Source organism: Pagrus major, chromosome 21 (assembly GCF_040436345.1).
Source record: "Pagrus major chromosome 21, Pma_NU_1.0".
NCBI classification, from domain to species: domain Eukaryota; kingdom Metazoa; phylum Chordata; class Actinopteri; order Spariformes; family Sparidae; genus Pagrus; species Pagrus major.
In genome coordinates, this window is record NC_133235.1 from 24927980 (window position 1) to 25000068 (window position 72089).

General features: G+C 41.9%; 2 protein-coding genes across 23 annotated transcripts; both read left to right on the forward strand.

Annotated features, from left to right (window-relative positions):
• Positions 1-3874: 3874 nt before the first annotated feature.
• mbnl1 (muscleblind-like splicing regulator 1) lies at positions 3875-47306 on the forward strand. Of its 22 annotated transcripts, XM_073490739.1 has the most exons (13): positions 9763-9961; positions 10038-10070; positions 16253-17242; positions 35017-35232; positions 35412-35633; positions 37208-37447; positions 38484-38537; positions 39689-39842; positions 40718-40753; positions 42116-42207; positions 42755-42799; positions 43510-43581; positions 43775-47306. In XM_073490739.1, the coding sequence occupies exons 3-12, from the start codon at positions 17069-17071 to the stop codon at positions 43564-43566; spliced, it is 1290 nt and encodes a 429-aa protein (XP_073346840.1). In that variant the 5' UTR covers positions 9763-9961; positions 10038-10070; positions 16253-17068; the 3' UTR covers positions 43567-43581; positions 43775-47306. The 22 variants fall into 22 exon arrangements, with proteins under 22 accessions (XP_073346839.1, XP_073346845.1, XP_073346854.1 ...); XM_073490738.1 differs by lacking the exons at positions 9763-9961; positions 10038-10070 and adding an exon at positions 3875-4013; XM_073490744.1 differs by lacking the exons at positions 9763-9961; positions 10038-10070 and adding an exon at positions 3878-4013 and having other exon boundaries at positions 35017-35187.
• Positions 47307-49165: 1859 nt separating this feature from the next.
• On the forward strand, positions 49166-51448 carry LOC141017413 (ras-related protein Rap-2b-like). Its single transcript, XM_073492127.1, has one exon. The coding sequence runs from the start codon at positions 49561-49563 to the stop codon at positions 50107-50109; it is 549 nt and encodes a 182-aa protein (XP_073348228.1). The 5' UTR covers positions 49166-49560; the 3' UTR covers positions 50110-51448.
• Positions 51449-72089: the final 20641 nt, after the last annotated feature.

Sequence of the window (72089 nt, forward strand, 5' to 3'; positions counted from 1 at the left end):
ATTATCCTATCGCAATCCCAGACAAAATCTTTCATTGTTCCATCCCTACTCATAGTCCTGCTCTCTTTCATGTATAAAAGCAAACAAATGCAGCTAATAAGACATAATGGAACCCAGGTTTGCATTTGAATATTTAGCAAAGAAGTTGGATGACTGATACAGAGCTAACCAACCCACTTTTGTGAACAACCCACTTGGCTTCCCGATTTGTTGTTTATCATTAATTCACTTGTGTAACACTGAATGACTCACTGAATGACTGGCTGTTATCTGAAGGTGCAACTTAAATACCATGAGAAGACTGTAATTTAATGTTTTATTGATGCCACTTGTCACTTAATTGCCTCTAGTTATGAAGTTCCTTATCTAATTGCATGCTGGGGCGATGACAGTCGCTGAGCTCATCGTTCACATAAAAGATGTTGGATGATAGAAGGATTTTCCAAGGAGCTGCGAAGATTTCCAGAGAACTGCACTATATATGGAGGTGAGAAGGCTGGAGTCAGATGGAGGCAGGATAAACAAGTCTCAACAGCCATCTTAATAGTTTGTGAAGGGGTTGACTAACAGCCAAAGATTTGTTAAAACATTCAGATGGTTCTTAAAACAGTGCAAGGAGAGATTAATTGAATTAATAGTTGTCCATGACACAAAAAGCATGAATAATTCTCTTTATAAAAACAGTTACTAATGGTAATTGCCCTAGTAGCCTTTATCTCCTCATTATACAGGCTGGTCAGACAGGGACCTTGAATCGACTAATGGGATTATGTCAGTTTGAATCGTTATTCCACACACTTGCAGTAAAGCGGCAGCGATGTATTTGTGTGCTCCCCATAGGAGGTGGGAGGTGAAGATGAGACTTCATCTCTCCACCACAGTTAATCCTATTGTGTGTTCCATACCATGGCTTATGTGATCACTGACTTCAATAATACATGTGCAGTCATATTGCAAGTAGAAGACACAAGGATGGGGCGGCTCAATGAGTAATCCTCATCTAATCCATTTATTTTAAATACACTGGCTGCTACGGTTAATAAATAGTGACGTGTCTATCATCTTCGTGAATACTGCTGCTTTGCCAAGTGTCTTTTTACTTTTTAGTCCTTAAAGAAAACTCTCACCAACATGTCGAGTTTCAATTTGCTGTTTTAATGTGTGTTTTTAAGCATGTCTGGATAATCTTTGAGATTATGTGACAACCAAATGTATTTATTTAAAGATTTATTTGTACCAAACAAATGTTTAAACAACTTTAACACACAAAAATATGTATCTTATGTAAGTGGAAGTTGAGCACCTTCTGTCCCTCTCTCTCTCTCTCTCTCTGTGTCACATGAAAAATCAGCCAGATCACGATGGAGAAAAAATGCGCTCTTAGCCCGGCAGCATCTAGTTACATCCCGGACCGGGGTTATTAAAGATTACATGACACAGTGTCAGGGCCTGGCTCAGTGGATAGTGTAAGTATAGACCCTCTGATTAGTCCTATTTTCACACCTTATTACTGGTGTGATTTTATGGCAAGCTATTGTGCCAGTGGGGGATGAGTTTCAGACGTTTACAGCACCAAGCTGCCTTTATATCTACTGAAGGTGGTGTGAAGATAAGATGATTGTAAATGAGTTCAAACTGGCAGTTTAATATGCTCACGGTGTGAGTAATGTCAATAAATACGAGCTTTGTTCAAACATTTACACACTTCCCTCCATGCAAGATTATGACTTTTAGACCTACATCGTAATTAAAATGATGAATTAAAAATCAAAATAATTGACTGTCACCTCTCTCTCTCTCTCTCTCTCTCTCTCTCTCTCTCTCTCTCTCTCTGTCCAGCTCCTTAGTGTAGCTAGGAATGCAGTAGTGCCACTTGCAGACTGCAGTGTCAAGAGAGCCCTAAAAAGGGAAGGAGTCTCACTCTGATTCCTGGCAGCTTGTGGAGCAGCGGAGGCTAAATTAGGCCTGGTTTCATTGACTACCAATCCCCCGAGTCCCAGCAGCCCTGCAGCCCAGAGGAGGGGAGGCCGTCTGGTGCTCAGGGCCTCTGATGCTTCCTCAGAGCGTCTGCAGACACTGCCGGGGTAAGTTAAAGTGTCAGATGGAGAGATGATATGTCTAGAAACCTCGAGATGAGAGGCTGCGTCTCTTGGTAAATTATAAGTAAGTGGGAAAAGAAACATGAATAACATTAAAGATTCTGTGATGTTTAACATTTTAACATCAATACATATTTAACAGATTCACTTTAGTCAACATAAGAAGCTCTATTTTTTTTTTTTGCATAAATACATCTGATATATTGCTGTATGGCAGTTCCAACTTTTTTGGTCTATGACCCCTTAAAATTAGGTTTGTACTTGTGACCTCACATGCCAGACTATGGCCTGAGGGTGGAATAAATATGAATTTGATTTAATTTAAATTATTAGGGATTTGATGGGGAATAAGTATCCAGTAATTCACAAGAAAACATTTAATCAAATTACTGAAACACACTAAAAACTTTTGTGCTTTTTTTTTTCTTTTCTTTTTTTTTTTAATCATCTTGTGATCCTTCAGATTCTTATTCTTATTTCAGACCACTAGATTGGGAACCACAGCTTTATGGAACAAAAAGAAAATTGCATTATGGTGGGACAAGAGGAAGTCTGCTAATCTGTCAGGAAATGAAACATCAAAGATTGTGCAGGTGTTACTTCATTGCAACGATATGTAAATAGATGTTCAACCACAAATTGAATTGCGAAATATCACTGAATAGTGCAGATGCACTTGTTTAACTACATTTTTATTCTTGTTTTGTGCATAGAAAGTCATCATAATCCTAGAAATAAGGTTTATGATGTTTCACTTGGAAGATCCCTTCATCTTCGTTTTCTCTAAAAAGACTGTATATCCAGTGTATTGTTATTAGTATCTTCAAATATATTTGCAACATCAGGCAACATGCAGACTTTTTGAAATAAGTGGTCTCATATTAGGCTGCTACTTGTCTTGACCTTTTTGTTAATTGCAAATATGCCAATATATTACAATTAATTTAATAAGGATATATTCTGTTTAACAAATTTAGTTTTCTAATCATCCTGTTATGTGTTGCGCAATGCACATACCATGCAACCTGCTCAGTATGTTTTTTATTCCTGCTGATAAAATGCTTGTCTCCCTCCCACTCTCCTCTGCAGTTTCCCCTTTGCTGTGCTGTCCAGTGTGATTGACCGTGTCTCTTTCTCTGCGCTGGCAGTCGGAGACAGGTGCTGAGTGCTGCTGAGTGTTGCTGTGTGTGTGGGCTCCAGGGGCCTGCTTCAACATTCCAGCGATAGTTTGATAGACACAGTCCTTGGGGGAGGAAGAGGAGGAGGCCAAATGCCCGCGCCAACCTCGCAGAAGAAGAACCTAGGGGGTAAGTGAAATGCTTTGACGATGTACCTGCCATGGGAGGATTTAGATAACATAATGAAAGTCGCCTTTCTTTTTTTAAGTCCCTCAACAGCAGTCTTTACAACACCCCTCTTCCTGATTTACAAAAGCGGTTTCACTGCTTATCTCTCAAGCTGCAAACTGGTCTAATGTCACAGTCACTTCCCCTTTTCACTCGCAGCGCGCTCGCGTATAGATCAGACACAAAGAGCGTGCACACCGTTGTGAAAATGGAGGGAAAGAGGAAGTTATAAAAAAAGGGGATGCAGAGAGAGGCGGGGGCAATAACAAGGTGACCATATTTGGCTTCAGTAGATAATGCAAGCAGAAGATGCAAATTAGATAAGGAGTGGTTGTCATGGAGACTTGATGTTGCGCAGTGATGGTTCGCTGTAAACCTGACCACATTTGCGGTATGGCCGTTGCCAAGCAGAAGGTGCTATTATGAGAGCGAGAGATGAGAGTGAGAGAAGTAGAGGAAGAGAGATGTGAAGATGTTGGTTCATCCCACAATGCACTGCGGCAGCGTGACCCGCGTTGAAGTGACTTCGTCTACCCCAGTGGCACGTCAGCGATAGACAGACACGCAGGTAAGCTCACTGGTTGTAAAATCGGTCGTAGGTTTAATGTCTGTTGATAACTTTAAAAAAAGTTTGGTATTATTAAGTGTTTGTTGATTATTTCATAAGACTTTATAATTGTGTGATTGGTGATGATTCTCTCTTTTTCAACAAACAAAAGTTTCTCTGATACTTTGAAAAGATGGAAAGCTTCTCTGTAACATTTGCAGTGTTTTCCTCTCTATAGAACTTTGTCTGTTTGTCTGTACTGTGAAGTGTTTACAAAAAGTTTGTGGCGTAGGGAGAGTTCATTTAATGCCTGCATCCGTGTATCTGCAGGCTACATTTCGACAGAAAAAGCTGGAGTGAAAGCCCTCTTTGCAAAGGGTGTTTCCATTCGTTTTCATTTTATCTCCAAGATAAGCTTCGAGCTCGAATGGTGCATACACACACACACTCACGCAAACACTCACACACACACACACACACACACACACACACACACACACACACACACACACACACACACAATAGTGTCAGATGGGGACAAGACACTGTGCTATTTCCTCTCTCTATATTTCAAACTCGACAGCTTGAATTGCACCTGCTTCCCCTCACTGCGTCAAAGTGGAAAGTAGTTAAGAGAAAACCACAAAATATGCAGCAGAGACACACGACTGCAGATTCACACCAGAAAAGAGGTATTTGTCAGCATACACACATTTACAACTTGTCCCACTTTCATATACATTTTTAGAAATGCGTAGCATATTTACAACCTCTTTGTTTGAGGGAGAACTTCATGTATTCTAAACTAAATCATAACACAGATGTTGTTTTTTTAAGCGTAATATAAGCGATAATTTAACAGCCGACATTGAATGCAGATCCCTGCTGTGGGCCTTTCTGTAAGACTGTGTACTGTTGCTGTTGTTGCTGTGATGGTCTGTAATGGGAGTGTAATGTGTATTTGCGGCCTCGGTGATAGATGAGCCGTCAGAGTTTGGCACACAAAAGCTCTGGGACATTTCCTCAGTGGAGTGAGAGTTCACATCAGCCAGCCAGTGTCATTTACAGAGGGCTGGGAAATAGCAGAGCGCTGAGATGATAGGGAAGCTTAAGGTGGAAAGTTGCGTTCATCAGGGAGGAGGGAGAAAGGAGAGTCGACAAAGGTGAAGGGTTAGGATTTGATGGTTTGACAGAGGCACATGGGGTCACACATGCCAGACTGTGTTGACTTAGGGTTAAAGGGGCTCTATGGAACAATTTGTAGCAATTTACAAGTATCAATCACTTTTTCATTGGCCATATGTGAGCAGATTGTAACTTGACCGGAATAATGAGAACTTCTCCGTGTCTCTCGGTTGCCTATACAAGCCTGTGGACGATTTGTTTAAGTTGTTTAACGCTGCTAGACTGTAGATTTCTTTGTGAAGAACTGACGTCGGATTTTCCACAACCGTCCAAAGGATGTGACTTTATGCACGTTCTTGAGTGCCTCGTCAACATGCTTTTCTCCACATCATTAACAGAGGGCAACAGTAGCTAAAAATGTAATAATATAAACTAACAACCAGCTTCTCAGACAACACAGAAGTCACACAGAGCCCCTTTAATGTGATTGGTTATTGAAAATTAGACTGGAGGGAGTTTCTAGAATATTCTGCACTTCCTTGTAAAACAGCTTTTTCACTCCGCTCTTTCACAATTTAGTACTTCACTTTCATACATTAGTTGGACTTTCAAAAGACAGATAAAAAAAAGAAAAAAGAAGAACAAAATCTATCCTGCAGCAGAGAATCCTACAATTCCCATAACGCAACTGGATGATGAAATTACTAGAGTTATTTTCTCAGACTTGACAAAGCTCCCTGCAGGGCCACAGAAGAAGACATTATTATAACTGTTTTCACATGCTGAGTAGCATAAGTAGTTCACTGATCTTAATGTGTAAAATCGGTGGTTTTCCCCTGCAACACACACAGACACACACACACACGCACACACACACAAACACCAACACACACCTCTTCCTGTTTTCAGTTGGTTAACATTAGTATGTGTGTGAACAGTTTGCTCAACCCCAGCACGTTGATTGCTGTTGCTCTTTGCTCATACTTAAACAGCTGTACCGCCTCATTGATCTCCTCGAGCAAACAACGGTCACACGATTCTCTTGTCTATGAGGCATGTGGAGCAGGAAGTTAAAATACACGTCTGATTTCAATTTAGTCCAAAAAAAAAAAAAAAATGAACCAGAAAAGGAGAAATAGGCTCCTGTCGTGAATTTATATGCAGAATACAATTTCAGTTCTACAACCGAATGAGCAAACCATCTGGCTTGCACCTCTAATTGGACCAGGGGAATATGGATCTGCGAGTTGTGACACAATAGGCACGTGGTTGTGGTTGTTTCGGGGGCACATTAAGGGGAATTAAGCTTTAGTCATAAGTGACAGAAAGTGATGAAAATACAGACTCAAATAAAGAATGATAATGAATAGGAAATATGGCCTTGCAGGGCAGAGGAAGGACGCAGAGACAGAAAGCAGCAGAGGCACTGGCATGCACTCAGCTGCAGCAGAAGAGGGGAAATTCCACGTCAGTGTCTGAGTTTAGCAGAGAGACCAGATCTTTGGAGGCGCTGCTAATGTGTCTCCTATTGAGTCAGAGCAACACCAATCGCCATGTTTCTTCATTATGGGTCAAGAAAATCTCCATGTGGAGGTTGGAGGGACCTGCTGCTTTCATTGATCAGCAGTCAAACAGATTGCTTGGCTAATCTTAAGGGCATGCTGTATGTGTTTGAGCAGGGCTGTTTCCATGGTTGGAAATAGATCTCCTTCCATCACTCGTGAATGATGGTTGGAAATGGATGAAGGCATGCACTTTAGTGGTGTAGCTAATAATGCACTGTCTATGAATACTTCATCGTCTCAGAAAAATAGGCATCTACTTTTTGTTTTTACTGAAGCAGACAACATGTGTTCTGTTCGCTCTGAGCACATTGGAACACTGCACCGGAATATTGGCTAGGTAAAGAGGATCGCACTGAAGCTAGGGCTCTACCACAGATTGTCACCTGGGGTTTAAGGGCCGGCTGTGTAAATTAGAGATGACTTATCACCAGCTTTGTATCAAACAGAGCGTTGCAGCAGTAGAAACGGGTCCAATGAGCGGAGGACGGGGTGGAACAGAAAGACAGGCGTGACAGTTTCACATAGGAGAGGCAGTGGGACAGTATTAGACATGAAACAAGAAAGGGTTTACACATCTCCCTACAAATGTTGGTGCATGATTTAGCTGCAGTGTATGGAGTTTGCTTTCTTTGTCAGTGATAATAAATTTCAAAGCTATTCTTAATATTTCAATAGGCAGCGTTATGAATGCACGATCTCCACGATCACAATCAAATGAAGTGACTCACAGACAATATGCGAGATCAGTGAGAAAACTTGGCGTCAGCACATGGCTCCAAATCTGTAAAGATTCCTGCAGATGCCAAGGCCACTATCTCCATGGCTACCGGATATTGCAGCATCAGGTCCAAATCAAATTCTTGGAGGCTCCTTTTCGCCTCTCTGGCTTTCCCCTGGATGCAAGGGGTTGTGGCGGCAGAAGCCTTGAGTCAACAACAATACAGGAGAGTTGGCAGCAGCAGTTGCCTCTGTGTTGTCTTAGTTATCTGTTTTTATTATATGTTGCAGACCTGCAACCAAACTGCACTGGTCAGCATCTTAGCGAGCAGTCGTATTTACACGCTCTGCGTTGCTCTGGATGTATAATCGCTCACTAGCGTAGTCCAGTTTGATTTAGTGCAGTTCAGTGTGTCCTGCTTTTTTAAGTGTGGGCAAGAGCTGTAAGTGTGAGGCTGAGCTGAGGTGTCTGGGGGTTGCATGGCACGGCAGAAGGGCAGCATGAAAGAGAGAGAAGGAGATCCACACAGAAGCCAGACCTAATCTGTCGCAAACTCCCTGTAAATTTCTTTCCACACCCCTCAAACTATTCATTCTTTCCAGCTGCTGTTTTTCTCCTTATCCATCCTAACCTCATTAAATCCATTGTTTTATACTCTTTTGCTCTTTTCTCTCTGTCTATGACTTTCCCAGCTTTTACTTCTATCACCCTTCATCACTCTGCTTGGCCTCTCGTAGTTTCTATGTTAATCATTTTCCCCTTCATTATCTTCTTGCTGTGTTTTCCCAGTGTTTCCTTCCTCCCTCCCTCTCTCCTTCCTCAGCTTCATTGGAAAGGCAAGGGCAGTGTTGCTGTAACTGAAGCAGCACTTCCTGGTGTTGTTTTAGAGGGGGTGGGGGGTGGGGGGCGTGGCCAGCCTTCAGCAAGGAAGAGAGGGAGGGAGGGAGGGAGAGGGGACTGCAGGATCTGTATGCCCGGTGCAGTCAGGGCTCCCTCCTCGTCCTCTTCTTCTTCCTCCTCCTCCTCCTCCTCCTCCACCTCCACAGCTGTTGCTACTGCCACCCAGCGAGCGCCACTTTCCTCGGGCAGCAGACAGCCGATCCAGAGGCTGGGGAGTCAGTAGAGACACAGCCCAGCCCGTCTTAGCACAGCTCAGCACAGCCCAGCTCAGCCACTTCAAGAGGCAGGGGAGGGGAGACACTAGCGCACACAGCCAACGCTGCAACACGCACATACACACACACACACAATCGCACAGACAAACAGTCCTCCTCTCTCTCTCTCTCTCTCTCTCTCTCTCTCTCTCCTTCTCTCTCTCTCTCTCTCTCTCTCTCTCTCTCTCTCTCTCTCTCTCTCACTCTGGTGCTCGGCTCCGCACAGCTCCTCCACTCATTCGCTGCTGATTCACTCGCTCACTCGCTTGCCTCTCTCCTGCCAGTCGCTCTGCCTTGCTGCGCTCTGCCTGCCTGCCTGAGAATGGTCCAGCCGGTGCCTGGGGGTCTGCTGTCGCGGCCTGTCTGAACACACGCATAAACACAAGAGTCAATCGACAGGCGGAAGCGCACGCACACACACACAAACTGGAGAGCAATGTGAGAGGTAAGAGCTTGGTTTCGTAGCCCTCCTCCCTTGTCTCATTGCTTTATCTAGATCTTTCCTCCTGTGTGTGCTGCAGTCTGTACTTTCCAAAGTAAGAGCCCGTGCATGGGAGCATAGCTAGAGAGACAGGGATTGTTTGCCTTAGTGTCTGCTGTGTGTCAGTGTCTGTGTGTTCAGTATGTGGGCCACAGGGTTGACATCTATTTGTTACGTCTTGTTTTATAGATATGGACACACGCATACTTGCACGTACACACACTGACACACACAGTAAGACACATTCTTGGCTCAAAGCAGAGAGTCACACAATAGCTACTTCCTGAGGGTAGCGCTAGTTAGCAAGAAAATTTGCTGGTGTGTGTGCGTGTGTGTGTGTGTTTGGAGGGCCGTGGTTGTTCCAGGAAGCAGTGGAGAGGATCAATAGATCGCCCACTCAGCTTTCATTCCGTCCGTCTGACTCAACATTGGACATGTTGGGAGTTATCCTGCAGGGCTTGGTTAACAAGGAGAATGGTAAAATTTGATTCTCTCTTACCTCCTTGCTGCGTCAGCCTAAAGGGGGAAGCATGGCTTTGCATGTGCGTATGTGTGTGTTTCTATGTGTGTGAGTGCACTGTGTAGGGCAAACTCCCGCCCCGCCGCATGTAAATTACGTGTGACATGTGAAGCTGCTGCTACCTTATATGGTGAGCACAGTATTTCAGTACAGTTGGATCTTGCCAAGCATTCCGGGTCGCGGGAGGAGAGAGTGTGTGTGAGAGGGTGACTCTGTCTGTGGGAGTGTGTGTATGTGTGTCTGACTAAGTGAGTGTTTTCATGCGTCTGACAGAGGGGGAGTAACTGCAAGAGAGGAAGAAAGTTGAAGAGAGAAGGAAAGAGGGGCAAGAACGAGATTGAGACAGGGAGAAGGAGACCCTGTAAATGGAGGGATTTAACTTGTCGATGTTTAAACTGGAGTGAAAGTAAGTAGTTTCTCGCTTAATGAAGGCTTTTGGGAGATAACGTGAGGTTAGCCTGTAATGTTTTTCTTTCTTTCAGGAGTTAAGTTTTTCCCGTGTGGATCATGCTAAGGTAAACTGAATGAAAGCGTTTTCTTACGTGCGTTTATATCTGGCAATTTGTCCGATTCAAATACAGGAAATTCAAAGTTTTTTGCTGGCGTTCATTCTTTCTGAGAGTCCAGAAACTGTCCGAACAACAGCAGGACATGATTCTGATAAAATACATATGGTATGCGAAAGCCAGAGGATCATCAGGGCTTTAAACTCTAGCCTTCTTTCCCTCCTCTCCCCTCTTTGTCCCTCTCCTCACCACCATCTCTGCCCACCCCTCCTCGCCTCGCCTCTCTGGGTTTCCTCTTGGTGGTGTGTCCGTGGTTGGGGCGATGATGAGGAATGTTGTTGTTGTGACTTAGAGGGATTCAGGGTGGCTCAGACAGTAGCACACACACAAGTATATACACACATGCAAGCATGCGCAACACAGCCAGATGTGGAGCAGATTGCATTGTTGAGACTCTGTAAAATCCCCATGTTGGCACTGCTGCAGGTAGACTGTCAATTTCTGCCTAGCAGAGGTGTGAGGAACATGCTGTCTTTGTCAGTGTTATATATATGTTATGGCTAATTATGTCAAAGGTAATATCACTTTCTGTGTATTATTGTGTGTGTGTGTGTGCGTGCGTGTGCGTGTGTGTGTGTGTGTGTGTGAAGTCAGGTGCAAATTGCGCCGCATTTATTTGTGTTGGTAATGATCTAGGATCTGCCCTACAGACAGGATTATGTGCATGGCTGAATCTGTGCTGACAGGTTAAGCCTTTATTACTGGAGGGCTTCTCTGTATGTTCCTACTGTGTTATGACCACATTTCAACCCCTCTGAGTAACAGTTTGACTCAGCTTCGGTTGAGTAAGACACCATCCACTTAAGCCATCATCCACGCTAAGCTAAACAAATTGATTTCAATGTTCGAGGCGCTGCTGAGTCTCAAATATTTATGTATTTCTGTTCTTTTCAGGTAGCCAGTGATAATTGTTTACTAGAAAACACATCATCTACCTGTATCCTGTATGAACTACACAACAGTGCTAACAAGCAGTGTGTTAAAGCTGCTGTTGGTGGAGCAAGTAATAGTTATCTAGTTGGTTCTTTATGGTTCTTTCCAGAGGTACACGTATCATCATCATCAACACAAGCCTATCCTTGTTTTTCTTCACCCCAGTTGCATCAGCTCCTGCTTACAGCCTTGACATCTTAAGCCTCCCCATCTCTGGAGCCGAGACAGACAGCTATAACATTTAATAACATACTCCTGCCCCAGTAGTCTCATTCTCTCACTCACAGTTTCTTTCTAGCTGCCTCACTACCCAGCTTTTCTTTATTTCACTGTGACAGCGCTGGCTCTGTTTGCCTCGGTATGTTAGAAACAGGCCTCAACACAAGCCAGTGGACGTTGGTGCATTAGCATGGCCCGTCCTCCATGGAAATGATTGACGAAATGAAAATGATACAGATAAGTAATGCAGAAGATAAAATTGGTCACTGGCGTAGAATGTTTGCATGTAATATGCTGATAAAGAAGCTGAACGTGCACCGTGTGCACCTTGTGGAAATACATGATTAGACACTGTATGCATAGAAGTCTGTATGTAAATCTATAAAATACACTTTACCATGTCAGACAGTTTGTGCGACTTTCAGTTAATTTTAATTACACAAAACGGCTATAATGTGAACATGATGGGTTTTGAAAAGACAGGAAGTTACTGCAATAATTATCTTAAACATATTTTTCATCGGTTTGATGTTTATGTTTAAGTCTGTGCACGTCTTCCTCTTTGTTCAAGGGATTACAACAGAGTAAAGCAGTGCCAGTATTCATACATATGTGTGCAAATAAAATGGGGGGAAAAAAACTGTAAAGACTGGTAAAGACTTCACTCTAAACTCCGCTAGAGGTTCACCGTCATCTAATATACCTGTCCAAAAACTCCCACAGCTGTCCTGTTGGGATTTATTCATACTTTCGTTTATTTTGTCACTGTCTATACATGCGGAAATCAGCCTGACAATGTCTCAGCTCACAGACAACATAAATGTGAGCCAATGAGCCACTCATTAAACCATAAGGCTAGCCATTATCCTCCTCACTGTCCGTTGACTTCACCACATCCTTACACACACACACATGCACACACAAAGATGCAGTGTTGCAGACAGTCAGATATTCACCACAGCTTAAGAGCACTCTGTGCCAGGACACATAGCGTTTTTGTTGTGTTTTGTAAGGTTCGCATTTGTGTGTTTTGTCAGTGTGTGTTTGTGTGCTTGCATAGCTCTGTCCATGTATGCTAAACAAGAGATCTAATTGTCTCCAGAGGTTCGCTCTCAGAGGAATCAATAGGCATTGTTTGTTATGCGTTCCTAGCCTAAGACTCACTTTCAGAACCACGTTATTTAATCTGATGACATATAAGCCAGTTAAACTAATAGTTGTGAGGAGATGATGACTTCATGCTGACGACGATGAGGTCGGTCAGTAACGATACCAGCTATGGTGAGCAAGATTCTTGCTCATATTAGCAAGAAATTACTATTTTTGCAGTATCCCGTTGAGCATGTGAGCTGTTTTCATCTATAATCACTATTCGTAACAAAACAAACTGATACAAAAAAGTATGAATACATTTCATTTCTTTTTAATGCAATGTGCTGTTGCCCTTCAACTCATTTTATGCAGACCTTCCTCTGTGCGATCTCTCAACCAACATGAAAGGTCCCATCATCAAAAGAAATGCAGTTTACTCAGGGATGCATGTGGTATAGAGCAGTAGCCTGACAGTGTGTGTGTGTGTGTCAGTATGAAACAGATCAAGAGAGAGTGAGGAGAACACGCTCACGTGTCCATAAATGCATTAGTGTGTACGTGTTCACGTAAAGGTCAGTGAGGGCAGTATTGACATGCTATATTCTGAGCACATGGAGCCGCAGCAGGAGCGAGGCCTGGGGTGTTGCATTTCCTCCAGCGTCCTGATGACCTGCCTCAGCACACTGTCACCCTGACTCCACCTCTGTCAATATGCTGAAACCACTCCTTTTAGCAAGCAGCAGCAAACCTAAAGAGATGAACGCCTCTTTCTCTGCAGTCAAAGCTGAAAAAGCAGGAGCTCGGGGCTTACAGCCTCATTTTGTTCTTTAGTTTTTCAGAGCAGATGTTCACCAGTTATTTCATAGAGCATCCATTAACTCCTGTCCTTTGTTGATGGGCGATGCCAAACTGGGCTTATAATGTGCCATTCACACCCTCTTTTTTGTTGTTTCTAGCAGTTAGTCACAGTGACAACTTCAAGACCAGCCCTGGTTAGCAACATGCTTTAATTGCTCTAAGTTCAGTGAGTTAAGACATGCCTAAATTACAAAACCTCTTTGTGTGTTCAAGAAAACCTCATGACGTGTCCATTGGGCAAATCATTGGCTGGTTTTAAGCATATTTTGCGCTTTTCGGCAGAGGTGAAGGGTGGTTTCGACAGCGTTGAGAACAGATTTGTTTTGTGACTCATAACCAAGAGAAAGTAAAAGATGCACAGGCATGCTTTTCATGTCAGAAACTGTTCTGTTTAGGCATATGCTGGTATCACATGACCATGAGCTGATGGTGATATCGAAGACAGGCTTCCTCTTCTTACAGCCACGTAACACTGCCGCCACGTGTCCAAAAGAGTGATAGGAAGCACGCGGCTTCGCTCGCTCGCGCTCTTTCGCCATCTTTCCTTCCACCAGTGCGATTGACCTTGCACCAGCTTGCAAGACCTTGGAGTCTGGGGGAGTGCTGCTGAGGATGCTGGAAGAGAACGCAAGCCAGACAGTCACATTGAGGGCACAACGGCAGAGGAAAGGATGAAGCTGGGGAGGGAAGAGGCGCACCAAAATGGAGGAGGATCCACTGGTTAAAGCAGTATAAATTCTGTGGTTAGAGCAGAGAAGTAGATCATATTAAACGGTCATGAAATGGATGCCTTGGAGAGAAAGAGCACTGACAGTTAAAGTGGAATTAGATAGAAGGAGTGGCATACTGACAAGAAAGACCATAGACATGAAGAAAATCAATAGGGGAAGGACAGCCATGTCCAGACATGATGGATCATAATGAGCGCTCATTATCACTCTGGCACTGTCTTACAGCAGACTACATCGTCTGTCTCTCTTTCTCAGATATGTACTGTAATAGAAACCATAGAAACAGATAAGGCAGCCAGACAGAACGCAGGGGGCGTCAGCTTTTCATGCTTCAAGTCATCACATTCTCTCATTTGACTGAATACGGCCCCTGGCGCCTTCAGTAAAAAAAAAAATTAAAATAGATGCCTCTGTTCATTAGTTCACGTCCAGCTGCGACTTCAGTTCAGTGTGATGAGTTCAGAGGTAATCCTCCCTCACCTGAACGTAACTTATTACAAAGTTTATTTTGAGAGTAAAAGTGTGTTGCCATCAGCTACATCAGGCTGAGATGGAGCAATAAATTCATGTAACATCAACGTTATATGATATGAAGTCCTGGGGCATACAGGGTTACACAGAAATATTAGACTTGGCTGACTTGACATTTTCAAATGCTTGGGAATAAAAACATGCCCTTAGTAATGTAAACAAAAGAATGGCACTGCGTATGTTGGATCAGTTTCATTACAAAACATTCAGTCCAGTCACTCTTGGCCAAAATGTTTTTTGGCATTAAAATAACGAAAAATAAAGAAAGATTACTCATGAAGAAATAGCAGTGTTTAATAAATTGTTAGTATTTGTCATTTGAGCAGTCAGGTAATATATTTTTTCTGTTTGTGTTGTATCGGAAAATTCATTTATCAAAGTCTCCTCTCTAAAGTGCATGATATGGAAGATAATCTGCTGTGTTGGTGAGTGTGGGGGGGGTGGGTGTGTTGAGTGTTATGATTATGCTAGCGCTCCAAAGGTCGTTTTGTAGCAGTAATGCTACTTCTGCTATTGCAGGGGTCATCCAAGGTGAGCCTGAGCAGTTTCCTCCTTCACTCTCTCTTTTCTCTGTAACATACAGTATATCCATGTTGCTGGGTCATCATGACCCGGGCTGCACTGCTGCAGCGCTCTGATATGGCGCGTTGCAGTGTTGCAGTGCTGTAAAGTTAGCAGCGGTTCGTAGCATTGCTGAACGTGCACACGCAGTTCTGGGAAAAGCGATTTCTCTACACAGGGTGTGGTGAGCTACCCTGCCTGTGCGATAAGAGCAGAACGGGCCCCCGGGAGCCCAGTCATTCAAATTCCCCGAGCAAACCCCCGTACAATGGATTCTCCGAAAATAGAAATCAACTGGCAACGCAACACAATTCTGATAAGAAATAACACTTTGCAACCCTCTGATCTCTTTTGTTTGTCATGAAAGGGGAATTTGGTTTATGAGTTGAATAATAAACATGATGTTATCGCGAGTTCACATCTGTGTGAGATGATAATGGTACTTTTTATTTAGAAATCCGTCAGTTCAGAAGAGAATATTATCTGTGACATTTATCATCTGTTCACAAAAAATCAGGTAGCCATAGAAATAGTGAGCAGAGTTCAGTCTGCCTCTCTCTCTCTCTCTCTCTCTCTCTCTCTCTCTCTAGCAGCAGGCAGGTCAGCCTCCTCGTTGCTCCTCCCCCCTGCTCTCACCTGGCGCTCAGCCCAGAATGTTGCTGCAACTCTGCTCGCTCTCATTGGTCCCCACTCTCACACCGCTTCGCAAGAAGGGAAATGACTAACCTCTTCTCCCTCATGCCCTGCCTCGACTTCCCCTCCGCTTTCACTCTCTTCCTCTCTTTCACCTCTAAACTCATTTGCAATGGCCGGCTCTGCTGTACTCGACTGTAAGTGATACACGGTTTGATCAGATTTTCCTGCGTCAACCAGAAGAGATGGAAAGTTGTGAATGGCTGCTTTGTGCATTTGTGTGTGTGTGTGTGTGTGTGTGTTTGTGTGTGTGTGTGTGTGGCGTGATGACCGTGTGTGCGCACCATGTGTGTTTAGAGCGCAGGGCGGGTGAAAGTTTTATTTGTTTTAGCTGACACCCCTGCATTTCTGACATTTTTACATATTCTTCATTCCCACAGCTGCATATCTAAGCAGAGCACTGCCTATGAAAGAGAAATGAAAGAGAAAAATAAACTTGAAAGTTTTCTTTGGATGTGTTTATCACTAATCTCTCTCTCTGTCTTTCCCTCTCTTCTATCTCTCTCTCCCCAGAGGAAGTGCCTTCCCTGATGTCTGCTGCAGCTTTGACCTGCTTCTACAGCTGAAGCTCCACCCTCCCCCGCCCCCCGCCTCGCTCGCTTGCTGCCACAGTAACACGAGTATAAGGACAGCGACCACACCCTCCTCGTGGCCCACGCTCCGACCTGCTCGTCCATCAACACCATCCACTCCTCGCGGCCTCAGCTCTCCTCAACAGACGCTGCCAACTGCTCTCTACCAGCTGACCAGCCTTACCACAGCAGCCCTACACACCACCAGGCCCACGCAGCATCTCACCCACCTTGCCTTCAACCTTCGCCTTCAACCCTCTAAGCCTCCACTTGGTCTACAGTGTCCTTAACCTTCCTGTAGTGGGCTACACCCAGACTATCACCTTTGTTGCCTGCTTCACTGCATCTAACCAGAGGGCTCTCGGTTCGGCCTGTTCATCTTTTGCCTTCTTGGCTTCTGAATGTTGTAGATGAGACCGCTTGGCAAGCAACAGTGAGAGAGAGAAGTTGAGCCAAGTGTGGTAACTTAACTGTTAGGCTAAGCCGTTTCCTGGATATAAAATCTGTGGAAAATTATCCAATAACATTCACAGCCAAACATCGTCCTGCAACATTTCACTTTGGAAAAGGAGCCCTCTCAATCAATAGGAACTTTATTTTGAATGTTTCATTTCAACTTTATGCACACATATCACAGACTTTAACAACAAATCAACATAAATAATAAGACCTTAAAGTTGTGGATTAAAACACTAGAGGTACTTTACTTGCGCCTGAACAGATTGCAGCTCGGAATACTTTTTGCCAAACTGTTGCCATGGCGTTGAACATGGCACACATGCGCGACACGAAGTGGCTGACACTTGAGGTATGCAGGGAGTTCCAGAGGGGCACGTGCTCACGGTCCGACCAGGAGTGCAAGTTTGCACATCCGGCCAAGAGCTGTCAGGTGGACAACGGACGGGTCATCGCATGCTTCGACTCACTCAAGGTAAGAAAGGAGAGGCGGCGAAACAGAAAGTCTGGAGGTCAGATCTCAGGTCACAGATAAGAGGCTGAGCAGCACATTTAGTCTGAGGGAATATATGTAGTTACAAACTACATCATGCTCGAGCGCACCATCTGGCCAAGACATGTGCTCTCTTTTTTGGTCCCACCTATTTCTGGTCAGGTGACTGCATCATGTGAACAAAAGCACAGAGAGGAGGAGGGCCAGGGAGTTTCAGCTTTTTAGATTCAGGAAGCAGAAGTCAGGCCATTTGTAACACTGCACTGTGGAATTTTCTAGAACAGGGCAGTGTTTGGGCTCGTGTTTACTGACCTTATTTCAAACAGGAGTCATTTTAGGAGTGAGGAGTCACATTTCCGACTGATTTCGCTGTGCACAAACATTGTTGCATGAATTTACCCCGTCAAAACAGTCCCTCTGGAGGTGATAAACGATGCTGTGTGCCAGCTTCTGAATGGGAAAACACATGAATAGGCTGTCACATGTACAGACTCATATGGATGCCCTGAGCACAACACGTTTCAACAGCTAGAGAGCAACAAGGCGATAGCGTCATCGTAGATCTCACTCAGTCAAACCACTTCCTGTGCAGAGGCCTTGGGGCAGTTAGAGGGGGTTTGTGTCTGTTTAAGCGTGTGTGGTTTAGAGTAAAGTTGGGGGCAGATTTGGGGCACTGTATGCAGTAATTTTCCATTTTTAGGCAGCAACAGGAAAGCAGAAAAGCAAACACCTCTTTTTTCTCTCTCTCATTCTCTCTCTGTCTTTCACAATCTGTCTTTTATCGGAGCAACATGATCTCTAGAGATGGGCGGACCTCAGCCCAAAGTTTCCAGCATTGACACACACCCGCATACGGTTGGCTGTGTGTGCTTTTTTTCTACCCCTGTTTGTGTTCTGCCCCTGCAGACATCGGTGACTCGTGGTCATTGGCAGTGTGTGATCAGGGCAGGGTTAGGATGAGGACAGCGTGTGTGAGTCGACTCACAGAACAGTGTTTATAACCAGATGTGGACAGAGGAACATTGTCAAGCCCAAGCTGAACTCTTCCCAAGTTTCCTCACGATTCGCTAATCCCTGTGTGTGTGTGTGTGTGTGTGTGTTGGCGCGCGCGCGTGTGCGTGTGAGTGATTGTCAAAACTCCAAGCTAAATTAAATCATCCTTGTTTATTACATCTTGAGTCATAATTTCATAGTTTTGGCCATCATTCCTAGAGATAAAGATTGGCACCATCAATCCCACTAATCTCCTGATGTCTTCCAGTTTAATTGAAATATCTTGGCACATGGCAACTTTGCTAAAAATATGTCAGATATGGCAAGAAACACAAACAGTCACACAAAAAAGCAGGTTTTAAATCTACAGGTTAACTAAACTGATTAGGAAGAGAAAACAAACAAGGAAAATGATTACCCAAACTGTCTGTTGTGATAATCCATCACAGTTAACGGATCCACTTCCTGGTTCAAGTTTGATGTATCATACTTACCATAGCACGGCTGTCTGCTGTGCTCATTTATCTCCTCATAAAGAGGTCTACAACTTTGTTGAAGCGATGTCGCCGTGTTCCAAGATCTCAGAAATTAATTGGATGGGTATTAATGCCAGATTGGGTGTTAATACACATTTACAGTATAGCCTAAAAACCAGCAGAAATGGTGACCAAGACTACAAAAACACAACCCAAGCTGTAAGAAACTGAAATCCCAGCAACAGCAATGTAACTAATAAAAATATATACATATAATAATGTGACATAATTAAGTTCTTTATATACTGTTGAATAGATATTTCTACAACAATGCATCGTATTCTATAAGATCATCATCTTTTTGTAGCGCCGCTGTCCTTTGAGAATCGCTTATCTCTAAAATGTCTTTTCATGAGTTTTCAGCTTTTTGACAATTCATTTCACAACTATTGAATTTAAGAAGTAGGTAAATTATCTGAACCCATAAAGTAAAACTTAATCGTTAAGTTTATCAGAAAAAATCATATTAAGAATCATCAAAGTTTGTAGATTTATGAGATTTTATTGGAAGTTAAGTAAAGTAAAAGTACCTCAAATGTATACAGTACTTGATTAACTGTACTTTGTTACATTCCACCACTGCCGACAGCACAGTGGAGCTTTTATCTACAGACGGAAGGATCTCGATACCTGAACAAATGTTTAAATTGTCATTTACGCTCAGGGAAAGGTCAGCCGCTGGAAAGGAGTAGCTGGCACATATATGGAGGCAGTTTAAAGGAACCAAGGGGCCTATTTTAGTCGTTTGGACTCATTTTCCACTAGGACCTGTGTATTAATGGAGATGGGTGATACTTTTTTTAACTCTTCGCCCCATTTTTTCCACTGGTAATGAAAAACAGAGCAGGTCTCTAAAAACCCACAGTGGAAACAGCAGGAGAAAGCTAAAGAGAGAGAGGGAGAGAGCAAAAGAGGATAGAGGAAATCAGAAGCGAAGGTTGTTGATTCGTTTGTCGCATTTATAATACACATATAGGTGCAGCCACATTCGCCACATTAAGGGTTTCCTCTTACGCCGACCTGCTGAAAAGTCACACGTCCTACTTCACTTTCACTCAGATTGAGCGGTTGAAATAGGGCAAATTCTCAGTTTAGTTGTGTTACATGAAGCCGCACCGCTCCCCAGCACTAGTCTTGCAACCCCTACACCCACACACACACGCACGCACGCACACACACGCACTCTTGGACACATGTGCACACACTTTCTGCCCATGAGAGAGGATCGGCCTTCTTCTTGAGAGGTGTATAATTAGAACAGGTCTCACATGATCACCAGTGCATAGCTGAGCAGGTCACACCCAAACCCAGTCATTTTCCCCAACAGCCACTCTCTCTCTCTCTCTCTGACCTCCTTTTTACATGGTGCACGCACACACACACACATGCACAAACAGACATAGGCTCACACACACGTACACAAAAAACATGTGTCCTGTGCCAGATCACGCATGTAGAGTCCATGCTGCGGGAATTAGAGCAAGGAATGTATTAGTACCAGAAATAGTAAAAAGATTAAATCGCAGTTTTTCATGAGAAGATGTTCATGGACAATATGCCCCGGAGCAAGACAATCAATCAGAACAGAAGTTTTCATCGAGGCCAAAGAATTAAAACCAAGTCATACTATGTGTGTGTGTGAACTTGTACTATACATGCATGCGTGGGTGTTCTCTGGCCTTAGACTTGGCCTTAACCTCAGAGCGCAGCCCTCTCTGTTGCCTGTGTATCTGCCTAGTGCAGCAAAGACAGCTCAGCTATGTGGAAGCAGGGTAAATATTTGGAGAAGGATAATGGCTGCCACAACTCCCTGATTTAAAGTCAGCATTGTAACTTTGGCTATTAATGATTAACTACTGGGCAGGCAGGTTAGCTTCTAAATCTGTATACACGATCCTTATTCGGGACTAAATATTTAGATCTGCTCTATAACTCGACGAGACAGGTGGAGAATTGTAGCAGCGTGTGCTGATGTTAGGTGCACGTTATCTGACAGAAAACGCAGTTTTAAAAACGTGTGTGATATGTAGAGGAAGTAACCTATTTTAACCTTCAGTCGTTAATGCTTCACTTAAGCATTCTTATCAGATTGGAGTATAACAGTCAGCTCAGGTTGCAGAAGCAAGTGAGCTAACGCCGGCTTTGTTATTAGTTTATACTAGAATGAGTCTGAAATAAAGTAGGTTACTCGCTACAGTAAATGAACTGTAAGGCCGCAGCTCCACCACACCCACACAGGGGTAATCTGCCAGCTTATTTTAAGTGCCGTACCATCCTACTTTCATTAGATGCAAGCCTATTCTAGTCCACTTCTCCTTCGCTCGTGTTCCCTTCCTCCTTACTTGTTTTCATTCTCCTCCCATCTTGGTAACTCCTTTGACTTGATTTCCCGCTTAGTCTGGTTTTTTGACTCATTTACTTCAGGCCACACCCATCGCTGGATGGTTCACATTACACCCTGGTAGCCCCCACTCCACGCACGCACGCACGCGCGCGCACACACACACACACACACACACACGCACACACACACACACACACATAAACCTATGTGGTGTGAGGTAAGGGCGACATCAGCCACGACCTTGTCTGAACCCAAGAGCGGCAGCAGGTCCTGGTTTACCCCCCGACACTGCTGGCCATGTCATAAAAAAAGGAGTGGTAACCGTCTACCATGAGAACAGTTTGAATATATACACACACACACACACACACACACACACACACTTGCACACAGCATAGACCTTGTACTTTGTCTACCTGCCAGCCTGACACACCCACTGTCATCATGTCTGAGTTCTGAGAAAAAGAGACTAAGTGCGCATGCATGTGTGTGTGTGTGTGTGTGTGTATTTGTGTGTGTGCGTGCGTGCGTGTGTTGTATCTGTATTAGTAGTGCTGTTGCAGCGGGTTTCTTTGTGTTACAACACTGTTGTGAGCCAAGATTACATTCCTGCAGAGCAGAGGGCGGGTAAATACCTCTTATTTATCTCTCTGTCTCTATCGCTCTGACTGCTGTCTGTGTCTCTATCTGTCTTTACTCTGATTTTGCTGACCATATTTTGACAGCATGTTTACATCCAGTGGTTAGATAGAACAGTCAGGTTAAACACACATGCACACACACACACACTGAGAGGTGCTCGACCAGACAGACATGTGGGGTAAATATTAGCTTCGTTGCTAGTCGACAGTGGGTTTTTTTATGATTTCAAACAAATTATCCAGCCAATCTCTGGGCAGTAAAGTCAACACGTCATGCTCTGCATGTCTCTGTGTCAGCATATGAATTCAGAAGGCTAATGTGTATTTAACAGTGCAGTCACACTGCACAGTAACTTAAAAGACACAGCACATGACCACGTGGAGGCAACAGTTTGTGGCTAGTGATGAACTAATAAAAAGCAGAGAAAAAAAGTACCATTAAGCGATGAAACATACTACAAAGAACTTTTAACTGGCTATGAAACAGTCTCGGTTTTATAAAAATGCCTCTAAAGCTGCTCTGTAGTCTGATGATGCTTCCTGCAAAAAGCTGTTTTTAATGATACAATACATAAGAATTTTAATTGAAAACATTCAAAAATGAACTAAAATAGAATTACAGTTTTGATGTCTATGTATTATATTGAACAGATATGTATTGAAGTTAGCATGCTAACCAGCTAGCCCCAGTCTGTCCCAGTCCAAAGCCACCACGCTAGCAGTGTTAGCCCCCAACACTCCCCCGGTGGTCCAAGCTCACATCTCAAAGCACTACCTCCACTGCTGTCTGAGCTAGCTAACTTACTACCAGCAGCTACATTTAGCAGCAATTAGGGGTTACTCTGGTTATATGCTGTCTCCTATTTGTTTTGAATATAAATTCGACAGGTGGCCAGTTCTTATATATTGTACCTTTTAAAAAAGAATAATGATAAAAATAGTGATAAAAATATATTTCTTTCACTCGCTTCCAGAAGAAATGCACAAGCCAGCCAGATAAAGATCCTCATGACAGGAGACGGTGGTGTTCATACTGCTTTTGTCCATCAGGGCTGCTAGTATCAACAAAAAAATGAAAGTTCCTTGTAGCTACTTTAATTCATCATAGTATAGTTTTATTTTGATCCTAATTTAAAAATATACTATGCAGGTTTTTTTTCTAAACTCAAAACAATGTATATACACCAAACAAATAATCCTTCCCACTCATCACTTATGAGCCACTAAAAGTACATGCCCTCTGCCTGCATTTTCTTAAAATTTTGATTCAAGAGGAAGAAAATTTGGCAAATTTGTCTTGCAAGCAGCAAATGACACATCCTGCATAGTGTGCCTTTAAAGCTTGTTTTTATTCACATGCTGTTACAGTGTGCCTCGTGGTTGCACAGTCTTTATCTAGTTTTTTGTTTTCTCAATGCTGCAAAACATATTAATCATGAGTGTGAATAAACCTGATCTGTCTTGTTAAACCGTCTACGTTATTTGACATGTCCAGCTCCTCCTTGGATGCTGTCTAAATACATCTGTGTCACATTCAGACACAATCCAAATACACTGTTTATCTGCTCGAAAGCCGCAGATGGGCGTGTGATCCTCACATTGCTTGCTTCACTGGCTCCTCGCCAAAGCCCAAAGAAAGCACTGAGAAGAAAAGGAAATGGGACACCTGTGCGCTGAGTTATAATGTCAGAATCTGACCAAGACAAATGTGTTTTCAGGATGAAGGTTTCAATACACCTGTGATCAGACAGATTTGTTTTCAGTCGTGTGCTAATCTCCAGACATAACGTACTGCAGTGATGCCATAATTCAGACTGTTTTCTGGATCCATATGGCTCTCTCTCCTCTGCAGTCGGCGCATGGTATCTCCATCCTAATTGGATTTTTAATGGGATATCTGTGGGCGCATCCACAATGAAAATTTCTCTCCTTTAAATTAACAAGGCTGGGATTCAGCCACCCATAGGATCCAGCTTTTACAAGAGGAGAGCTGTTAATAACCCAGCGCCATCCGACTGGCCGTGCTCAATCTTCTCTGTAGCTGATTAAACCCAAGCAGGTTTCACTAGATAAGAGTCACATGACTGGAGCTTTTAGTTTTAGTAAGTGGGATCTTTTACGTCTTCGTCTCCTGCTGTTGATGGTGTTTATTCATACGTCTTTCTCACTTTCATGCCAGAGAGAGATTTGTGTTTGGACCAGTTTAATCCAGGCCAATACACACACACACACACACACACACACACTCACACTCACACTTCCAGACGCACACACAGAGACATTCTTCGGTCTGCTCATACCATGGTGTGTGCATTCTTGTCAGATCAGCGCGGCTGTGCGTCTTCTCTGTGAGCTTATGTGACGGAAGATCAGCGACAACAGCCTGTCTTTTCTTCTCAGTGTCAGCCGTCCCTGTCCCTCCATCACACTGGGCCCCTTTATCACACCACTGATACAATGATTACTTCTCTCTCCTCTCTCTCTCATTCAGGCTCGCTCTGTCTTCAACATACAGACATACCATAAAACCTCAGATAGCCTGAGGGTTTGTTTGCTTCACCAGTTTACAAATATTGACAGATCGAAGCCAAGACTGCAGTGTTACAAAATCTCATACAATCATATATATTATAGGTACAGCTGTTGTCTTTTGGTTTGCTTAGTGGATTTATGTCCAGGAGTTTATAGGATCCAGGTATTTATTGGTTAAAATGTACTACTCATGGAAGAAAACTACATCCGAGCAAACAGTTACATTTATTCCATATCTGACACTATAAAATATAAAGCTATAGTGAGGAATCAGCCCTTATCGTGCCTTATCTTTTTTTTCATAAAAGCTTCATACAAACCAGTTTAGAATTGGCCCAGGTATCAACTTTATATGCTTGTGAGAGGAATTTCAAGCTAGAAACATATGCCTGATATTTTTCATTAAGATCCATGCATTATTCCCTGAGAAATGAACGTAGATTTGTGTAATACCTGCGGACAAGCCAACCAACCAACAAACAAACGGACACGGGTGAAAACATGACCTCCTTGGTGGAGGTAATTACTGAATGTGAATTCTTTTGATTGCAGAAACAATGTCGACCCAGATAGTATCAAAAATGGGGCTTGATTTCACCTAAATCTAAGGGATTATAACTTTGAAGCTACTTAAGGGGAAATAAATGGGGAAAATAGGTTTTAATCTGGCTTTTCCTAATTACTGTACCTCTATCCACTCTCTATTTCTCTCTTTTTCTTCTCAGCATTTTTCAAACTTCTTACTTGCACACAGTCACATATCCAGCTCTGCCATTATCCTCCCATTAGACAGGTGAGCGAGGAGCTTGAGGGCACAGCCACTCACTTAGACTCATCTCTCTCAACACCTTTTTGCGCTCTGTCCCTCCCTCTCGCCAGCTGTTAGGTCCATCAGTCACATTTGCCGTGCCTCTTATCTCTGTGTTTATGCCAAAAAGTGAAAGAGAAGCTGCACCTTGAAATGCCCGCTGGTGGTGGTTGCAGAGGCACGAGAATGTTAGGCAGCAAGGAAAAGCATAGTTAATGTCTGTCCATCTGTTTTTTCTCTCGCTCAGTTGGTTTCTCAGTCTATCTTGTTTGTGCATTCCTTGCCAGAATCACAGTGTCTGGGCCTCTCAAACCCATGACATCGGTCTTAATTACTTTCTCCCTTTCTCTGAGTCAGTGTCCCCGATTCCTCTCAATGATCTTGAGAGGACAGCGAAAAACCGTACCACGGAACATCCTGAACTTCGGCCGCAAAATCGCAAAACGTTTTTTGGTGTGACATTCAGCCAAAACTCTGAGAAGTGAAGCCAACCAGGATCATCAACATCCTCACACATGATGTCTCCAGTTTGGCTCATCAGTATCCATCATGTGTCCTTGTTTTTTGACCTGAATCAGTGGCACCACCTGAGGTCCAATTAGTATTAGCCCTGATTAGTTTTGTGTGACATGCACAGACTGCTTGAGTCTATGTTTACACTGCATACTCTACATTGTCTATGACTCATACTGGCAGCAGATACATATTATACTGCTGTATACCGTAAGGGACAAGACATAAGCATTACTGGCACTGCTTTCTTCAGCAATAATGATCACAATTTATGTACATTTTTTATTTGTCATGCTGGTTTAGTGCTTTTGCATTTTTTCTGGATTATTTACACTATTCACAATTTTAAAGTCTGGGTTTTTTGACTGGACTTTGTGCTGATTTGTTGGTTGAATAGCCGTCATTGTTTACCATAGCTACTCTCAGTTCAGTTATATAGGATTCAGACTATTTATTTATTGAACACTGCACATAGACACAGGTGTGCCACTGCAGAGCTGTTGCCACAGACAATCTGCTGTGCTGCAAAATACAGGGAGATTCATCTGGAGGATATAGGCTTAATCAGCAATGTGTGAACTCGTTTGGCAAAGGCGTGAATGTCAAAGACGTTCGTTTGTGTGTTAAAACCCCACAATCCGGCTTTAAGAAGCTCGCAGTACCTTTATAGAATGGAAAATAGTCAAATAGAATCCCGCTCGATGCCTTTTCCAGACCATTTATTGTAGGACATCAGCACCTGTACAGAATTTGTGAGACAAATTGAATCATTTTACTCTGCTGTCAATACTGAAATAACTCAAAGTATTCATGAGTGGCAAAATCACGTTTTAAACTGCAATAAGAGAGAGAGAAAGAGGCTGAAAGCATCCTGCTTGCGCTCGTGCCAAGTCCAAAGGAGATAATCGCACGCGGAAACAGGATTATGCCAGTTGACAGTGGGATTAGAGCAGTGGATAGGATTACAGTCTGTGAGATCAGATTAGCGTAATACATTCCAGATTAAATCTGTTAGTGCAAACTAAATTAATCATCTGCACTGGTGGTTGTTTCTTGGTGGAGATGTTTCCTGTGTGTTTCTACAATCCAGGTGTCACAAAACTGAGGAGGAATTGAGCCCTGTGCAGATAATGGCGGGTAGCAATGAGGGTTAGGAAGGGAGAATAGACAGACGGGATCAAAGAAAGGTGTATAAAAGGGAGAAGGTGACATATCTCTAAACTTCTTTTTTTCTGCTTTTGAAGTTTTAAGATGCAACACAAAGCTGACACTCTGAAGAGGTCGAAACAAAGATGTAGACTGCATTAAAGAGATGGAAAGACTTTGTTCAGGACTGTTATAGTAGGCCAACCCTTTTCTTATAGCATGCATCTACAATGACTTAGCGTATAAACATCTGTATGGTAGGGCATCATGAAAGTACATGCAGATGCTCTTTAATGAGTAGTGTCTGCTAAAAAGAGCTAAGGCAAGAGCTTCCAAGTGTAACCATTCATATCACATGTCACCTAATTACTCATCTCACAAGTTTTGAAATGGCTCATTAAGATAAACGGCAGGCGTTGATCCTCCCCCTGTGAGGCCCGCAGACACTGAGAAAAGAGCACACCTCAGTCATTTCACAAACAACAGTGTCGTTATTGACGCCTCGCTGCCTCGCCTGGACCTTGTGATTTCTGCGCAGTGACTCCTCTGTCTCTCTCCCACTTGGAAGCGTAGCTCGGAGATGATTAAATGAGCTTTCCCGGGCCGCCTCGCGTACTCACACAGCGAGTACTGGATGACTTTCATAAAGTGCTGCTGCTCAAATCAATACCTGCGTGATTGCTCTGTTATTACTGATAATGAAAAGTACGGGGCTAACCTTGTTAGGCCTTACAGGAGAAGGAGCAGCACCGCAGCGAACAGGGACTTTAGAGAGAAACTGGGGTAAATAAAGTCACATGAAGTCATGTTTGTGTGAAAAGAGATAGAAAGAGATAGCAGGAGAGTGGAGGAAGGGGGCATGTCAGGGAAAACAGAGAGGTCTAAGTTTGGATCCAGGGCTCCTGTGTACGTGACATCTGACCTGAGGCATTTCTGAGAACCAACACCCTCTCAAGTGTGAATAACTCATTGCTGTGTGTGTGTGTGTGTGTGTGTGTGTGTGTGTATCTTTTTGTGTCTATATAAATCGGCTGCGACCGCATCTGACGCATGTGTGTTTATGTTTGAACCAGTCTCAACCCAATTCAGAGGTGGAATAAGTACTCAGATCTTATGTTTGAGTAAAAGCAGCAACACCACAGCGTAGACATATCTGTTACAAGTAAAAGTCATTTGTTTAAGTTTTTACTTTAAAAGTATAACAGCAACATCATTTACATTGGTGATGTCTATTAACAGCATTTCTCAGATGACGAGCTTTTATTGTGAAGATGCCGACGATATTATCCCCATCTTGTTGCTGCTGTTTACAACCACGCAGATGTAAATTTAAAGAAATGCACTACAGAATTATTTCCTGCCTGTGTACATGTTAATTGTATATCATAAAAAATACATAATGTTGCTTTAAGCTAAATCTGCAAAGTAACTAGTAACTAAAGTTGTCAGATTAATGCAGTGAAGTAAAAAGTACAGTGTTCGAAGAGCAGAAAATGGAAATAATCAAGTAAAGTACAAATACCTCCAAAGTTTTCCTGAGTAAATGTACAACACTTTAACCACTGTTTAAAATATATACTAAAACTTGTTTAAAATCCTCACAGAAACTCATCTGCCTAACTCTCTGTGTGGTCTGTGTTGGAGCTCGACTTGCAGACTATAATCCCTTTCTCTGCGTCGTTGTTTGGTGAGGTTGGTAATGCGTCACCGGGGGCATATTGTAACTATTATCATAGATTAACACTCCCTCCCTCCTCCATATCTCCGTAAGCTCTGCTGGTCACATCGGCTCCCTGACCGCTAAGCTGTGCGGCGTGGATCACTGTGTACATTGAGTCCCAGCAGGGAGATATAAACATAATCACAAGGGGTGCCCGTGTGTGTTCATGGGCTGATATAGAAATGCAAGCGACCGTGTAGACCCACAACATCTTCTTCAGTCACTTCAAAAACTTTACTGTTAATTTAATGCTGGGTTAAGTGGCTAAAACAAAAAGAAAATCAATTGTGCTCTACTGTAAAAGGGTACTATTGATTGCGTTGCTGCTTTTTTGGTAGCACGATAAGACCACACTAGCACTTCTGAATATCCTCCATTTAGGATCTGCTACATTGCCAGTAATTTTGCATGCTGCTTCACTGACCGTCAGAAAAACTCATCATCTCATCATGTAAGAGGATCTGCACACAGTCAGCGTGTTGGCCGAGTTGATATGCTTTATATTTCGTGCCACATTCGAGTGCAAACAGTAGACAAAGAGAACAACCACTGGGCTCGGCCCTTTGAGTCTCCGCTGCCGTCCGGCAAAACAAAGCTTCATTCACAGTGTGTGTGAGGAGAAAGGGCTTTCATCTCTGTGTGTGTTTAGACAGAAGTCACTGGAACGCGGGGCAGAGAACAGCGTAGCGTCACACCAGAAGCCATAACATCACACCACAACTCCGCAGCATCAAAGATAAGAGGGGAAGTAGGTTTGGATTTTTACTGCATTATGACATGCAGGATATATTCACAGGTGATGCTGCAAGTCAGTGATACAAAACAGACATACAGTAGCTGTGGTTTTCCAAGTTTTTAGTTCCTCAAAATTTAACCCTAACCCTAAGCCCCGAGGAAATTTGGATTGCTGGCTTGTTGAAATAATCCCTCAAAGGATCCTAAGATAAAAAGAAAGAGACATGTAACAGGATAGGGAAGTATATTGACATGCTGACATACAAATGTTTCCCTTTTGTTTAATTTTTTTGTAGCGCTGCAAAGATAAGTCAATCAAGAGAAAACTATTTTTGCTAATCGATTAAACGTTTAATTAATTTTTCATGCAAACATGAAGTAAACAATTAATTGTGAATATTATCACCAGATTAACCAGAAAATAATCGTTAGTTGCAGCCATTCATTTTTGTGTTTTTTACACATACTACGACACAGTTTCACCTCTCCAGGCCTCCATAAATAATTCAAATAAAACAATCGGAGATGGAAGGACCAGTTTTTGGCTGGGCTGATCACAACTTGTTGACATTTATGGTAGCTCAAGGCAAGTTTATTTGCATAGTACCTCTCAACACTCATCAAAAAGGCAATTTGAAGTGATTTGCATAATACATAACAGACATTAAGACAAGATATAAAAGCAACACAAGGCAATATAAACAGAGAAGTTCAAATAGGACTCGAGTGTTCTAGAGAGTTGTTCCGTGCGGTGCATAAAAGCTGAACGCTGCAACACCATGTTTTGTTTTGGCCCTGTGGACAGTAAACAGACCCGTCCCAGACGACCTGAGAGGTTCGGCGGTTCATAACGTGGCAGCGGATCAGAGATGTATTTCGGCCGTAAACCATCGTGTTTGTTCAACAGACAGTTTTGAGGCATTGCAGTCAAAAAGTTTAGGGTGCAGCAGTTTATAAGATATACCTTTTACTCTAACGCTTAAGTAAAAGCTGAATTTTCTTCACCTCTCCACCGTTTCACTCTCCTCTCTCTCTCACACACACGTGCATATTAACACATCTTGCCACATGCTTCGTCGTTTCTCCTCAGAAGGATGAGATGCGGCCCCACCCAGCATTCTTTATAAATTGGTTCACTGTTTGTTTAAGTCCTTCACAGTCACAAAAGCAGGGTGTGTGTCTGCGGGTGAGAGACGGAGAGTTGGAGTGATCAGGGTGGGACGTGTTATTGCAACCTATCATCAATCAGAGTGTACGGTAGCCAATGGGATTATTGTTCCCTGTTTGGCCCGGAGAGTGGCAAGACTGATCTCACCAGGAAAAACACAGAGTCCCCCTTCTAATACAAAACCGCACTGAAGTTAGAAGAAGGCACAGGAAGTTCATGTTGTGCTGCAGGAGCATGTTGAGAAAAACAAGGCTCACTTTGCTGGATGTGTAACAGCATCCCCCCAGAAAATTAGAGCCCTATTAGACATGTTGGAGATCTGTTGGTATCAGCATATATGTTCCCAATGAACATATGAAATTTATTTTTACAGATCACAGTGCATAAAAAGATGCTTAGGGTATTTTCTTTTTTCCTTTTCTATTTTTTATCATATTTTGGCGATACTTAATACGAAATGAGATCTGAGTTAGTCTGCTATTTACTTAATTATCCAGGAATAAAGTGTATTGTAGATAAGCAGTTATTATTTTGTTCTTCAGACATTTTGTTCAACTTGTTCACATTAGTAGTCACATTTATTCAACAAAAATATGCTTGTAATAGCCTAAAGCTGCAGCTCTGGAACAGTTCAAGAAAAACTGATCATCTGAAGTGGAAAAACAAAACATTCCTGAAATGAATAATAATGATAATAATAATGTGGATGAATCATTCTGAAGCTGCTCACTTCCTAATTTCTGGCATATGCGCAGAGCAGTGACACATCAGTTGACTCACTAATCCCGTTTTCGTCAGATTTTTCTTTTTGTGCCATGAAAAATGCAATTTGAAGCCTTCTATGAGTCTCCATAGCACATGCTTTTTTTCTTTTATTTTAAATTTGCATAATTACCTTTGAATTATTTCAGTTTGATGAGATAATGTAATTCTCTGCTCCAGCTCTGAATCCCTTAATGGAGACAAAGGAGTCGTTCAGCGATAAGACATGTTAAAGATGATATCTGCAGTGAGAATCAGCTCTTTCATGATGTATTAGCAGTACAGACACATACAAAAAAAAAAGGCCAGAACACAGAAAAGAAGAGGGGTGGTGACTGAATGCCCTCTCCTCTTGGAATAGTTGTTGCTTCAGGGCCGGCTGTATCTGTCGTCTTTGCTTTGCTGAGTTCCTGTATCTGCCAGCAGTGGGGAAGCTTCCAGGAATCGCTGTGTTGTTAGAGCAGGAGTGTCTGGCTGCTCTGTTGCTGTGGACACCGTCTCTAGCTGCTCCTCAAGGCCGCTGATGTCACAATAACAGCCACAAACATGATGTGAGAGGGGCGAAGTCTTCCTCCTCCTCCCCCGTCCCTCTCTCCCTGTATCTTCATTTCTCTCCACACACTAATCACTTCTTCTGCAAGTTCTAAAATTTCCCTGACGCAGCGCAGCTTTCGCCATACAGCCACCGTGACTCTCTCTCTCTCTCTCTCTTCCACTGTGCTGCCTGACGTTTCCTCTCCGGGGACCTGATCTTTTATTCAAAATGGCTGCCGATGCGGGTTGACGGCTATTTTTTTCCTTCACATGATTCGGCAGAATGGCGAATGTATTCAGCTAAAGTCAAAGCCACATTCTCAAACGTTACTCTTTCACCTTCACACGCACCTGCCTAAGCACTGCTGAAGTCGTAAAAATCCGAGGGGTCGACAGACAGGGTCATACGGGGTGAACGCAACACGATCCTCCGTTGCCTTTGCGACCCCCCTCCGCACACACCCTCGACCTCACGTAACACAAATACACGCTATCTCTCCACACGCTCTCACCCTGCCCAGGCCGCATGCCATTGTCACTCTCTGGATGAGTGCTGTTAGAACCTGCTTTCAGCTCCTCTCGTCTCACACACACACTCGTCCACTTTCCCCACACACACCTCTCAGTGTTGTCAGTGTCAGAAATCTTCTGAATGCCAGCTCAGCTTGTGTGTGCACACTTCAACTCAGCATGGAAAGTTATGTGTCTATTGAAGTAGTCTATGCAGTAGAGAGTCAAACAAAAATAATCTCTCTCAAACTTCTCTTATGGCCCACTACAAATGTTTGCCCTTTGCCTGTATTTTATAAATATTTTGCTGTGTTTTGGATGTTTCTGGTTGTATCCATGTTGCATCGCTGTCGCCATCTTCCTCCTCTGCTCTCGGCCTGTTATGGATGTATGAAGAGCTGGAGGTCTGTGTGTCTGTTTGTCCGAGGGCAAGCTGAGCTTGACACACATACAGGCAGAGCAGAGAGGCACACAGCGGACATGATCGAGCGTGCGCTTTGGCTGCATTCAGATAAAATCTGCAGGGTTTTGCCAAGGTTCGGGCACGTTTATTTGTGCCTTAGAAAGTAACCGTCAGAAAATACATTTTTATACATTTTATTTTTTTCACTAAACTCCCTTTTAAATGGGATTACAGTTACTTAATGACAAAATTTTACTCCATATTACACCAAAACTGTGTCATATTCCTCACGTGCTTCTTTATTTGATTCTTTTACGGTTTACTGCACACTGCGAGTTGTTTTCATATCCTGGTGTGTCATTTTTATGGCTGTACATCTATGTGTTTGTGTTTGCTTTTGTGATTATGGACATTTTCATCGACAGTATTTTAGCACAAAATCTTTGAAAACATAAAAATCTCAACTTGCGTCTTGGGACAAGGATTTAAAGGAAGCCTAACCCATAAGATATCCTCTTATTTAATTTCTTGCGTCAGTTAGCCCTTCTCTCAAGATTTTATAAAGACGCTGACCACTGACAAACCATGTGCTAAACCAATAGATGAAACATGGCTTAATCCTGCTCCATTCATTCTATAATCACCTACCTTGTGCAACAAAATCTGAAATGATTTTTAAAAGGCCGTCCAAATAGAACTTGAGAGCGCAACTTTAGACAAGTGGACAAAACAAAATATCTTAGAGATCCCCCTCTTGCCATTTAGGTGTCCTCATTTTGTGCCCCTTATCTCCCCCCTTTTCCTTCGCACCTGTCTGGTGCTCCAGTGTCGTTGAAAGTGAAGGAGATGGGAAAGGGGACTGAAGTCATGTCGGGGTATATGAGATGAATCCCAGCGGGGATAGCTCTGTCAGCGAGGGAAAGCACAAGCTGCAACCATCGGCTCAGCTGTGCCAAAGGGCTGAAAGTAAATACACGTCCTTCCTAAACTGTGGACGTGTTTGCGTGTGCGTGACGCGTATCTGCCACCTGTTATGCGAACATGACCCCGACGTGCGCGCTTTAATGTGTATGCATTCTTGCTGGCAAGTGTGTGCATGTGTGAGTGTGTCAAACTCCTTCTAGACTCCTCCAGACTGAATGTATAATTGGATACTCAGAGCAGGCAGCAAAAAAAGGGTTCCCTGTCTTAGATAATGACACAAAGACTTTGATGTGTGACCTCCGGATGACTGCTGATACAATATATAGGGATCATATGAGTGGACAGTATTTTTAGCATTAGTCGGACATGTAGCTAAGCGGGACCTCATGACCCCCTTGGGCTAACACACACACACACACACACACATAGACATGGACACCCTGCTGAGACTGATAAAAATAGCAAGTTGTTAACAATTAGTGTTCGACTCAGCTCAGACCTAATGTCAATTTCAGTATTTACACCAGTGATTCACAACCAGCTACATGGAAATATTGTAGGTAGAATTTATGACTTGCTAATGTCGTGGCTAATGATTAAATGCTAACGTCAGCGTGCTAACACGCTCACAATGACAATGATAACATGCTGATGTTTAGCAAGTATTTTTACCATGTTAACTGTCTATGTTTAGCATGCTTATATTCTAATGTTAGCTAATTAGCTCTAAACAGAGAGTGTGTACAGCTCATGGGAATTCGTTTAGCAGGTATTTGGTCATAAATTAAAGTATTGGACAAATATAATTTTGGTGAGATGATGATACCAGATGAAAAACCAGAGGATCAACAAAGTTACACTTCATACTGAAGTAGGGTGACCATATTTTTAAACCCCTAAATCGAGCCCTTACCACATTTTCATGCACACACACTTGTATGCGCATATACATGCACCATAGAGATGGGGTACTGGGTAAGCCTCCTGGAGCTCTTTAGAAAAATCATACTCTCTCTTCTGCATGACAGCTAACTGTTAGCATACTGACAGGTTCTGTCAGAAAGAGCTGCAAGCTTCATAGCCTCGACGCTTGCCTATGACTCACAGGCTAGAAACAGCCTTGACAACTCCAAAATGTTTGATTGAAACACATATAAACAAATCGGGATCCCCACTCATCACCCAGTGTCCCGTTTTCAACGCTGTACTGAAGGAATGTCTGTACCAAATTTTGTTTAGAAATTTCATTCAAAACCGCAAATCTCATGGTGGCGCCAGAGGAAAAATCATGATATAACCAAAGTCAGTAGGATTCAGCGTCTGAGAACCATGGATGCTTGCACAAAATGTTGTGCCAATCTGTGTTATAGCCGTCGAGTGATTTCAGTGTTGTAAAGACACTCTATTTCCAATGTGGATGCAGCCTAACCTACCGTATATGCATCATTCTGACTCTCCATTTTGTCACCTCTTCGTACCTCCTTCAGGGTCGTTGTTCCAGGGAGAACTGCAAGTATCTGCACCCTCCTCCCCACCTAAAGACCCAGCTTGAGATCAATGGCAGGAACAACCTGATCCAGCAGAAGAACATGGCCATGCTGGCCCAGCAGATGCAGCTCGCCAATGCCATGATTCCTGGCACGCAGCTACCACCTATGGTGAGAGGACACACACGTATGAACATACCACAGCTACTGCACACGGTGAGACCGCATACATGTCAAAGCTCGAACATTTACATACAGCTCCTTCACTCTCTGTGTGGCTCTTTTCAGTCTTTCCGTCAGTCCCTCTCTTTTCCCGTACAAAAGGTTCACAGTTTGTGGTTTATGTTTCGTCCACAGTCATTTTACCCCTCTGCTTTCTTTTTGCTCTCGTCCAGCCCATGTTCTCGGTGTCGCCAGGCCTGGCCACCAATGCCAGCGCAGCAGCAGCAGCAGCCGCGGCCTTTAATCCCTACCTGAGCCCTGTGTCACCAGGCCTGATGCCCCAAGAGATCATGCCCAGCACCCCTGTCCTCATGGCTTCCAGCCCCAACGTCAGCCAAGTCCCCAACGCTGCTGCTGCTGCAGCCCAGAAACTGCTGAGAACGGACAGACTTGAGGTAATACACTTGCTCCAATGAATAGAAACAGAAACAGTCTCAACATTTGTTTTGGGGGCATTGATGCATCATCCAGAGTTCCAGGAAAAACTCTACTCTAATAAACTCTACTTCATGATGTGTCTCTTTCTTAGTGGGAGTGGAGTCACCCAGGGTGATAATGAGCCTGTAAGCAAAACAAGCATTGTTAACAAGTGGTTTAACAAGCATATGAATTACGGCACCCTTTATTGAACTTGTTTCCGAAGCTGCATTGTAATATTAATAGCAGGTACCATTATGCAAAGTAGAAGCTAAATAAAAGAAAATTTAGAAAAACATCAAAGGTTCATAAATTGAAATATATGATCAGTTTGTGATGTTAAGTGGTTTCCAAGAGTTGTTTTTGTAAGTAAGAGTCGTTTCCTTTTCAATAAACCCACTCTCACTCGCTTGCTCGCTTAATCTGCCTCGTATAATTCCAGCACACGTTGTGCTTTCGTACAGTACGCTTCACAAACAGCATTAGACAAGCAGCACGGATGAGCCTGAACTTGTTGAATATTTATTTAGGTGGAAAGAGCACTAACAATTTCAATAGCAACGCTGATAGTATTGCAACAGCAAAGAAACACATTCTCGCTTGTCAAGAATAACTTTCGTCACGGTAGCTTTGCATTCTGGTCTATCGAGGCTTCTGCCAGATGAGATATCGCATCTTCCTCCTCTACCATGTCTGGTGGTTTGAAGAAGAACGAGGCCTTTGCTCTCTGTTTCTGAGAGACTTCCACCGAAATTAAACTCGAAATATCTGAAATACCTCAATATCACTTTAACTCACCGCATCTTTTAATGTTTATGAATTAAAAAAACACATAATAGACTCAAAAATGCAAGGCACGTCCTTAAAAAAGCTGTTTAGTAGAGTATTAATGTTGCAGAGTGAGTTTCCTCTTTGAGAGTGAGTCAGGGACATTTAAAAAAGTGAAGTCAAAATGCAACTGCTATCTTTATCGTCTTTATCTGAGTTCAACCACACACTGCTGATACACTGCTGATACACACAAACAGGGTAGACAGCAGATGAGTGTGTTCATGATACCTCAAATGTAAAAGAAGGTGCTGCCCTCTGGTGTCTCACATATAGACTTTTGAAAATACCTGAGACTCACAACGCAGCTCTTTATAAAGAGACTCTTTATCATAAGATTAAAGGTTTATTGTATTAAAGTGTCAAAGCTTCTGCATAACCTGGACCTTCCTCAGTTCAATGTGTTTTCAGGAACTGTGTGTCTAACATTTCTAGTAAAACAGGAAGTGTGAGAAGGAAGGCTGAGAAAATGTTTTACACAGCAAGAAACATGATCTGACAGAGCATTTTAATCTATTTATCAGACTGCAGATCTCATGCATTTTTAAGTTTAATGGATGTTTGTAACTATACACCCTCTTTAAAGACGAAGTAAAGGCTTGATGAGTCATACTTGATCTATCCTTTCTGTACATTCCTCTTTCCTGCATATTCTTCCTATATTCTTCTTCCAACTGTTCTTACGCTGTGTTACATTTCTTCGTCCTCTCGTGTTTTACTCCAGGTGTGTCGGGAATATCAGAGAGGCAACTGTTCTCGGGGGGAGAACGACTGCCGCTTCGCCCACCCCGCAGACAGCACCATGATCGACACCAACGACAACACCGTCACCGTGTGCATGGACTACATCAAGGGCCGGTGCTCCCGGGAAAAGTGCAAGTACTTCCACCCGCCGGCCCACCTGCAGGCCAAAATCAAGGCTGCCCAGCACCAGGTGAACCAGGCCACAGCCGCCGCGGCCATGGTGAGCAATCCGTAACGAGCGCGGTCACACTCATTCACACCTACACGGCAGGCTAAAGGAGCAATTTTTGGGGAAGCTATCATGCAGTAGGAAATACAGTATGTTGTTTGAAAGTGTCTCAGCATCCTGGTTGGTGTTCTGTAGCTTCTTTCAGTTCTGCTTTTGCCAGGTCACATTTTTAAAGGTCTGCAAGTTTGATTGGGTGAAATCTGCTCTGAACCGGATGATATGAAGAAGGATCGGACAATGGTGCACTATTCTGTGCACTCAGCTGTTTTTCTTCCTAATACAAAATATAACAAAATGATTGTCTTGTTCCTTTTTCATCTCAACCAAGAACAAAAAGCAGACAGTCAGTTCCTCTCTCTCTCCCTCTCTCTCTCTGTCTCTCTCTCTCTCTGATGGCCTGGTCTTATTTATGACACCATTGTTCCTGTGCTTCCTATCTATTACTTCCCTTCCTCTTGACATTATTATTTAAAAAAAAAAAAAGGAAAAAAATCATTGTGCTTTCAGTCCCGTCTCCCAGAAACAGCTCCTGTGAATATGATAGTTCAGCCACACTTGTCTTGTGTTTTCTACATGCTCTTATTGACATACAGCGAGGGCTGTGGGGTGAATCACTGTAATGTGACACTGACTACGATGTGCACAGTGAATTGTGCTCCCATATCATTTTCTGTCCAATACGATTACCGAGACTTCAAAGTAATGATTGAGTAATATATTCTCATCGCTATTTTCATCCATCTCTGTTCGACGATAACTAATGTAGATTGGTAGTTATCATTGATTATTGATGATCATTTAACTGTGTAGCAGTAGAGCTAGTGTCCATACTGTGCATGCCTTAGTCCTGTTATCCCCTTGTATATTGCATTCCAATGATTTGTTTTTTTATTTGTTTTTGTTTTTTCTCACCTATACCCAAACTGCACTGCTGCCCCCATGATGCACCTCTGCTTGCTGGTTTATGTTAATGCGCTTGAACCCCATTGGCCCATTGCCATCATGTGCTCGCTGCCTGCTAATTAAGACTCAGTCGGCTGTCAAATCACTGAAGCGACCCCTCGACGCAACCTTTGACCTGGTACTATGACCTTTCACCTTTTAGCTTGGCATGTGGCTTTGTTGTAGAGCAGTGTTTTAACCAAAAGATACCTAGCTATTTTTGTTGTCGTTGTCTCAGTGCAATGTCTGTTTTTTTCCTCCTGTTGATCTGTCATTATTGCCTGTGATAAAATGATTGTGGCTTGCATCCAACACCAAACAACTCATGTAGAAATCACCTCCGACACGAATTCAAAAGTGGAATTTGTGATAAAGGAGCCACAATCAATTCATCACCTATAAGCCTATTTAACAAAAGTCAGTGAGGTCTAGGGAAGTAGAGCTTCTATAACGGTGGCATGGCTTTCAGTCTTACGTCCAAAGTCAGTGTTCAGTGTCGTAAAGCAGCTTAATCAAATGTTTGCATGTGTGTCTGTGTTACTAGTGCATGTCAGATGGATAAGGGTGGGGCTAAGAGGAACAGTCAGGAGTGATCCCGCCATAACAGATGATTACAGTTCAAATGATAGTTCACTCCATCATCAGATCTTGTCACGGATATTCAGACCTCAGGGGTGGCCTCATGCCAAGACAAAATCCCCCTACATAGCGTGTTTTATGGTGAAAATGTTGTGTTATCTGATTCATGTCGCTTGGCCTGAGACCACTCCTGACATTTGTCTGAGAGTGAACCATCACTTAAACATGGCTTACACAGTTTATCATGGAGCTAGCAGTGCAGCCTCCCTTTCTCTGTGCTTCCTACCTGTTCCACCTCTTGTTAGCAGCCTTATTGTTTTAATAGTTAATGCTTGCTTATGTTGCCTTCAGTTAGCCATAGGACTACAGAGTTAATAATCCAAGTGAGCTTCCTGATAAAACAATGTATATATGAATGCTTGTTAGCCAGTAGCTCCAGTAGGCACCATGCTCCTGCTTGTGTAGTACTTGTGTCAGACTGCTGCTTGCTTGCTACTGATGATATGATGATATTGTTGTTGTACACACAAGGATGTTGTGATGCTGTTCATATGATGTCCTCTAACGTATGTATCTTTTTTTGTTTTCTTTCCCGTTTTTTCCAACACACCCTCTCTCTCTCTTCACCACGCACCTCTCTCTCTCTTTCTGTCTCTCTTTTTTTTATTTTATTTTCTGTCTGACTGATCTCCCTCACGTCTGGCTGGGCAGGGCATCGCCCCTAATGTCATGGCTCCCCTGCCCAAGCGGGCAGCCCTGGAGAAGGCCAACGGGGCCTCTGCCATGTTTAACACCGGCATGCTCCAGTACCAACAGGCCCTGGCCAGCATGCAGTTTCAGCAGCAGGCTGCTTTCCTCCCATCAGGTATGGCTCCAAAAGCAACCACCACTAGTGCTCTGAGCACCCAGAGGAGGCCTGGATCAGTGTAACCCGGCTCCTGCTTGGCTGGTGGTAGATTGCAGAACAGAGCAGTTTGGTTGTGGACTATTTATGAACAGTACTTATAGAGATGTTCAAACATAAAAGATCTCATTAAATTCATTCTGGGCCAGTGAGGTTCAAACTTTTGTGTCTCAGTGCAAAAAACAGCTACAAATGCTTCAACAAATTTGTGCTTTGTATGGCATTGCATGGCCACTAGGTGTTAAGAATGGGTTAGATTGCTACTAATTGCCTAAATGTAATTGAAAATAGCTACCAGCATGGATGTTTGTCAGAGAAAGGACAGATCTTGTTTACTAGATTCAAATGTCCTTGGTGTGATCAATCGTATTTTGATGACATACCATTGCTGGGGCTTTGGCTTGGGCTGGGATGATCGGGGCTGGATGGGTTGGTTAAAGGTACCTCACGCCTCGGTTTGGTATCAAACAGCAGGCTGAAGAGTCTGGCTTCTGTACTATCTGCTGTTCTCCTCACTTCTGTCTCGAGTGTGTCTACAATGTTTAATACTTGATAGTTACAATCATAACCGCACTATCGCTCTTGTTGTATTAGACATTCATACGCAATGCACCTCAGACAAAAGTTTAGATTCACTCTCTTCATTTGATTAACAGATTTCCTTACGATAAGTTCACCACTTCGCCTTTTCCAATCACTGATGACTGTGTCCAAGAGATATTAACCTTTTTTTCCCACCTTATCTCTCCCCTACTACTCTAACGAACCTTGTGATGGGCTGTTTTGATTTCTCCTCCCTATCCAATCCACTTCCTGTTGCACTGCATGATGGGCAGGCTCAATATTGTGCATGACACCTGCAGCCAGCGTTGGTAGGTTCCAGCTTTCCTTCTCCAGTTGTCTGTAACCTCATGTCTGTGACTCGTACGTCATCAAAATTGAACCGCTCAGTGAAATTTTACTGTATTGCATTTATGGCCATTTTGTGATTTTTAAGTGAGATTTTGGTGACCTGGGAGTCGCTGTTTAGGTTGCGTGAAGATACTGTTTGTGATTTGAAGCATAAGCAAGAGTCCACATAAGGAAAGACAAATATTGTGACATTTAAATGTTGTTTATGACATGTATGACAGATGTTATTGTTAATGATATCAATTTAACTGACTTTTATTTTGTTAATTTCTCTGTGAACACCTTCTGTATATAGCTTGAACACTCTCGTTCTCATGCTCATTCTAAACTTGGCTTCTGGCTGGTCTAACCTGACACCTATTGAAACCCTTTTAAAAACATTTTAAAAAAAACTGAGGGAGTTCAATTATAACCATCCCCCTTATCTCCTCTGCCTGAATGACTCTTTTTCTTAAACGGACCCTTCAACCCAAAGTAAAAAATACATATTTTCCTTTTACCTGTAGTGCTATTTATCCATTTAAAATGTTTTGATGTGAGTTGACGGGATTTGAAGATATAAGCGGTCAAATGCAACGACACTGAGAGGCAGACAGGTTCAACAATGAAAAAGCGAGCTTTAATGATGAACTCAGAACAAAAGTCCAACAATCTATAAACTAAAGGGCAAGAAACAAAAAAGCTAGCAACAAAAAGGCAAAAAGGAGAATCTATGAAACAGTAATACAAAAATGGAGAACACAACAATGAAGCCATGGGGAACAAAGTTCTTGTCGTGTTGTTACAAACCTTCCACGAGTAGATGCACGCTTCCTTCTGCACAGTTATACAGTCGGTGGGTGCCGACATCTCTGCAGACGATATTTCCAAAACTTGACATCTCACACCAAAATAATCTAGATGGATGAATATCACTACAGTTAAGAGGATAAATATGTATTTTTGATTCAATGGTGCACTGTCCCTTTAAGACGCACATGACAGCATTTTTATTTATATGATTTTTTTTTAAAACTCTCGATCTGGTGTTTGCCAGGAAAGCTCCATTTTGTTCTTTTTTATGACTAATAATACAGTCAAATGTGGAAGTAAGTCTCCGCTGCACTTTGTGTCACATCAAGCTTTCAAATCACAAGACCTGTAATCAGCGTCGGCAGAGGGAAGAAAGGGAACCAGTTAAATTGAATCCCTCTCTGACTCCCTCTCTCCTCCTCCTCCTCCTCCTCCTCCTCCTCCTCCTCCTGCCCTCATTTGCCTGGTGTGTATGTGGCTCCACTGCTCCTCTGTGTAATTTTGCTTACATGATTTTCCCTCCAAAAAAGTTCCCATGATGCACGGTGGTAGTCCAGCCACTGTGTCTGCAGCCACCACATCTGCCACAAGCGTTCCCTTCGCAACTGCCTCCACCAATCAGGTTTGCACCTACACCACCTATCTCTCTCTCTCTCTCTCTCTCTCTCTCTCCCTCTCTCTCCCTCTCTCTCTCTCTCTCTCCCTCTCTCTCCCTCTCTCTCTCTCTCTCTCTCTCTCTCTCTCTCTCTCTCTCCCTCTCTCTCTCGCTCTCTCTCTCTCTCCCTCTCTCTCCCTCTCTCTCTCTCTATCTCTCTCTCTCTCTATCTATCTCTCCCTCTCCCTCTCTCTCCCTCTCTCTCTCCCTCTCTCTCTCTCTCTCTCTCTCACTCTTTCAATGCACCTGGATGATCTGGGGATGCTTGTGTCTTACAGCAGGGGGGGTGGGTTGGGTTAAAGGCGGTACTCCCTCTTGTTGGCCTACACTAGAGTCCAACATGTGTACACATATCATACTGTGAGACTTTTACAACATTTATTTCCATTTTATCTATAACTACAACATTACCTTTCTTAGATTATCTATCTGTCTTTCTGAAAAAAAATAACTGTATTGCATTAAAATGTTTGTCCTCATTGTAACCCCGATTTTTGTCCTTTCCCATTTTGAGGACTCTTCCTTATCAAAGTTGACTACCAACGAATACATGCAATTGGTATGTATGAGGTAGTTTTTATCACAGTTTTAGAGCAATTCGCACCGCTTGTGCAACAGTCGCTATCTGTGCCCTTTGGTGCTTTGCTTTTTTTCCCCTTTTTTTTTCCTCTTTTTTTTCCGCTGCTGCTTCAAGCACGTAAAGCAAAGCTTGACCATGTTTTCCTCGTGTTTAAAAGTCATCACTAGAGTGAGAAAAAGTTCCAAAACCAGTCTGTAGGAAGATTTTGATTTCAGTTCTGTTGAAAGGCTTTTTGTCAGCAGTCAGCTACAGTGCATTGCACAAATTCATAACACCAGTGAAAAGACTTACGAAAGCGTAGGGTGAATCATCATGTTGCTAGTCTTGACCCAGTTTTCTGCACTGTATCGATGTGTGCAGGTCAACAACATGGAGGACTTAGATTTGCATGGGGGAGCCACCTCACTGACAGTTTTCCTTTGCCCCCCTCATCTGTCCCTTCCCCTCAATCCTCCTCTTCCCCTCCCCTGCTGTCCACAAAGTGTCTGTTAGTGTCACTTCTGAATGAATTCTGCCACAACTGTAGCCAAATTGCTTTTTCTGTCTTCGTCCTTTTCCGGCAATGAGCTCATGTTAATTAACGTGGATAAGAAAAAATGTGTTGATCTGTGTTTTGTCGGCCAGCGTCCTCTTTGAGGGTTTTCAGTTTGGGATGCTTCATTGGATCTCTGTCTGTTTTCTACCCCCAGATTCCAATAATATCTGCAGATCATCTGAGTAGTCACAAGTACTTGACTCAAATGTAGTTCCTCTCGAGAACAGTGAGTTCCTATTTAAATCCTCACATTCCATCTATTCAACACAAAGTTTGTTTACCTCGTCTTAAATCATTTTAGCTCTGGTTTACCCAATTTTGTGTGCACTTAGATAAGTTTGTATACACCGTCTGTCTCGTTCAGTAGCAAAAACTTTTAAATGCAGCCTTTTTCAAGTGCAATCCGTCATGTCTTGCAGATCAAATGAATGTGTGCTGGCACCGTCCAAGCCAAAAGAGTTCAGCCTTTATGTACATAACCTTCAGAATGTCAAGCAATGGGACAAGGAGGGTCTGCCATCTCTCAGCCGGTCCACGACGATGGGTCTCATCACACGACTAAACATCAAGGGTGCAACACATGATCTGTGCCATCTTCCCACATATCAACATCAAGGAGAATTTGTTGTCAAATTCAACGTCCAGCCGTGGAGAAGAGGACATCTTGGTGCCGGGGTCAGTGTGTCTCTCCCTCTGCGGGGAACCTTCACATTACACCTCTGTGTCTGACTAAAAATCATCGCACTCAATTTGTTCTAATTATTATCATTACTGCACGCACACAAGGTCAGGAGCGTGGTTGCAATAAGCAACATCCAGTGCTGGTACGTTAGTAGACCAAGATCTTTCTTTCCTTTTTTATTTGTTCTGCTTTATTATTATAATTTTTTTTAATTGATAGCCATATTTCATAGTTTACAAGATAAATGCAAACATGCACCTTGAATTTGAATTGAAATCTGAAAGGCACAATGATTTTAACAGGAATTTTATTCGCCAAAAGAATTAGGCATGTACAGTATTGTGTTTTTACGGCTACTAGTGAAACTAGATGTTGAAATGAGGGTCTTGGACATATGAATGTTCTGGGTAAACCAACATACCTGTGTACCTTGAAAGCACAGCCAGGCTAGCTTTTTCTCACCTTGTCATGTGCCATCAAGGCCATACAGCTAAAACCAGAGTGTTATCTCAGCAGTGTTATTTGTTTACCGAAGGTAAAAGTTTTGTATGGCTCTTTTTGTATCGTTTGTTTTCAGAATCTCCATTGTGAGTGTTTTTTGTTTTTTTTTAACTTTTTTTTTTCTTTTCTCTAATTAATCAGTTTTAGAAGTGGGTTTCTTTGCCAATTTTTTTTTGTTAATTCTGATGTTTTTTTCTTTCAAAAATCAAAAATGGAGGGTTTTTTCTAAAGTTTGTCATACCTCTTTTCATAGAGTAGTTGTTTTTTTGTTTGTTGGGATTATGTTGTTGCTCAAGTCCCTTGACTCTAAAGCCTGGTGAAGTAGAGGGTGTAGCTTCAATCGACATTGTGTTACCTTGTTCTCCGTCTTTTAAAGAGGAGCGACTCTAAAACTGTGTCTCCAATAAGAAGCACTGTTGAGCCATGTGTTGATGGGAATTTAAAAAAACAACAGACCCTGAAGGTCTATTAGGTCATTTAAACCACATGTGCACTTGAATGATTGTTTGTCTGGTCACCATGTTTTAATTTCAAAACTCATCTTAGGTGAACTTTCACTTTTGAGGAAAGGCAACGCGTCACGTGTTGGTATTTCCACGCAAAACATGAAGGTTTTCACTCATTTGTAGATGTGACTACAGAAACCAAAGCACAGTTTTTTCCTCTCAATCACATTCACAAAGGGTTACAGAAGCATCTCTCAAGAGGCTTACACAATTAAGGAATTATCACCTCTCATTCATCAGTCCATTTATGATCACATCCCTTTTCTGTTTTCACAGATGCGTGTAGTGTGTCTTTACCGATTGTAATGTACCTAACAAAGCCTTAGATTACAATTAATGGGTCTCGGCCCAATCAAATGTACTTCAATCACCATGCAGGTAAAGAACACCAATGACGTTTTATTGTTCTCTCACATGCCGCTTATGATCTTTTTTTTTGTTCTCTCTCTCTATGTAGAAGTAACAATTACTCTCTTAAATTTCATTGAACTTATGTGTTATGTACTACTTAAGGATTTGAATCTATTTGAGGTATGTAGTTGTAGATTTTTCTTTTTTTGCCTTACTATATATTACTTGACAACATTGATATAGCCGTTGTAGATTTTGAGGTAGTATGACATTCATAACTTTTTCAAACCATATAAATGATAATGTGTTGAGTCAGTTTTAAATATTCACTTCATTCATATAGCTGGATGTCTTTTTTCATTTGATGTTACATTATCAGTTAATTTTGTTGATGAAAGACTTTTGTGATACAAGGAACGAGATCAATTAAATCTCCGAGTAGACAAAGAAAAAACTAATGTTTTAACCAACTTAAATTTTCCTTGTAACATGTAAAGATCATGTTTGAAAATATATTATATTGAAATATAGATCCATGTTTTAGAGTAAAATTATTTTCTACTGTATCCATTTCAAAAAGATATGTACTTTTGTTTGAATATTTCTTAAGTTTGCCCTGAATGTCAGGCCAAAACGAGCAGTGAGATTGACGGGTGTTCGGATGTTTTCGGAGGATAGCGAGATTAGGAGCGAGAAAGCGAAGACTTTTTTCCGCGCCGGAGAAGTCTGAAATGCTGCAGATGATGAGTTCTAACCTAAGGGACGAAGGTTGACTTTTTGCACTTCTGTATATAGTCAAATGAACAGAGAAAAAAATGTGTATCATATTGAGATATTATTTTGAATAAAAAAAGATCTATAATTATAAGGAATTTTGCTAGATTAATTTAAATTCTTAAATTAGAAGACCAGCTAAAAAAAAAATTGCTTGCAAAGAAGGGCACTAGTTTCTTGGCCAATGCATTCAGAGAAAGCTATGCGCTTTTTGTCTTATTTTATCAGTGGCTAGTATCGCCAGGGAATGTTGTAGGGGAATACATATCCCCATGTCATGCTAACTCCACCTCCTCCTGTAGGATGACATCTCCAATAATGTCCATATATCATTTGTTGGACTTGGTCATGCAGTATTGCTGCTCCCATGGTACAGTCGATACATAAACCTATCGAAATTTATATTCTATTATAGTTTGATTTGACTGCATGTAAAAGTACAAACATGTAAACAAAAGAAACTGCGTAGTTATGTAAAGAACGATAACACATTCAGATTTACAGAATACACAATAATATGTTCTTTTTCTTTCAAATTATACATACAGTAGATAACATCCACAGTGGGGAGAAATAATACTTCAAAAACAAGTCATCTTACTCTTGTGTGATACAATATTTTCCAAGCAAACATGTTATTTAAAGAATGGTGAAATATTAGCACTCATCCACCCCAGATACTTTCTCATAGCCATATAATAATTACAGTGGACACTGACTCACAGGGAAGCTGTTCCTGCTATCATAGCTGTGCACTCAGCAGGTGAAGGCTCACCAAATGCGTATTTGGCAAATTAGTCTCTCAAATGAATGTAACAGTCACCGGTCAACATGTTTTCTGACTCGAGGCTGCTGTATAGTCGCTACAGAACCAAAGCACCATTTTTTCCAAACCACATGTTCAGTCTACCGGCTGCAACCGAGGTTTTCTCTTCCCTGCTGAGGGCACATGTACACTTTGACTGCTTTTTACTTGTAAGTGCAACCACCGATTACGTATTTGCTAACAGTTGCCACACGATAATGTACTATTCTGTCTTCAGATTTGTTTATGCACATTTTATTGTTGCCATAATTGACTCTTGCTGTATGGATGAAAAAAATCTGAATAAAACAATATTTGATTTGCTCATGCAACACTTGTGTGGTCATTGCCTCCGTGTGGACTGGGTGTGTGAGTCGAGTTCGGACATATGAGTCGAGATATTCACAGCTTTACTTCATATGTACATTGATGCCCTTGTGCTGTGAAATGTGCCTGACAGCTCAGCGTGCAGAGACATATTTCACCTTGTCGCTTCTGAACTTCAACCTCATGAACAATTATCGTCACCTTGAGGGTTCAGTGTCAGCGAGACTGGAGCAGCTCCACGGAGACTGATGTGTGACAGATGTGCTCAGGGCAATTCTCATGAGATTGTGTGCATTATCTGGGTTAAAATGGATAATAAAAAAGTTAAATGAAGCCCGTAAAATCTCACAGGGTTGGGTCAAATTACTTTGAAATGTAGTCAGTCACTGAATACAAATAACATGGCAATTTTTGTAATTGGGAACAAAACGCAGCCACAAAAATTTGACTTCCACAAATGTTCCTTTTTCTCTCTAAACGTCTCCAAATATTTGTAATGCAAATAAGATGCTTTTTGCATATTCAGATCTTATATTTGCTCTTGCAAGGCCAGAGGAGCACACGTCTAAGAACCTGTTTGTCAAAAGCACAAGCTTGACAAGCATGAAATAAAGATTCATAATCTTAAAAGTACCATATTTTAAACTCATAATCCAAAAATGTAATCAAATAATCCTTGACAATGTTTTTTTTCAGGTATAATCTGGGCTATTTATATTATTATTATATTTCCATTTACTTATTTTTTGTAATCTGACTACATAATCCTTACCATACTGTTCTATATATGAACATGTAACATTTTGACAGTGGTGGAAGAAGTATCAAATCCTTAAAAGTAAAAGTACTAATACCACGCTGTGAAAATACTTCACCACAAGTGGAATTTCCTGAACGTAAAAGTTTCACCAAGATTTATTTCTCAAAAGTAAAAAACTCATTCTGCAGAAAAAATGATACCTGTCAGTCGTTTCTGACTAAGATATTTTTGGATTCATATATCTGCTGAATTGTGTGTATGTTGCATTTTGTTATACTGGATATACTGGCAGGTAGTTTAATCCTAAGAAATGCATCATACTCTGTAGGAATATTTATTTAGCTTAGGACAGAAAAATGAACCCTTTAGAGATACATCTACTGAACAGGAAGGGAATGGAAAGTATAATCTGAAAAGTAACTAGTAACTAAAGCTGTCAGACAAATGTAGTGGAGTAAAACATAACAAATTTACTGCTGAAATGTAGCGAAGTACACGTATTTAGTTGCATAAAATGGGAATACTCAAGTGAAGTAGCCTATAAAAGTTCCTCAAATTAGTACTGGAGTACAGTAATTGCATACATGTACTCAATTACATTCCACCACTGCATTTTGAGGACCCATCTGATGATCTTATTTCCCCCTTTGTCCCATCCACTCCCCTGGTCCCCAAGCTCCCCGTTCAAACCACTAACTGCACGGCTAACTGAGCTAACTAGCTAATATTTTAACACCATATCTTTACTTTTACTCAAGTATGACTTTTGGGTACTTGAATGAATTCATGGTAAGTCATGAACCCTTACTATAAAGTACTTTTACTCAAGCACAGGGTGTAAATATTCCCCCCCACCACTGGACCATTAAGCATAATGAGTTAATGAGTGGCCTCATTAACATAAATGCTCATGTATGATGATAATTAGAGGGACAGTGAGCGGCTGGATGAGCACTGTTGTTTGCGGGCTACTGACCGTGAGAGTGTACATGAGGCCAGAGGTCAGCACAGACTACAGTCAGTGTGTGTGTGTGTGTGTGTGTGTGTGTGCGTCTGGTCATCTGACTGCTGCTCTGGGTGACGGCTCCTTTAAGAAAACGGAACTGAAGCCTCTGCGCTTTGACGCGCTGAGGATGTGGGCAGGAAACGCCATGCAAGAGCGCAGAGAGACGATCACGCTTTCCCAGCAGCGTTGCACAATACAGTGCGATCAAAATGCGCTGTAACTCGGCCCGCTGATGTCCAGGAGCGGCCATTCTCCTCGGATCTCCACCCCGCGGCCCACACGCAGCAGCAGGCGAGCAGGAGGATCCGCCGGCGTGGGATTTGTGCGCCATCCGAGCGAGAGGACAGCCTTCCCAGCCCGCTCGGGTTGAAAACATCGGGGCCGGTCAGCGGGTGGGAGAGAGGGAGAGGGAGAGGGAGCAGGCTTCGTCGCGGAAAAAAGGAGGTGTCTGCCTTTTTTTTCCCCCCCTAGTCGTCTCCCCCCCTCCACAGCCATGAGGGAGTACAAAGTGGTTGTTTTGGGGTCGGGCGGAGTCGGCAAATCCGCGCTGACGGTCCAGTTCGTGACGGGCTCCTTCATCGAGAAGTACGACCCGACGATAGAGGATTTCTACAGGAAGGAGATCGAGGTGGACTCGTCCCCGTCCGTGCTGGAGATCCTGGACACGGCGGGGACCGAGCAGTTCGCCTCCATGCGAGACCTGTACATCAAGAACGGCCAGGGCTTCATCCTGGTCTACAGCCTGGTGAACCAGCAGAGCTTCCAGGACATCAAGCCGATGAGAGACCAGATCATCCGGGTGAAGAGGTACGAGAGGGTGCCCATGATCCTGGTGGGGAACAAGGTGGACCTGGAGGGGGAGAGAGAGGTGTCTTCCGGGGAAGGCAAGGCGCTGGCCCAGGACTGGAACTGCCCCTTTATGGAGACCTCAGCCAAAAATAAAGGATCAGTCGACGAACTGTTCGCAGAGATAGTGAGACAGATGAACTACTCGACTGTTCCCAGTGGTGGAGACCAGTGCTGCTCATGTGTCCTGCTCTAAAAGACAACCCATCAGAACCGGTGCCCCCCCAAACCACCCACCCCAGGGCTAATGTGGAGCTTCTTGCAAAACTACCCCCCCCCCCCTCTCTCTGCTCACACTGTTGTCTTATTGTTGCACACAAGAAATCGACGACGACAACAATCGATTATGTATTATAGTCTGGAAAAAGTGTTTACATGACAAAGTACTTGAATGTTTTTGGGATTTTTTTATAGCTTTGTATATGACACTTCTCTGGAAATGTGCCTCAATGGGAATGTCTTATTGTGAAACCTAAGAGACAGCTGTTTTCTGCTTATTTCTCTCTTCTTTTTTTTAATTTCTGGTGGTTTTTATTTGTTGAGTTGTACTGTTGCATCTTCTGGGCTGGGTCCATCTGTGTTGGAGAGGAGGAGGAGTGGTGGTGGTGGTGTGGGGGTGGGTGTTGTTATGCCAAATCCCTGTAATCGGTCACCTTGAGGAGACCTGAAAGTGCTTCATAATCGCTCTTAAACGTATCAATCACCACTCAAGCCTTGCACAGGTTCCTCAAGTCTCCACACTTTATGTCGCCATTGATCCAAGACTCGCTCAGATACTGTATTTTGAAGCTGTTGACCGTGTTGGAGTTGTGTTACGCCTACATATTTTTCTTTATTTCCCCCTTCCTCCTCCTCTCCGGTCTGGTGAAAGTGGATTTATCATTGAACTTGCACTTAGCTGACGGTGTCCCTCCTCAGTGTGCACAAACAAGGACCTTAGTGCATTGCTGTCGCTGCATGGGGGAGGTGGGAACCCCCCCCCCCCATGTCAAGTGCCTTCCTCACTTAAAAACAAACAAACAAACAAACAAAAAAACTCCTGTGACTGTGCCAACTGATGAGCCCTACTTCCTCTGCAGTGCGTCTTGATGGCAATCAGAACTTTTTCTTTCTTTTTTTTCGGCAGTTTTTTCAGTTTCGTTTCATTTGGTGTCAGTGCGGAGAGCCTCTTCCTGTTTTACTGTCAGGAAGCTTGTAAACAGGTGACCTGCTGTTTCAGGGTCAGATTCAGGCCGTTTCTTGAGGTACTAGTCCCGACAAGAACAACAGAGTAACTTTAACCTTACTAGGATTTTTGGTTCAGTGAATGGCAAGCCATGTCTGTATTATTATTATTGTTATTATTATTATTATTATTCTTATAATTAATATTATCTAGAGTTTTTTTGTTTCCTTTTCTAAAAATGTGACTTTTTCTTTTCTTTTTTTTTTTGGGGACTTACCGTAATTGTTATTATCCCTTTGGACAAATCTTCTGCCATCCACCTGTCAGTTTAAAAGACTTGTAATACAAAAAAAAAAACGCATTTTACGTACCGCTGTGTGCTGTGCTTGTCTCTGATGATAACATAAAGTGTCTACTTTTTTCTTTAAACGTAGTACAAGAAGTTTTTAACTGGTACTGATGCCTCTATTTGACCCACAGAAGCAAAATGAGACCGTCAGCGAGAAGATTGGCTGTTTCTGGTTATTCTTAATGTCTGTCACTGGCTCGTATTCTGACTTATTTGTGCGTGAATGCTGAGGATGAATTTAAGAGTCTCAATGTTTACTTTGTTAAACATCTTACATAGCCTCATCGCCATGCATTCTACGAACAGCTGTGTTTATAAATAGTAGTTTTAATAGTATTTAACTTGAAGTACTGTGGCTGCTTTACAATGTTAGCACGGCAACAAGAAGTCGATTGTCTTTGATAATCAATAGTTTAAGTAATATATGAAAGACAATCTCCAAACATTCCTAGTGTCAGCTTCACTGATTGAATATCTTTGGACTGCACAATATAAAGATGTCACCGTGAGGTCTAGGCCAGGGGGGCCCAACCTTTTCTCCTTGGAGGGCCATGACTGAAACTCAATGGTGGACCATCGGCCAAAAGACAGCACCTGTTATGTTAAGATGCAAAATGTCACTTTATGGAAGCCCTGAGAGGCAAGTGAGAAAAAATGATCTAAATTGATTTTCTCTCCTGTTTTTATGACTTAAATATGTAAAAAATATATCTTTTTCATGTGCCTCTCAGCCTTAATTGTGTCATAAAAGTGTCACTCTGCCCACCACGCTCAGATTGTAAAAATAATTAAGTGACCGAAATATTTAAAGAGCATTTTAACCTCCCAAAAATTTAGATAGCTTAGTGAAGAAACATCTACTGGGCCAAATCGAACCTGGTGGTGCCAACTTTAGCCCGTGTGCCCCACTTTGGGCGGCCCTGGTCTCGGCATGTGTGATACTTTTTTTTTAGTCCTTTTGTCATCTCATACACTAAAAGATTAATGAATTACCAACTATTCTAACAATTGATTTTATGGTTTGAGTAATTTTATAAGGAAAAAGACTCAAAAGTCTCTGATTTGAGCTTCTTTCATGTGAATATTTCTGTTTGTTTTGGGTTTTTTTGACTCATCAGTGACAGTAAACTGAATATCTTTGTGTTGAGGAAACACTTATAAACATTCTTGGCTTTTTACCAACTAACCAGCTAATCAATTAATCAAGAAAATAGTCAACAGATTAATCGACAATGTAAATAATCGTTAGTTGCAGCCCTAAATCATACTAACTAGGTGTTCATGGATTTTCATCCTCACATGGACTGTAAACAAGTGAAATCTGGCATTCCCACATATCTGAAGACCAAGAAAAGCCACAGCTCAACGGTGGAAGGGTCAAATGTTTTGTTTTGTCCACAACCCCAAAAATATTCAGTTCACTGTCACAGAGGAGTAAAGAAAACAGAACATATTCTTATTCAAGAAGCTGGAACTTGGTGGTGATTAATCGATTAATTGCCGCGAGTCTCATTAAGTCAGTGATCATGGCCATCGTGCCCCATGTGAGAAAAAAAACCGTCTCAGTCCAGTTGTTTGGGTAGTGGGTAGGGTTTCCAGTAAGTGTGTTTCGCTGGGGGAGAGCTGTTTCCCCTCATCCCGCCGCATGTTTTCTAGGCTGCAGAGTGGAGGACAGAGAGGGCTTTTTGTGTCTGCAGCCAAGTTCAATCAGCCATACATACTGTAGACTGGTATTTGGTGGGCCATTCCTCAGACGGGCCAATGAGCTGCTGCCTCAAGTGTCCCTCTTACCGCAGAGATTCAAGGTCAGATAATAACTAAATTCAATCCAAGGACGAGCTCGCATTATTCAGGTCCGAAAGTAAAGAAAAGGTTGCTTTAACGAGCCGAGCAATTCATACTTTGTTTTCATGATGACTATCTGCAGTAGCTGCAACCGTCAGGGCGTAGTAAATCTCTGAAACTATCACCAACTGTATTTATCACTGCAGATGACTCTTATCTTTATTCTGGTCGTGTTAAACGCCCACATACCAACTTTCTGTGAAACCCCACATCTTAGTTGTTGTTTGGCTCATACACATAAAACAGGTGCTAAACTGTAAAAAAAAAAAAAAAGTAAAAGTAAGAAAATAAAAATAAAAAAGCACATTTTTTTTCAGAAGAGTTGACCTGTGAAAAAAGTTCCATCTGCTTTTCCCCCAGTTAGTAGAGATGTAAACAGTCACTGGCAGCGTAAATATAATACACCATCTCAATGACTACTCATGAATGAATAGGTGGCAGCCATTTCTTCCTGTTTGGTTGTTTTAACTTTGATGAATGATGCACACGAATGAACAGAAGATGAACTCCTCAAAAACAAAACGATCCTGCAACAACTCCTGTAGATCACTAAACTAGGAACGGACTCACAAAGGTAAATGTTTCTATCTGATTTCGTAAAGTAACTCACATTACCCCAAAAAACTGCACTTTTTGAGGTATTTGTACTTTACTTGAGTATTTATATTTTGTGTTGCTAAATACTTATACCTCAAATCCACAATGTTAGTGTGTTTACAGGCCTTGGGGAGTACACCTGCTCAGTGACAAAAAGTAGTGTAAAGCCTTTTGTGGCTCCAGAGGAAGCTGCACAAATTTCCTCCAATGATGTCATTAAATGACTGAGTTGCATTGTGGGTAATGTAGGCAGAAGAGTGTGTGTAATAAAAAGGGCGATATCTCTGCTGCTGCTCTATCGATTTTTGTCAGTGTTGTAGGAGTGCAATGTTCGACCAGTGGGCTGCTTTTCAAAATGGTGCTTTTCATTTGGTCTATGATTTCTGGGAGAGAGTCAGAGGAAGGACGCTGGTGACTAAATATAACATGAATAAAACGTTAAACTTACATTACCTCGTCTGTCAACATTTCTGCCTGGGTCACGTAGATGTGAAGACATCAACTTCCATGATCCCACACGACTGATCTGCTTTGTTTTGGTTTGATTTAGTGACCCGTAGTGGCAGAAATTACATACCGTGCATTTAAGGGCCCAAAGTGATAACAAGTCAAAATGACGGACTCTTTTAATCACGTCACGACCCCCCAGTGGTTTGTCTGGACACTGGACGGTGCCCGGCCTCCAACCTGGACTACACTACCAAACTCTGTACAAAGTTTAAACTAAAAACAGTAAAACGTGTCCGAACACATGTTGATCAGTATTAAAAGAGTTTTACAGATACCAGAGAAGATCCTGTCACTATCCAGGACTGCAATTAAAAAAAACAGGTTTGCATCCTCACATGTATTTTTCCACTCACACTGGTGTTACGCCTGCAGGGCTTCAGTCATATGACCCGTCAAGTGTGTCACCAATGGTGGTTTCCCGAGTTAACCTCGCATTTACAGTCATACGCAGTGTTTACATGAGGGCTGCATATAACTCCTGAATGTCTCTACATCTTCAGAGATCGCAAAAGTGCCGTGCTGCTGGTTTACAGAAGGATACATTAACAGGTGTACAGCACACAGAGAATAATGATAATAGTAATACAAAATAAGTTGCAGTATTACACAAACCCTACACTTAATCCCAAATTTCCCAGGCTGTACGCTGTGCCACACGTGTAATAAATGTCAGCTAAAAGCAGTTTCTAAACTTTGCTTACATTCTGCAACATTTAACCTGCGAAGTCTAACGCCTCTACATTATCACTTCACTGCATGCAGATCTATCGACCGTGTCTTACTGCTACGTTGGGCTGTTTCGGTGTACGGAGGAAAGGAAGGGTGGTTTATAGGGCACTTCCTGTGTTGCGGTAACTTCACCTCACATCTGTGAAATGTTGAAACAGACACGCAGTTCCTCTTCACCGTTTAGAAATCAGTGGTTTGCGTTGTCAAAGCCTGTCCTCTGGGGTGACACAGGACCTGACCGCAGCTGTGCAACGCTCCGAGAAGTATGTCCTCTATTCTTTTCTACATGAGCCGACCCCCCATACAGAAAACTATCAAAGTAAGAATGAAGCACTTGATAGAGAATGAAGGAGAACGACAGGGAGGGAAGAGGATGAATAGATTTCACTTATGTGGCTGTTCTGCATGCAGTGACTCCATGTGATCTGATTTGAGAAAAGACGCCAGGAGGATCATATGACACTAATTTACAGTAGTTGATGGGGCCGGTTATCTATTAGACAGCCTGAGAAAGAAGAAGCTGCATTCAAAAGATCATCTATATTCCCTCGAAACACTGCAGACACCTCTTCCCATACATTTATTCAACATGTTCAACATGTGAGAAAATGTGGAAGTAAGAGGGTCTTTTCTCATCTTATGTCGTGTATGTGAAGCTTGACTGGGGCACCCGGTTGCGATAATAGTCTGTGACTGCGGAGAAGAGAGGGACAAAAAAGCTCAGCTTAAATATGGTAGTGCTTTGCAGGTAAACTCGCCTCCTGTTAGTTAGAACTGAGGAAGCCTCTCAGATGAGAGGTGAAAAGTCCAGTTGCCTACGATACAGCACCTAGATGAAAACAAAGAGTGTTTATTTAGTTTAGGCATAAATTTCTTTTAAAAAATCAGTCAGATCCAGATATTTTTTTTCACTGGAACTGTTGAGCTTCATAAACAAAAATTGAAAGACCACTATATGAGCCATTCTGACATTATCATCAACATCATTCTAGTTTAAACTTTATTCAAGGGAATAACAAAAGGGCAATGAAGGTGCTGTGGTTGTTGGCATTATCAAAAATCTAGGTGTCAGTGATGAGTCTCATGTACAACTTCCTTGTGCACGTGGAGAATATGCTCAAAATATGAAATATCATAATGATGTTTATGAGGTGTAATGTTTCCGTTTACCGTCTCGGTTAAGTCCAGGGCAACACTGACGTCGATTCATCCTGAGAGGAGCACGATTGTCTGTTTTTGAGACACTTCACTTAAAACCACTCAATGTCAGCCTCATGGTGGAGCAATAGGAACACTTCTACAACTTTTCCTAGTGTCCCCATGAGGTTGACATTCTCCTGAATCAGTCGTATTGTTGGCAATCACACCATAAAACAACCACCACTGCTAATGATAATCTATATCATGAGACAGGCAATGTTTTAAAGTTTAACACAACAAAATATTTAACAAAGGTTTTGTCGTTTTTAGACATTTTAATGCAGAAATCTCTTATAACATGTCTTATCTTTAATGGCAACTGTTTTACAACAATAAAAGCTCCACTCAAAAATCTGCCCAGCACCAAACAGCTATTAGAGAAAAGTACAGAGTGGCCGGTGAACACATTCAAGCATCAGACTGCTGAAGATCCAGATACTTTTCTCTGTGAACAATAAAAGCACAACTCAATAAGTTAGTGAAGAAGCTCGGTATCTATACGTTTCTATTTTCCTTTTATTATCACTGTAACATTATTATCACCTTCAACAGTATTTACATGACCTATTTCTCTTTTTTGCTTTTTTTTTTTTACTTTAAGTCATTCACAGTGGGAATAACAAATGGCCGACGAAGGTGCTGTGTTTATTGTCATTGTCATAAATCCAGGTGTTTAACCAGAGCCTTATGTACACCTGGTCTCCCACTTCCAGCTGTAGAGTCATGCCATTGGTTGCTGTCTCCCAGCGGTTTCCGGCTGCATGGTTGTACACAGTAACCATCTGCTCTCCGTTCTTCATCAGCCCCAGACCCATTGATCTTGTTGAGCCATTGTGGCCGGAGAAGCTGAAGTAGTAGACTCCTTTGACTGGAGCGGTGAAAATACCTGTGGATGATCAACAGAGAGAATTACATCATTGAGTACAGTAGCTGCTGTGCTTTCCAATTTCTCCTGATCAACCCAAATATCTATGAATACACATGTATATGTTAAGTTCACCTGTTGCAGGGTTGTATGAGCCTGTGTTTGCGTAGACATCCTTGTAGGTCATAATGATCTCAGTGTTAAAAGGTCCAATATTTCCAACATTGCTGATAGATGCTCCGAATGCCACCCGGTTACCTTGAGAGGTCACATGAAAACTGCAGGCTATTATAATGTTTATGTTGATGAACTAAACATGAAGCAACCTAAGAACAGTGACAATGATGCATGCACAAACACACAATAAACGTCTTCAGCTTTGTTATAGCATGTTCTTACCTCGGATCTCTCCTCTCAGCTCTTCTAATTGTTTCTCAGTGTTTTGCAGTTTGGCCTCCAGTTCTCTTAAAATGACGACGAGTTGCCAATAAATCTGGCTCCCTGTTACGTCGCCGCCACAGACAGAAGCTCGCTCGACGTTTGTGCCATTGTCCTCCTCTGCCCGTTGATCCAGCTGCTGGACCTCAGCCACACAAAGATAGAAGAGGAACAAAATCAACACAACCAGCGAGGTCTTCATCTTTCAGCTGCTTCTGTTGGTTCTGATCGGCTCTCCCCGCTCGGCTTTATATACGACAGGGGGAAGGAAATACCCCTTGAATTTACTTGAGAATGAAAGGCTGTTTTGTTCTGATGGACCAGAACAAAGGAGTTATTATCAGGGATATGATAAGTCACAAGATGACCAAAGGTTTAGTGCTTTTTTATCCAACACTTTTCCACTGTTCACTGTGTATATATTGTTAATAGTTTAACATTTACTTTCAACCAGGAGCGTCATACATTTAACTTTTACAGAGGAGCAATAGAAAGCATCACAAAGAAGAACAATATGTTAAGTGAACTGTGAACTTAAAATCTAAACTGGGTTTTGCATTTTTATAAAATGATGTCATGATTTTAGCTCGTGCGAAATGAAAAGGGAATATTCTAAATGAGTTTGGGGTCATTGTACCTTTATTGATATGAAACACTTGAAGGAAACATACGATCAGTGAATGTACATGTTTCATTTCACAATCATTGTTAACATGAAATCTTTTATTTACATTGATTCAAATTTCTTGAGTTGTTTTCATCAAGACTTTCTTATTTTTACTTGATTTCACTCACAGAGGGAATAACAAATGGCCAATGAAGGTGCTGTGGTTGTTGCCATTATCAAAAATCCAGGTGTTCTGCCTGAGTCTCATGTACACCTGGTCTTCCACTTCAAGCTGTAGAGTCATGCCATTGGTTGCGGTCTCATGACGGTTTCCGGCTGCATGGTTGTACACAGTAACCATCTGCTCTCCATTCTTCATCAGCCGCAGCCCCATTGGTCTAGTTGAGTGATTATGACCGGAGAAGCTGAAGTAGTAGACTCCTCTGACTGGAGCGGTGAAAATACCTGTGGATGATCAACAGAGAATTACATCATTGAGTACAGTAGATGTTATGCTTTGCATTTCATCCTGATTAACCCAAATATCTATAAACACATCAATATGGTTAGATTACCTGTTGCAGGGTTGTATGAGCCTGTGTTTGCGTAGACATTCTTGTAGGTCAGTGTGACCTCAGTGTTAAAAGGTCCAATATGTCCACCACCTCCAGTAGATGCTCCAAATGCCACCCGGTTACCTTGAGAGGTCACATGAAAACTGCAGGCTATTATAATGTTTATGTTGATGAACTAAACGTGAAGCAACCTGAGAATAGTGACAATGATGCATGCACAAACACACAATAAAAGTCTTCAGCTTTGTTACAGTATGTTCTTACCTCGGACCTCTCCTCTCAGCTCTTCTAATTGTTTCTCAGTGTTTTGCAGTTTGGCCTCCTGTTCTCTTAAAATGACGACGAGTTGCCAATAATTCTGGCTCCCTGTTACGTCGCCGCCACAGACAGAAGCTCGCTCGACATTTGTGCCATTGTCCTCCTCTGCCCGTTGATCCAGCTGCTGGACCTCAGCCACACAAAGATAGAATAGGGACAAAATCAACACAACCAGCGAGGTCTTCATCTTTCAGCTGCTTCTGTTGGTTCTGATCGGCTCTCCCCGCTCGGCTTTATATACGACACGGGGAAGGAAATACCCCTTGAATTTAATTGAGAATGAAAGGCTGTTTTGTTCTGATGGACCAGAACAAAGGAGTTATTATCAGGGATATGATAAGTCACAAGATGACCAAAGGTTTCTGTGAAGATTGTTTTATCGCTCTTAGTGAACAAAACAACTGATTTTATAATCTTCTGTTTATTGACTTTAAAGATATTTCTATATTTTCCTTCTTGTCAGCGATTCCCATGAGAAGATTAAGAGTGTATCACGATTTATTAATCCTACTGACAAGTATTACATTACATTTCAGCCAAAACATGATTTAATTATCCACTTGCATAATGTAGCGTGACTTCTATCTGCCTAACGAACTGCAGGTCCTTTTGCTTCTGGTGCCATTACAGTACACGTCTATAGTTACCTCAGTGCTTTTTTATCCAACACTTTTCCACTGTTCACTGTGTATATATTGTTAATAGTTTAACATTTACTTCCAACCAGGAGCGTCATACATTTAACTTTTACAGAGGAGCAATGGAAAGCATCACAAAGAAGAACAATATGTTAAGTGAACTGTGAACTTAAAATCTAAACTGGGTTTTGCAATTTTTATAAAATGATACCATGATTTTAGCTCGTGTGAAATGAAAAGGGAATATTCTTAATGAGTTTGGGGTCATTGTACCTTTATTGATATGAAACACTTGAAGGAAACATACGATCAGTGAATGTACATGTTTCATTTATCACAATCATTGTTAACATGAAATCTTTTATTTACATTGATTCAAATTTCTTGAGTTGTTTTCGTCAAGACTTTCTTATTTTTACTTGATTTCACTCACAGAGGGAATAACAAATGGCCAATGAAGGTACTTAGGTCATGGCTATTATCATAAATCCAGGTGTTTGTCCAGAGCCTTATGTACACCTGGTCTCCAACTTCAAGCTGTAGAGTCATGCCATTAGTCGCTGTCTCCCAGCGGTTTCCAGCTGGATGGTTGTACACAGTAACTATCTCCACTCCATTCTTCATCAGACTCAGCCCCATTGGTCTAGTTGAGTGATTATGACCGGAGAAGCTGAAGTAGTAGACTCCTCTGACTGGAGCGACGAAAATACCTGTGGATGATCAACAGAGAGAATTACATCACTGAGTACAGTAGATGTTGTGCTTTGCATTTCATCCTGATTAACCCAAATATCTATAAACACATCAATATGGTTAGATTACCTGTTGCAGGGTTGTATGAGCCTGTGTTTGCGTAGACATTCTTGTAGGTCAGTATGATGTCAGTGTTAAAAGGTCCAATATTTCCACTAACTCCAGTAGACGCTCCGAATGCCACCTGGTTACCTTGAGAGGTCACATGAAAACTGCAGGTTATCATGATGTTTATTTTGTGTAACTACACCTGAAGCAACCTGAAAAACATAAAACAATACATACACAAAGACAAAAGAAAACCTGCAGCGTAGTTATAGTATGTTCTTACCTCGGACCTCTTTTCTCAGATCCTCTAATTGTTTCTCTGTTTTTCTCAATCTGGCCTCCAGTTGGCAACAATTCTGGCTCCCTGTAACGTCACCACAACCGACAGAAGCTCGCTCGACGTTTGCGCCATTGTCCTCCTCTGCTCGTTGATCCAGCTGATGGACCTCAGCCACACAAAGATAGAAGAGGGACAGAGTCAACACAACCAGCGAGGTCTTCATCTTTCAGCTTCTTCTGTTTGTCTTGATCAGCTCTCCACACTGTGCTTTATATACCACACTGAGGAGGAAATGCCCTTGAATTTAGTGGAGAATGAAAGGCTGTTTTCTTCTGATGAACCAGACGAAGTTATGATAAGGGACATAATAATTCACAGCCAGACCAAAGGTTTCTGTGAAGATTGTGTTATCACCCTTAGTCAACAAAAACACTGATTTTATAATGTTCTCTGGAGACTCATCACAATCCATCCTGGAGGGAGCACAGATGATTGTACCTGATTTCATGACAATCCTTTCAATGTTGAGACATTTCACATAAAACCACAGGTGTCACCCTTATGATGATGCAATAGCAAAAGTCATTAGGATTCAACCCTCTGGGCACCACGAATGTCAATTCATGACAATCCATCCAGAAGTTGGCGAGACATTTCACTACAAACCACAAATGTAACCTGATTGGTGCAAAAGGAATAGTCGGAGGATCAAGGCTGACTAACACTGCAAGGCAGCCAAAAAAGGAGTTTGTTTATTTAGTTTGTTTCAGCATAAAAAAAAAAGAAATCAGTCAGATCCAGATATTTTTTTTTACTGGAACTGTTGGGCACCATAAACTGAAAATGAAAGGCCACTATATGAGCCATTCTGACATTATCATCAGCATCATTCTGGTTTGAACTTTATTCCACTTACAGAGGGAAAAACAAATGGACAATGAAGGTGCTGTGGTTGTTGGCATTGTCAGGTTTTTTTTGTATAAAGTCTTTTTAACATTTACTTCCAAACTGGAGAGTCATACATTCAACTTTTACAGAGGAGCAATAGAAAGCATCACAAAGAAGAACAATATGTTAAGTGAACTGTGAACTTAAAATCTAAACTGGGTTTTGCATTTTTATAAAGTGATATCATGATTTTAGCTCGTGTGAAATGAAAAGGGAATATTCTAAATGAGTTTGGGGTCATTGTACCTTTATTGATATGAAACACTTGAAGGAAGACATACGATCAGTGAATGTACATGTTTCATTTCACAATCATTGTTAACATGAAATCTTTTATTTACATTGATTCAAATTTCTTGAGTTGTTTTCATCAAGACTTTCTTATTTTTACTTGATTTCACTCACAGAGGGAATAACAAATGGCCAATGAAGGTGCTGTGGTTGTTGCCATTATCAAAAATCCAGGTGTTCTGCCTGAGTCTCATGTACACCTGGTCTCCCACTTCAAGCTGTAGAGTCATGCCATTGGTTGCGGTCTCATGACGGTTTCCAGCTGGATGGTTGTACACAGTAACCACCTGCACTCCATTCTTCATCAGCCGCAGCCCCATTGGTCTAGTTGAGTGATTATGGCCGGAGAAGCTGAAGTAGTAGACTCCTCTGACTGGAGCGGTGAAAATACCTGTGGATGATCAACAGAGAGAATTACATCATTGAGTACAGTAGCTGCTGTGCTTTGCATTTCATCCTGATTAACCCAAATATCTATAAACACATCAATATGGTTAGATTACCTGTTGCAGGGTTGTATGAGCCTGTGTTTGCGTAGACATTCTTGTAGGTCAGTGTGATCTCAGTGTTAAAAGGTCCAATATGTCCACCACCTCCAATAGATGCTCCGAATGCCACCCGGTTACCTTGAGAGGTCACATGAAAACTGGAGGTTATCATGATGTTTATTTTGTGTAACTACACCTGAAGCAACCTGAAAAACATAAAACAATACATACACAAAGACAAAAGAAAACCTGCAGCATAGTTACAGTATGTTCTTACCTCGGACCTCTCCTCTCAGATCCTCTAATTGTTTCTCAGTGTTTCTCAGTTTGGCCTCCAGTTCTCTTAAGATGACAACAAGTTGGCAATAAATCTGGCTCCCTGTAACGTCACCACAACCGACAGAAGCTTGCTCAACGTTTGTGCCATTGTCCTCCTCTGCTCGGTGATCCAGCTGCTGGACCTCAGCCACACAAACATAGAAGAGGGACAGAGTCAACACAACCAGCGAGGTCTTCATCTTTCAGCTGCTTCTGTTTGTCTTGATCAGCTCTCCACACTGTGCTTTATATACCACACTGAGGAGGAATTATCAAAAATCCAGGTGTTCTTGAAGAGTCTCATGTACACCTGGTCTCCCACTTCAAGCTGCAGAGTCATGCCATTGGTTGCGGTCTCATGACGGTTTCCAGCTGGATGGTTGTACACAATAACCATCTGCACTCCATTCTTCATCAGTCCCAGACCCATTGATCTAGTTGAGTGATTATGGCCGGAGAATCTGAAGTAGTAGACTCCTCTGACTGGAGCGGTGAAAATACCTGTGGATGATCAACAGAGAGAATTACATCATTGAGTACAGTAGATGTTGTGCTTTGCATTTCATCCTGATTAACCCAAATATCTATAAACACATCAATATGGTTAGATTACCTGTTGCAGGGTTGTATGAGCCTGTGTTTGCGTAGACATTCTTGTAGGTCAGTGTGATCTCAGTGTTAAAAGGTCCAATATTTCCACTAACTCCAGTAGACGCTCCGAATGCCACCCGGTTACCTTGAGAGGTCACATGAAAACTGCAGGTTATCATGATGTTTATTTTGTGTAACTACACCTGAAGCAACCTGAAAAACATAAAACAATACATACACAAAGACAAAAGAAAACCTGCAGCGTAGTTACAGTATGTTCTTACCTCGGACCTCTTTTCTCAGATCCTCTAATTGTTTCTCTGTTTTTCTCAATCTGGCCTCCAGTTGGCAACAATTCTGGCTCCCTGTAACGTCACCACAACCGACAGAAGCTTGCTCGACGTTTGTGCCATTGTCCTCCTCTGCTCGTTGATCCAGCTGATGGACCTCAGCCACACAAAGATAGAAGAGGGACAGAGTCAACACAACCAGCGAGGTCTTCATCTTTCAGCTGCTTCTGTTTGTCTTGATCAGCTCTCCACACTGTGCTTTATATACCACACTGAGGAGGAAATGCCCTTGAATTTAGTGGAGAATGAAAGGCTGTTTTCTTCTGATGAACCACATGAAGTTATGATAAGGGACATAATAATTCACAGCCAGACCAAAGGTTTCTGTGAAGATTGTTTTATCACCCTTAGTCAACAAAAACACTGATTATTAAGAAGTATTTCTGAAAGGAGCACGGATGATTGTACCTGATTTCATGACAATCCTTTCAATGTTGAGACATTTCACATTAAACCACAGGTGTCACCCTTATGATGGTGCAATAGGAAAAGTGTCCACATTTCCATCAGGTAGACTTTGAGATAATTCAGTGGATAAGTGAAAATGTTTACCTTCTGGTGACACTTGAAGAAAAGTCAGGGGATCACAAAAGTCATTTGGATTCAACCCTCTGGGCACCACGAATGTCAATTCATGACAATCCATCCAGAAGTTGGCGAGACATTTCACTAAAAACCACAAATGTTAACCTGATTGGTGCAAAAGGAATAGTCGGAGGATCAAGGCTGACTAACACTGCAAGGCAGCCAAAAAAGGAGTTTGTTTATTTAGTTTGTTTCAGCATAAAAAAAAAAAGAAATCAGTCAGATCCAGATATTTTTTTTACTGGAACTGTTGGGCACCATAAACTGAAAATGAAAGGCCATTATATGAGCCATTCTGACATTATCATCAGCATCATTCTAGTTTGAACTTTATTCCACTTACAGAGGGAAAAACAAATGGACAATGAAGGTGCTGTGGTTGTTGGCATTGTTGGGTTTTTTTTGTATAAAGTCTTTTTAACATTTACTTCCAACCAGGAGCGTCATACATTCAACTTTTACAGAGGAGCAATAGAAAGCATCACAAAGAAGAACAATATGTTAAGTGAACTGTGAACTTAAAATCTAAACTGGGTTTTGCATTTTTATAAAGTGATATCATGATTTTAGCTCGTGTGAAATGAAAAGGGAATATTCTTAATGAGTTTGGGGTCATTGTACCTTTATTGATATGAAACACTTGAAGGAAACATACGATCAGTGAATGTATATGTGTCATTTATCACAATCATTGTTAACATGAAATCTTTTATTTACATTGACTCAAATTTCTTGAGTTGTTTTCGTCAAGACTTTCTTATTTTTACTTGATTTCACTCACAGAGGGAATAACAAATGGCCAATGAAGGTGCTGTGGTTGTTGCCATTATCAAAAATCCAGGTGTTCCTATAGAGTATCATGTACACCTGGTCTCCCACTTCAAGCTGTAGAGTCATGCCATTGGTTGCTGTCTCACTGCGGTTTCCAGCTGGATGGTTGTACACAGTAACCATCTGCTCTCCGTTCTTCATCAGCCCCAGACCCATTGATCTAGTTGAGTCATTATGGCCGGAGAAGCTGAAGTAGTAGACTCCTCTGACTGGAGCGGTGAAAATACCTGTGGATGATCAACAGAGAGAATTACATCATTGAGTACAGTAGATGTTGTGCTTTGCATTTCATCCTGATTAACCCAAATATCTATAAACACATCAATATGGTTAGATTACCTGTTGCAGGGTTGTATGAGCCTGTGTTTGCGTAGACATTCTTGTAGGTCAGTGTGACCTCAGTGTTAAAAGGTCCAATATGTCCAACATTGCCGATAAATGCTCCAAATGCCACCCGGTTACCTTGAGAGGTCACATGACAACTGCAGGTTATCATGATGTTTATTTTGTGTAACTACACCTGAAGCAACCTGAAAAACATAAAACAATACATACACAAAGACAAAAGAAAACCTGCAGCGTAGTTACAGTATGTTCTTACCTCGGACCTCTCCTCTCAGATCCTCTAATTGTTTCTCAGTGTTTCTCAGTTTGGCCTCCAGTTCTCTTAAGATGACAACAAGTTGGCAATAAATCTGGGTCCCTGTAACGTCACCACAACCGACAGAAGCTTGCTCGACGTTTGTGCCATTGTCCTCCTCTGCTCGGTGATCCAGCTGCTGGACCTCAGCCACACAAAGATAGAAGAGGGACAGAGTCAACACAACCAGCGAGGTCTTCATCTTTCAGCTGCTTCTGTTTGTCTTGATCAGCTCTCCACACTGTGCTTTATATACCACACTGAGGAGGAAATGCCCTTGAATTTAGTGGAGAATGAAAGGCTGTTTTCTTCTGATGAACCACATGAAGTTATGATAAGGGACATAATAATTCACAGCCAGACCAAAGGTTTCTGTGAAGATTGTGTTATCACCCTTAGTCAACAAAAACACTGATTTTATAATGTTCTCTGGAAAGTCATCACAATCCATCCTGGAGGGAGCACAAATGATTGTACCTGGTTTCATGAAAATCCTTTCAATGTGGAGACATTTCACTTAAAACCACAGGTGTCACCCTTATGATGATGCAATAGGAAAAGTGTCCACATTTCCATCAGGTAGACTTTGAGATAATTCAGTGGATAAGTGAACATGTTTACCTTCTGGTGACACTTGAAGAAAAGTCAGGGGATCACAAAAGTCATTAGGATTCAACCCTCTGGGCACCACGAATGTCAGTTCATGACAATCCATCCAGAAGTTGGCGAGACATTTCACTACAAACCACAAATGTAACCTGATTGGTGCAAAAGGAATAGTCGGAGGATCAAGGCTGACTAACACTGCAAGGCAGCCAAAAAAGGAGTTTGTTTATTTAGTTTGTTTCAGCATAAAAAAAAAAAAGAAATCAGTCAGATCCAGATATTTTTTTTACTGGAACTGTTGGGCACCATAAACTGAAAATGAAAGGCCACTATATGAGCCATTCTGACATTATCATCAGCATCATTCTAGTTTGAACTTTATTCCACTTACAGAGGGAAAAACAAATGGACAATGAAGGTGCTGTGGTTGTTGGCATTGTTGGGTTTTTTTTGTATAAAGTCTTTTTAACATTTACTTCCAACCAGGAGCGTCATACATTCAACTTTTACAGAGGAGCAATAGAAAGCATCACAAAGAAGAACAATATGTTAAGTGAACTGTGAACTTAAAATCTAAACTGGGTTTTGCATTTTTATAAAGTGATATCATGATTTTAGCTCGTGTGAAATGAAAAGGGAATATTCTTAATGAGTTTGGGGTCATTGTACCTTTATTGATATGAAACACTTGAAGGAAACATACGATCAGTGAATGTACATGTTTCATTTATCACAATCTTTGTTAACATGAAATCTTTTATTTACATTGACTCAAATTTCTTGAGTTGTTTTCATCAAGACTTTCTTATTTTTACTTGATTTCACTCACAGAGGGAATAACAAATGGCCAATGAAGGTGCTGTGGTTGTTGCCATTATCAAAAATCCAGGTGTTCTGCCTGAGTCTCATGTACACCTGGTCTCCAACTTCAAGCTGCAGAGTCATGCCATTGGTTCCTGTCTCGTAGCGGTTTCCAGCTGGATGGTTGTACACAAGAACCATATGCACTCCATTCTTCATCAGCCTCAGCCCCATTGGTCTAGTTGAGATATTATGGCCGGAGAAGCTGAAGTAGTAGACTCCTCTGACTGGAGCGGTGAAAATACCTGTGGATGATCAACAGAGAGAATTACATCATTGAGTACAGTAGATGTTGTGCTTTGCATTTCATCCTGATTAACCCAAATATCTATAAACACATCAATATGGTTAGATTACCTGTTGCAGGGTTGTATGAGCCTGTGTTTGCGTAGACATTCTTGTAGGTCAGTGTGATCTCAGTGTTAAAAGGTCCAACATTTCCACCAACTCCAATAGATGCTCCAAATGCCACCTGGTTACCTTGAGAGGTCACATGAAAACTGCAGGTTATCATGATGTTTATTTTGTGTAACTACACCTGAAGCAACCTGAAAAACATAAAACAATACATACACAAAGACAAAAGAAAACCTGCAGCGTAGTTATAGTATGTTCTTACCTTGGACCTCTCCTCTCAGATCCTCTAATTGTTTCTCAGTGTTTCTCAGTTTGGCCTCCAGTTCTCTTAAGATGACAACAAGTTGGCAATAAATCTGGCTCCCTGTAACGTCACCACAACGGACAGAAGCTTCCTCGATGTTTGTGCCATTGTCCTCCTCTGCTCGTTGATCCAGCTGCTGGACCTCAGCCACACAAAGATAGAAGAGGGACAGAGTCAACACAACCAGCGAGGTCTTCATCTTTCAGCTGCTTCTGTTTGTCTTGATCAGCTCTCCACACTGTGCTTTATATACCACACTGAGGAGGAAATGCCCTTGAATTTAGTGGAGAATGAAAGGCTGTTTTCTTCTGATGAACCAGATGAAGTTATGATAAGGGACATAATAATTCACAACCAGACCAAAGGTTTCTGTGAAGATTGTTTTATCACCCTTAGTCACCAAACCACTGATTATTAAGAAGTATTTCTGAAAGGAGCACGGATGATTGTACCTGGTTTCATGACAATCCTTTCAATGTTGAGACATTTCACATTAAACCACAGGTGTCACCCTTATGATGGTGCAATAGGAAAAGTGTCCACATTTCCATCAGGTAGACTTTGAGATAATTCAGTGGATAAGTGAACATGTTTACCTTCTGGTGACACTTGAAGAAAAAGTCAGGGGATCACAAAAGTCATTAGGATTCAACCCTCTGGGCACCACGAATGTCAATTCATGACAATCCATCCAGAAGTTGGCGAGACATTTCACTAAAAACCACAAATGTTAACCTGATTGGTGCAAAAGGAATAGTCGGAGGATCAAAGCTGACTAACACTGCAAGGCAGCCAAAAAAGGAGTTTGTTTATTTAGTTTGTTTCAGCATAAAAAAAAAAAGAAATCAGTCAGATCCAGATATTTTTTTTTACTGGAACTGTTGGGCACCATAAACTGAAAATGAAAGGCCACTATATGAGCCATTCTGACATTATGATCAGCATCATTCTGGTTTGAACTTTATTCCACTTACAGAGGGAAAAACAAATGGACAATGAAGGTGCTGTGGTTGTTGGCATCTTTGTTTTTTTTGTATAAAGTCTTTTTAACATTTATTTCCAACCAGGAGCGTCATACATTCAACTTTTACAGAGGAGCAATAGAAAGCCTCACAAAGAAGAACAATATGTTAAGTGAACTGTGAACTTAAAATCTAAACTGGGTTTTGCATTTTTATAAAGTGATATCATGATTTTAGCTCGTGCGAAATGAAAAGGGAATATTCTAAATGAGTTTGGGGTCATTGTACCTTTATTGATATGAAACACTTGAAGGAAACATACGATCAGTGAATGTACATGTTTCATTTATCACAATCATTGTTAACATGAAATCTTTTATTTACATTGATTCAAATTTCTTGAGTTGTTTTCATCAAGACTTTCTTATTTTTACTTGATTTCACTCACAGAGGGAATAACAAATGGCCAATGAAGGTGCTGTGGTTGTTGCCATTATCAAAAATCCAGGTGTTCTGCCTGAGTCTCACGTACACCTGGTCTCCCACTTCAAGCTGTAGAGTCATGCCATTGGTTCCTGTCTCGTAGAGGGTTCCAGCTGGATGGTTGTACACAGTAACCATCTGCTCTCCGTTCTTCATCAGCCTCAGCCCCATTGGTCTAGTTGAGCCATTATGGCCGGAGAAGCTGAAGTAGTAGACTCCTTTGACTGGAGCGACGAAAATACCTGTGGATGATCAACAGAGAGAATTACATCACTGAGTACAGTAGCTGCTGTGCTTTGCATTTCATCCTGATTAACCCAAATATCTATAAACACATCAATATGGTTAGATTACCTGTTGCAGGGTTGTATGAGCCTGTGTTTGCGTAGACATTCTTGTAGGTCAGTGTGATCTCAGTGTTAAAAGGTCCAACATTTCCACCACCTCCAGTAGATGCTCCAAATGCCACCCGGTTACCTTGAGAGGTCACATGAAAACTGGAGGTTATCATGATGTTTATTTTGTGTAACTACACCTGAAGCAACCTGAAAAACATAAAACAATACATACACAAAGACAAAAGAAAACCTGCAGCGTAGTTACAGTATGTTCTTACCTCGGACCTCTCCTCTCAGATCCTCTAATTGTTTCTCAGTGTTTCTCAGTTTGGCCTCCAGTTCTCTTAAGATGACAACAAGTTGGCAATAAATCTGGCTCCCTGTAACGTCACCACAACCGACAGAAGCTTGCTCAACGTTTGTGCCATTGTCCTCCTCTGCTCGGTGATCCAGCTGCTGGACCTCAGCCACACAAACATAGAAGAGGGACAGAGTCAACACAACCAGCGAGGTCTTCATCTTTCAGCTGCTTCTGTTTGTCTTGATCAGCTCTCCACACTGTGCTTTATATACCACACTGAGGAGGAATTATCAAAAATCCAGGTGTTCTTGAAGAGTCTCATGTACACCTGGTCTCCCACTTCAAGCTGCAGAGTCATGCCATTGGTTGCGGTCTCATGACGGTTTCCAGCTGGATGGTTGTACACAGTAACCATCTGCACTCCATTCTTCATCAGTCCCAGACCCATTGGTCTAGTTGAGTGATTATGGCCGGAGAATCTGAAGTAGTAGACTCCTCTGACTGGAGCGGTGAAAATACCTGTGGATGATCAACAGAGAGAATTATATTATTGAGTACAGTAGATGTTGTGCTTTGCATTTCATCCTGATTAACCCAAATATCTATAAACACATCAATATGGTTAGATTACCTGTTGCAGGGTTGTATGAGCCTGTGTTTGCGTAGACATTCTTGTAGGTCAGTGTGATATCAGTGTTAAAAGGTCCAATAGTTCCACTAACTCCAATAGATGCTCCGAATGCCACCTGGTTACCTTGAGAGGTCACATGAAAACTGCAGGTTATCATGATGTTTATTTTGTGTAACTACACCTGAAGCAACCTGAAAAACATAAAACAATACATACACAAAGACAAAAGAAAACCTGCAGCGTAGTTACAGTATGTTCTTACCTCGGACCTCTTTTCTCAGATCCTCTAATTGTTTCTCAGTGTTTCTCAATCTGGCCTCCAGTTGGCAACAATTCTGGCTCCCTGTAACGTCACCACAACCGACAGAAGCTCGCTCAACGTTTGTGCCATTGTCCTCCTCTGCTCGGTGATCCAGCTGCTGGACCTCAGCCACACAAAGATAGAAGAGGGACAGAGTCAACACAACCAGCAAGGTCTTCATCTTTCAGCTTCTTCTGTTTGTCTTGATCAGCTCTCCACACTGTGCTTTATATACCACACTGAGGAGGAAATGCCCTTGAATTTAGTGGAGAATGAAAGGCTGTTTTCTTCTGATGAACCACATGAAGTTATGATAAGGGACATAATAATTCACAACCAGACCAAAGGTTTCTGTGAAGATTGTTTTATCACCCTTAGTCAACAAAAACACTGATTTTATAATGTTCTCTGGAAAGTCATCACAATCCATCCTGGAGGGAGCACAAATGATTGTACCTGGTTTCATGAAAATCCTTTCAATGTGGAGACATTTCACTTAAAACCACAGGTGTCACCCTTATGATGATGCAATAGGAAAAGTGTCCACATTTCCATCAGGTAGACTTTGAGATAATTCAGTGGATAAGTGAACATGTTTACCTTCTGGTGACACTTGAAGAAAAAGTCAGGGAATCACAAAAGTCATTAGGATTCAACCCTCTGGGCACCACGAATGTCAATTCACGACAATCCATCCAGAAGTTGGCGAGACATTTCAATACAAACCACAAATGTTAACCTGATTGGTGCAAAAGGAATAGTCAGAGGATCAAGGCTGACTAACACTGCAAGGCAGCCAAAAAAGGAGTTTGTTTATTTAGTTTGTTTCAGCATAAAAAAAAAGAAATCAGTCAGATCCAGATATTTTTTTTACTGGAACTGTTGGGCACCATAAACTGAAAATGAAAGGCCACTATATGAACCATTCTGACATTATCATCAGCATCATTCTAGTTTGAACTTTATTCCACTTACAGAGGGAAAAACAAATGGACAATGAAGGTGCTGTGGTTGTTGGCATCTTTGTTTTTTTTTTGTATAAAGTCTTTTTAACATTTACTTCCAAACTGGAG

What these genes read in the sequence shown, in the direction of transcription:
- mbnl1 (XM_073490738.1), top strand. Translation starts at nt 17,069, where the DNA reads ATGGCGTTGAACATGGCACACATGCGCGACACGAAGTGGCTGACACTT. An exon ending in GACACCTGCAGCCAGCGTTG is followed by an intron (nt 40,754 to 42,115) that starts GTAGGTTCCAGC and finishes CCTCCAAAAAAG; the next exon opens with TTCCCATGATGCACGGTGGT. An exon ending in CCAACGAATACATGCAATTG is followed by an intron (nt 42,800 to 43,509) that starts GTATGTATGAGG and finishes TTCTACCCCCAG; the next exon opens with ATTCCAATAATATCTGCAGA.
- LOC141017413 (XM_073492127.1), top strand. Translation starts at nt 49,561, where the DNA reads ATGAGGGAGTACAAAGTGGTTGTTTTGGGGTCGGGCGGAGTCGGCAAA.